This window comes from Oncorhynchus keta, chromosome 30 (genome assembly GCF_023373465.1).
Source record: "Oncorhynchus keta strain PuntledgeMale-10-30-2019 chromosome 30, Oket_V2, whole genome shotgun sequence".
Lineage (NCBI taxonomy): Eukaryota > Metazoa > Chordata > Actinopteri > Salmoniformes > Salmonidae > Oncorhynchus > Oncorhynchus keta.
Genome location: NC_068450.1, coordinates 29,370,100 through 29,442,188, shown reverse-complemented (window position 1 = coordinate 29,442,188; position 72,089 = coordinate 29,370,100). Strand labels below are relative to the sequence as shown.

The 72,089-nt window shown below is 42.7% G+C and overlaps 2 protein-coding genes across 3 annotated transcripts; both read left to right on the top strand.

Moving 5' to 3' along the window:
- The first annotated feature begins 24,603 nt into the window (after positions 1 to 24,603).
- On the top strand, positions 24,604 to 31,121 carry simc1 (SUMO interacting motifs containing 1). Its single transcript, XM_035763503.2, has 9 exons — positions 24,604 to 25,272; positions 25,969 to 27,495; positions 27,577 to 27,903; positions 28,082 to 28,242; positions 28,397 to 28,507; positions 28,665 to 28,796; positions 28,909 to 29,065; positions 29,916 to 30,000; positions 30,789 to 31,121. Exons 1-9 carry the CDS (start codon positions 25,129 to 25,131, stop codon positions 30,995 to 30,997), a joined length of 2,853 nt encoding a protein of 950 aa, XP_035619396.2. The 5' UTR covers positions 24,604 to 25,128; the 3' UTR covers positions 30,998 to 31,121.
- Positions 31,122 to 31,265: 144 nt separating this feature from the next.
- LOC118376746 (CCR4-NOT transcription complex subunit 6-like) lies at positions 31,266 to 50,616 on the top strand. Of its 2 annotated transcripts, none has more exons than XM_035763504.2 (12): positions 31,266 to 31,810; positions 32,549 to 32,673; positions 33,002 to 33,188; positions 33,432 to 33,517; positions 33,620 to 33,724; positions 33,805 to 33,873; positions 34,022 to 34,179; positions 34,346 to 34,500; positions 35,193 to 35,347; positions 43,983 to 44,216; positions 44,450 to 44,658; positions 45,933 to 50,616. In XM_035763504.2, the coding sequence occupies exons 1-12, from the start codon at positions 31,797 to 31,799 to the stop codon at positions 46,167 to 46,169; spliced, it is 1,734 nt and encodes a 577-aa protein (XP_035619397.1). In that variant the 5' UTR covers positions 31,266 to 31,796; the 3' UTR covers positions 46,170 to 50,616. The 2 variants fall into 2 exon arrangements, with proteins under 2 accessions (XP_035619397.1, XP_035619398.1); XM_035763505.2 differs by having other exon boundaries at positions 31,275 to 31,698.
- Positions 50,617 to 72,089: the final 21,473 nt, after the last annotated feature.

Below are 72,089 nucleotides of genomic sequence, written 5' to 3'. Positions count from 1 at the left end.
ATGGCTAGTTAACAAGCTAACTTTCAGGGGACAAACTAGTTGGCTATATACAAATATTGTTTGATTTGATTGCCATCTATAGTGGTGATGACAATAGTCTGACTGACAACGTTACCAGGACGATGTCAAGCTCTTTCTAAAAGCCTAATCTTTGATGAAGCAACTAAATTACACATTTTGCTTGCTACATACCGAACGTATCTGGCTACCTTCAAGTATCTGAAAATCCATGATTAATTGATATTGTTATCTAGCTATTTTAAGATGAATGCACTAACTGTAACAACACTATAGTGACGTTGAATTCCATGTTCAATCACATGTAAGCCTCAAGGCTTTGTAATGGGCAGCTCCCATGTCTGTCATGTCGAGTGGTTGTGAAGCCAATTCATTTACTTTTGACTTTGGTCATATTTGAGATTTGTCGCATTCCTGCCACAACCTGGTACAGTGTATTCAGAAAGTATTCACACCCCTTGACCCCCTCCCACCCCCACCACCCACCCCAAAACAAAATTGTGTTACAGCATAATTTAAAATTGACATTACTTGCCACTGGTCTGCAAACAATACCCCTTAATGTCAAAGTGGAATTATGTTTTTAGACATTTTTACAAATTAATTAAAAATTGAAAGTTTACTTGAGTCAATAAGTGTTCAACCCCTTTGATATGGCAAGCTTAAATAAGTTCAGGAGTAAAAATGTGCTTAACGAGTCACATAATAAGTTGCATGGACTAGTGTTCAACATGAGTTTTGAATGACTACCTCATCTCTGTACCCCACACATACAGGTAAGGTCCCTCAGTGGAGCAGTGAATTTCAAACCCAGATTCACCCACAAGGTTGAGGTTAACCAATGCCACGCAAAGAAGAGCACCTATTGGTAGATGGGTACAAAGAAAAAAGCAGACGATGAATATCCCTATGAGCATGGTGAAGTTATTACTTACACTTTGGATGGTGTATCAATACACCATGTCACTATAAATATAGAGGTGTCCTTCCTAACTCGGAGAGGAAGGAAACCGCTCTGGGATTTCGCCCTGAGGACAATGGACACTTTAAAACAGTTACAGAGTTGAATGGCTGTGATTGGAGAAAACTGAGGATGGATCAACTACACCGCAGTTACTCCGTAATACTAACCTTATTGACAGAGTGAAAATATCCAAACAATGCATCTTGTTTGCAACAAGGCGCTATAGTTGTAAGTCAAAAAATGTGGCAAAGCAATTTACTTTTTGTCCTAAATCCAAAGTGTTATGTTTGGGGCAAATCCAATACATTGCTGAGTACCACTCTCCATATTTTCAAGCATAGCGGTGGCTGCATCATGTTATGACTATGGTTATAATCGTTAAGAACCGGGGAGTTTTTCAGGATAACAAATAAACGGAATGGAGCTAAGCACAGGCAAAATCCTTCAGGAAAACCTGGTACAGTCTGCTTTCCATCAGACACTGGGAGATTAATTCACCTTTCAGCAGGACAATAACCTAAAACACAAGGCCAAATCTACACTAGTTTCTTACCAAGAAGACTGTGAATGTTCCTGAGTGGCGAAGTTACAGTTTTGACTTATATCTACTTGAAAATCTAAGGCAAATCTGAAAATACTCATAGCTGTAAACACTACCAAAGGTAATTTGATACATTTATTGACACAGGGGTATGAATACTTATGTAAATGAGATATTTCTGTATTTAATTTTCAATCAATTTGCTAATATTTCTAAAAACATGTTTTCACTTTGTCATTATGGGGTACTGTGTGTAGATGCATGAGAAAATACATCTCAATCAATCAAATGTATTCATAAAGCCCTTTTCACATCAGCCGATGTCGCAATGTGCTATACAGAAACCCAGCCTAAAATCCCAAACAGCAATTGAATCAATTTTGAATTCAGGCTGTAACACAACAAAATAAGGAATAAGTCAAGGGGTATGAATACTTTCTGAAGGCACTGCATTTGGCCCAGCCATTCCTGGATTTTACGGAGCAGACCTGCGAAATTCGAGGCATCCATCTGAATCTCTACCTGGTGCCAAGTGTTCATTAGCACATTCATCTCATTTGACGTTTGGCCTCTTTCCCTGTTATTTTTGTGTCAGGCGGCGGTGAGTTTGATTGTGGCTTCTATTATCACAGAAAACATCTCCTCTAAATATCCACGAACGCTTGTTTACCTTGGTGCGAACGCCGCTCTCCTTGATACTCCAGATCATTTAGCAAATAAAAAAATAGGAGAGATGGAGCAATCATTGTGTCATTTTTTTCAGCTTAATTTCACAGCATGATTCATTTATTCTTGTCCTTCCAATTAGTTGAACGTCAACTCTTTCTCTATCCACCCAACAGAGGCAACAGTTTTTCAAGTAAACATTTCTTCCCTAAAAAAGTAAAGTAAGATATGAAACCTCTTTATCACACTTACAATGGACATTATTCCATTACATAATTTAGTTTGGGAACTTAAATGGCTCCACTCTTCTAACAAAGTAACATAACATCCCACTCTCAATCTTTAAGTTAAAGTAGGGTTTCCAACAACACAGTTTGAGGCTTTATATCCCTTTAAATCTCCGTTTGCGTATCATGTCGTGTTATTTCCTCTCAGTCAGAAGTTGTCGCTCGTCAGACGCTTGTCATACACTGTGGACAGTGTCAGGTGGGTAGCGTGGGGCAGCCTAGTGTGTGACTCAATAGAGCCCTGGTCAGCCATCAACACTTCCTGCCTCTGGCATGCTATACCACTCAGATGGACCATGATTAGGGGATATTAAGCGCCAGAGAGTGGGGCCACTAGCAGAGCAGAGCCGGGGGTGTTCATGGCAGGATGCATGACATGTGTGTTGTGGTTCCAGGCTGCTGGCTCTTTTAGTCTGTACTGGATCGTATAGCTGGCGGATGGGGATCGGAGACAGGTTGGATTTTGTGGAGTTAGGTAAGTATAAGGGTTTGTACAATCTTTCTCTCTCCATCCATCCATCCAGGCCATCTGGCCCAGCTTGTCAAGCACTTAGCTCTTATCCCGGCCACAGAACTCACTGGTAATGACACAGGATCGCTCATTGTCAGCCTAACAGTCATCACTGTACCAATACCAGGGGTCACAGGTGCACCACTCCAAAATGCCACTCTGACCTTGGCCAGAACAGCAGTGACAGGCCAACAGCCACGTCTGAGGATCAGGCAGGCAGGCAAACCGATTTGTTCTCTTTTTGCACAAGGATGACCTTTGATTCATTTTAGAGTTATTTAGCTTTCATAATTCTGAGTTAGAGTTGTTAGAGTTAGAGTTGTTATTATTATATATATTATTATTATTATATATTATTATTATATTATTATTATTATATTATATTATATTTATTCTGTTGCATTCATTGTTTAATAATGCTGGAAGCACATTTTGTATTGTTTCTGTGAGCATCCAACAACAATATCTAAAACAGACACAAAAGGGAATATTGCCTTGTTGAATATTTAATAACACCCTTCATTTTTACAGCAATGTCAAAAACTCATAGAACCAATTCATCTGTGTTATGAGAATGTATGGCCAGAGACCAAACAGTAAGTCATCCATCATTGATAATAACAATGCACAGAGGATATGGCCTTATGGGTCAGCAGAGTTGGGAAGTGCTACAGTAAGCAAAGTCTCCTGTTTGTTCATCTTTATTTTTTCACCTACTGCTGTATTGATTAAAAACTGCCCAAAGGTATCTGTAAGGGCTTGGCACATTAATCCAGAGTTTAATTATCCCAGATGTAAGTTACAACTTAATCAATACACTCATATAGACTTCTACACCCACATAAAGAATATTACAGTTTACTACAGAATACTATAGTACTTTCTTATAGTACTTATAGTATTCTGTAGTAATCAATAGTACTGTATACTGTAGTATGCTATACTCCACTCTGATTGTACAAATCCCACGATCATGTGTAGTACTTACTATAGGATTGTATAGTGTGCTGTAGAATACTGAACACTAATTTTATAAAGATGATAAAACATAAACACTATAGTAAAAAGTACAGTAATGTCCCCAAAAACACTACAATAAACACTGCAGTATACTACGGTAATGTCCCCAAAAACACTACAGTAAATTCTACAGTATACTACAGTAAAGTCAGCAAAAACACTTCAATAAATACTACAATAAAGTCTGTAAAAACAGGTATTTTATAAAATAGTACGCTATAGTATTTTTTCAAGTAGGCACAAGTTAATTTAAAGAACAGATAGAGAGGGTTGGCTGAGAGTACAGTATGTACAGGGCCTTCGGAAAGTATTCAGACCCCTTGACTCTTTCCACATTTTGTTAGATGTCACATCTTCCCCCGAAGTGGGCTCCTCTCCTTGTTCGGGCGGCGTTCGGCGGTCGACGTCACTGGCTTTCTAGCCATCGCCGCTCCATTTTTCATTTATCCATTTGTTTTGTCTTGTTCCCTGCACACCTGGTTTTCATTCCACAATCACACTACATGTATTTACTCCTCTGTTCCCCCTAATCTCTTTGTGTGAAAATGTTTGTGTGTTACGTGTTTTTGTACGCACTAGGCTTGCGTGCGTTTTTTCCTGTGTTATTTCACGAAGCCTGTTTGTATTGTTATACATTTGATGTTTTGTGACTGTTTTTGCACGCTTTACCATTTGCCTTGTTGGCTGGCGTTTTTTTTGACGCGCTGCGTCCGTCTGTATGTCTCTCCTGCCAAAATAAAGTGTGCGCCTGTTCACAATTCTCTGCTCTCCTGCACCTGACTTCACCACAAGTACGCGCACGACTGACATTAGATTACGTCCTTTATTCTAAAATCGCTTAAATTGTTTTTTTCCCCCCTCATCAATCTACACAAAACAGCCCATAATGACAAAGCAAAAACAGTTTTTAGAAATGTTTGCTAATTTATAAAAAAAATAAAAATGAAATATAACATTTACATAAGTATTCAGACCCTTTATTCAGTACTTTGTTGAAGCACCTTTTGCAGCGATTACAGCCTTGAGTCTTCTTGGGTATGATGCTACAATATTGGCACACCTGTATTTGGAGAGTTTCTCCTATTCTTACATTTACATTTACATTTAAGTCATTTAGCAGACGCTCTTATCCAGAGCGACTTACAAATTGGTGCATTCACCTTATGACATCCAGTGGAACAGCCACTTTACAATAGTGCATCTAAATCTTTTAAGGGGGTGAGAAGGATTACTTTATCCTATCCTAGGTATTCCTTAAAGAGGTGGGGTTTCAGGTGTCTCCGGAAGGTGGTGATTGACTCCGCTGTCCTGGCGTCGTGAGGGAGTGTGTTCCACCATTGGGGAGCCAGAGCAGCGAACAGTTTTGACTGGGCTGAGCGGGAACTGTACTTCCTCAGTGGTAGGGAGGCGAGCAGGTCAGAGGTGGATGAACGCAGTGCCCTTGTTTGGGTGTAGGGCCTGATCAGAGCCTGGAGGTACTGAGGTGCCGTTCCCCTCACAGCTCCGTAGGCAAGCACCATGGTCTTGTAGCGGATGCGAGCTTCAACTGGAAGCCAGTGGAGAGAGCGGAGGAGCGGGGTGACGTGAGAGAACTTGGGAAGGTTGAACACCAGACGGGCTGCGGCGTTCTGGATGAGTTGTAGGGGTTTAATGGCACAGGCAGGGAGCCCAGCCAACAGCGAGTTGCAGTAATCCAGACGGGAGATGACAAGTGCCTGGATTAGGACCTGCGCCGCTTCCTGTGTGAGGCAGGGTCGTACTCTGCGGATGTTGTAGAGCATGAACCTACAGGAACGGGCCACCGCCTTGATGTTAGTTGAGAACGACGATCCTGTTGTCCAGGATCACGCCAAGGTTCTTAGCGCTCTGGGAGGAGGACACAATGGAGTTGTCAACCGTGATGGCGAGATCATGGAACGGGCAGTCCTTCCCCGGGAAGAAGAGCAGCTCTGTCTTGCCGAGATTCAGCTTGAGGTGGTGATCCGTCATCCACACTGATATGTCTGCCAGACATGCAGAGATGCGATTCGCCACCTGGTCATCAGAAGGGGAAAGGAGAAGATTAATTGTGTGTCGTCTGCATAGCAATGATAGGAGAGACCATGTGAGGTTATGACAGAGCCAAGTGACTTGGTGTATAGCGAGAATAGGAGAGGGCCTAGAACAGAGCCCTGGGGGACACCAGTGGTGAGAGCGCGTGGTGAGGAGACAGATTCTCGCCACGCCACCTGGTAGGAGCGACCTGTCAGGTAGGACGCAATCCAAGCGTGGGCCGCGCCGGAGATGCCCAACTCGGAGAGGGTGGAGAGGAGGATCTGATGGTTCACAGTATCGAAGGCAGCCGATAGGTCTAGAAGGATGAGAGCAGAGGAGAGAGAGTTAGCTTTAGCAGTGCGGAGCGCCTCCGTGATACAGAGAAGAGCAGTCTCAGTTGAATGACTAGTCTTGAAACCTGACTGATTTGGATCAAGAAGGTCATTCTGAGAGAGATAGCGGGAGAGCTGGCCAAGGACGGCACGTTCAAGAGTTTTGGAGAGAAAAGAAAGAAGGGATACTGGTCTGTAGTTGTTGACATCGGAGGGATCGAGTGTAGGTTTTTTCAGAAGGGGTGCAACTCTCGCTCTCTTGAAGACGGAAGGGACGTAGCCAGCGGTCAGGGATGAGTTGATGAGCGAGGTGAGGTAAGGGAGAAGGTCTCCGGAAATGGTCTGGAGAAGAGAGGAGGGGATAGGGTCGAGCGGGCAGGTTGTTGGGCGTCCGGCCGTCACAAGACGCGAGATTTCATCTGGAGAGAGAGGGAGAAAGAGGTCAGAGCACAGGGTAGGGCAGTGTGAGCAGAACCAGCGGTGTCGTTTGACTTAGCAAACGAGGATCGGATGTCGTCGACCTTCTTTTCAAAATGGTTGACGAAGTCATCTGCAGAGAGGGAGGGGGGGGGGGGGGAGGAGGATTCAGGAGGGAGGAGAAGGTGGCAAATAGCTTCCTAGGGTTAGAGGCAGATGCTTGGAATTTAGAGTGGTAGAAAGTGGCTTTAGCAGCAGAGACAGAGGAGGAAAATGTAGAGAGGAGGGAGTGAAAGGATGCCAAGTCCGCAGGGAGGCGAGTTTTCCTCCATTTCTGCTCGGCTGCCCGGAGCCCTGTTCTGTGAGCTCGCAATGAGTCGTCGAGCCACGGAGCGGGAGGGGAGGACCGAGCCGGCCTGGAGGATAGGGGACATAGAGAGTCAAAGGATGCAGAAAGGGAGGAGAGGAGGGTTGAGGAGGCAGAATCAGGAGATAGGTTGGAGAAGGTTTGAGCAGAGGGAAGAGATGATAGGATGGAAGAGGAGAGAGTAGCGGGGGGAGAGAGAGCGAAGGTTGTTCTCTGCAGACCCTCTCAAGTTCTGCCAGGTTGGATGGGGAGCGTTGCCACACACCTATTTTTAGGTGTCTCCAGAGTTGTTCGATCGGGTTCAAGTCCGGGCTCTGGCTGGGCCACTCAATGACATTCAGAGACTTGTTCCGAAACCACTCCTGCGTTGTCTTGGCTGTGTGCTTAGGGTCGTTCCTGTTGGAAGGTGAAACTTTGCCCCAGTCTTAGGTCCTAAGTGCTCTGGAGCAGGATTTCGTTAAGGATCTCTCTGTATTTTGCTCCGTTCATCTGTGCCTCGATCCTGACTAGTCTCCCAGTCCCTGCAGCTGAAAAACATCCTCACAGCATGATGCTGCCACCACCGTGCTTCACCTTAGGGATGGTGCAAGGTTTCCTCCAGCTTGGCATTCAGGCCAAAGAGTTCAATCTTGGTTTCATCAGACCAAAGAATCTTGTTTCTCATGTTCTGAGAGTCTTTAGAGTCTTTACTCCAAGCGAGCTGTCTTTTACTGAGGAATGGCTTCCGTCTGGCCACTCTAAAATAAAGGCCTGATTGGTGGAGTGCTGCAGAGATGGTTGTCCTTCTGGAAGGTTCTCCCATCTCCACAGAGGAACTCTAGAGCTCTGTCAGAGTGACCATTGGGTTCTTGGTCACCTGACCAAGGCACTTCTCCCCTGTTTGCTCAATTTGGCAAACTTCTACCATTTAAGAATGATGGAGGCCACTGTGCTCACGGGGACCTTCATTGCTGCAAAAATGTTTTGATGCTCTTCCCCAGAACTGTGCCTCAACACATCTGTCTCGAAGCTCTTTGGTAATTCCTTCAATGGCTGGGTTTTTGCTCTGACATGCACTGTCAACTGTGGGACCTTACATAGACAGGTGCGTGTGCCTTTCCAAATCATGTCCAATCAGTTCAATTTGCCATAGGTGGACTCCAATCCAGTTGTAGAATCATCTCAAGGATGTTCAATGGAAACAGGATGCACCTGAGCTCAATTTCGAGTCTCAAAGCAAAGTGTCTGAATACTTATGTAAATAAGGTTTATTTTTAGTACATTTGCAAAAATGTCTAAAACCCTTTTTTTACTTTGTCATTATTGGGTATTATGTGTAGATTGCTTATTTTTTAAATCCATTTTAGAATATGGCTGTAATGTAGCAACATTTGGAAAATGTCAAGGGGTCTGAAAACTTTTCAAATGCACTGTACTCTGTAATGTTCACTACACTGAGCAGAGCGTAAAACTAATACTATGTACTCTGTGCTGTTCACTACACTGAGAAGAGCGTAAAACTAATAGTATGTACTCTGTGATGTTGTTTACTACATTCCATCTATAAATTGATTCAAATTCATCCTATGAACTGGTTTGCCATTATTTATTAATTGAATTGAATACGGCCCGAGGTCAGCCACTGGCTGTGGAAACTAAACTCTGTGATGGTTTGATGAGAAAGTTGTGTGTGTGTGTCCACTGGGCAATCTCTGCTCTGAGGAGACAGACAAGGATGCTGAGGGGTAAATATAGTTATCTATCTCCTCTCTGCTTTGGCCCTCTGTTGTCTGGTGTCTCCCAGCAGATGTGTACAGTGACTCAGCCTCAGGGCTGCATCTCAATCCAAAAGAGCTGTCCTTTCTTCACTCCCGTTCATGGATCTGTAATGACTGGGCGAAACTGAGCAAATACTTCATCTAGTTTCTGAAATATACAGTATCGGTCAAAGGTTTGGACACACCTACTCATTCAAATATTTTTTTAAATTTGTACTTTTTTCCATATTGTAGAATAATAGCGAATACATGGAAACTATGAAATAACACATATGGAATCATGTAGTAACCAAAAAGGTGTTAAACAATTCAGAATATATTTTAGATTCTTCAAAGTAGCCACCCTTTGACTTGATGACAGCTTTGTACACTCTTGGCTTTCTCTCAACCAGCTTCATCTGGAGTGCTTTTCCAAAAGTGTTGAAGGAATTCCCCCATATGTTGAGCATTTGTTGGCTGCTTTTCCTTCACTCTGCAGTCCAACTCATCCCAAACCATCTAATTTGGGTTGAAGTCAGGTGACTGTGCAGGCCAGGTCATCTGATGCGGCACTCCATCACTCTCCTTCTTGGTCAAATAGCCCTTACCCAGCCTGGTGGTGTGTTGAGTCATTGTCCCAGATAGGGTGGCGTATTGCTGCAGAATGCTGTGGTAGCCATGCTGGTTAATTCTTAATAAATCACAATGTCACCAGCAAAGCACACCCACACCATCACACCTCTTCCTCCATGCTTCCTGGTGGGAATCACACATGCAGAGATCATCTGTTCACCTACTCTGCATCTCACAGATAAACGGCGGTTGGAATCAAAAATCTAAAATTTGGACTCATCAGACCAAAGGACACATTTCCACCAGTCTAATGTCCATTGCTCATGTTTCTTGGCCCAAGCAAGTCTCTTCTTATTATTGGTGTCCTTTAGTGGTGGTTTCTTTGCAGCAATTCTATAATGAACACCTGATTCACGCAGTCTCTTCTAAACAGTTGATGTTTTAATGTGTCTGATACTTGAACTCTGTGAAGCATTTATTTGGGCTGCAATTTATGAGGCTGGTAACTCTAATGAACTTGTCTTCTGCAGCAGAGGTAACTCTGGGTCTTTCCTTCATAGTGCTTGATGGTTTTTGCGACTGCACTTGAAGAAACTTAAAAAGTTATTGAAAGTTTCCGCATTGACTAACCTTCATGTCTTAAAGAAATGATGGACTGTCGTTTCTCTTTTCTTATTTTAGCTCTTCTTGGCATACTATGGACTTGGTATTTTACCAAATTGGGCTAACTTCTCTACGCCACCCCTACCATGTCACAACACAACTGATTGGCTCAAACGCATTAAGAAGGAAAGAAATTCCACAAATTAACTTTTAATTAACAAGGAACACGTGTTTATTGAAATGCATTCCAGTTGACTACCTCATGAAGCTGGTTCAGAGAATGCCAAGAGTGCGCAAAGCAATCATCAAGGCAAAGGGTGGCTACTTTGTAGAATCTCAAATATAAAATATATTTTGTTTTGTTTAACGCTTTTTTGGTTACTATATGATTCTGTATGTGTTATTTCATAGTTTTGAAGTCTTCACTATTATTTTACAATGTAGAAAATAGTACAAATAAATAAAAAGCCTGCAATGAGTAGGTGTGTCCAAACGTTTGACTGGTACTGGATCTTTAGCCTATCCAGTCCTATCAGATCTGTGATGGGGGTGTGGGCGACGGGAGAAGGAAGGAGAGTGAGTGAGGGAAGAAAGGAATGGAATATAATTTTGGGAATGAGACACAGCCCTAATTTTCTTCAATTTACCCCAGACCCCATCCTGTCTTGCTGTCCCTCCGTGTACCCAGCATCCTCTGGGCTTCTTATCTCCAACCTTAACCACCTCCCCTCCTGTCAACTGGACACTGCTGCTGTCTGAATAGGGAGGACAACACAGTGATACATTGTCTTTAGAACCACAGTCAAATGGAGGTTGACTATAAAGTGAACTACAAAAATAGGTTAGCATTCCAGGATGAAGATTAATAAAGTTGTGTTTCAATCAATTGTGAGTGTATATTTTGATTTCCTTTTTATGTTGTAACATTATTATTTATATTTTTACATTTCAAAAAAATACACATACAAACGACAACCTCACACAGACGTCAACTACATCACCCCTTCCCAGACCCACCTGCTCACACACCCATCTCCAGCGCCCGCATCACGATCCGCCACATGGCCTCAAACTGCACCATGTTGTTTCTCTCTGTCGCCCACGTACTTTCAACATTTAGATAATACAGCATTTGACCTTTCCATTGTGTTAACGACAGATTGGTTGATTTACAGTTTAAGTATATGTTTTTTCAAGATGATTGATGACAATAGTATCATCCAACCTATTGGGTATCTCACTACACCCCCATATGCCATGTCTTGAAATATGCAGACAGACAGATTAAAAGAAAGGTTATATTGTAATACTTCTGACAACACCATGACTTTTGGACTTCATAGCATTCTGTTATGAGAATTTCGTTATCAATGTTCATAAACTTCAATTAATCTACTCAGTCTGCAACCCAGAGTTTGTAAGATTCTGGTTGAATGAAACAGACGAGTCCCAGTTTACAATAGTCAAAATGTTTATTCACGGGAGCACTCTGAAGTCCATTATACAAAGACATCCATTTAATACCATGCTCCTTAATTACGCACATACTTTCACACAAACAGTAGATATCCTACGCACATTCATACACACGAACAGCAGGTGAGTTTTATCCTTCTCCAGAGTTCTCACCACTGTGTATCACTACCCAGCCGACAGTTCCATTCCCCCGAGATTAGGGAAACCTTGAGAAGTACTCCCTGTAATATCATACGTTTCTCAGAGTTCTAGCCAGGTAGGTTCAAACACAGTTTAATTGTTAGAAAGAGGAGGAAGGGAAGCGCTACTAAGGTACACAATAGTACATTTTGGTGGATAGAAGGTGCTCTTTGGAAAAAGGGGTAAATCGGTCACCAAAAAGAAAGGAGGACCAAAGCACTCTTCATATAATTAATTAAAATGTCTTTATTAGTATGGCATGTTCAATAGAAACAAAGTTTTTTTTAAACCGACACGTTTTGGCTGCATGTCCTCTCTGAACAGCTTTTCCATTAGCCCTAATTGGAAGAGGGAGTGGTTACAAAATTGATTAGACACACCTAGTAAGCAATACTATACACATTAAAATGTGAAATACTGTAGCTAGGTTATCATAAAAATACAACTCCAATCTAGAAGTATCAGAACACTAAAAGGTAGTTCTAACCTTAAATATGACTGGGAGAAGTGTCAAGAATAAGAAAGCAATATATTCCATAGTACACTAGAACACAGCAAAGCATGAACAGCAACAGTTGGCAGGGTAGGGTAGCCTAGTGGTTAGAGCATTGGACTAGTAACCAATAGGTTGTAAGTTCAAATCCCCAAACTGACATGGTACAAATCTGTCGTTCTGCCCCTGAATAGGCAGTTAACCCACTGTTCCAAGGCCGTCATTGAAAATAAGAATTTGTTCTTAACTGACTTGCCTAGTAAAATAAAGGTTAAATAAAAACCTTTTTTTTAAACCATAGCTGAGGGCAATTGAGCAAAATGTCCACTAGATGACAGCAAATGGACCCATCACGACCCTAAAGGAAGGGTGAGAAATCCATATCTTCATTTAAACCAGGGTATTTAGTGGCCTGTAGTTTGTAAATCCTTCCCTTTGGTTAAACTGTTTAAGACGGTCCCCTTTTCTAATAGAGGCCAGAATTTGATCAATACCCATAGCTTGTAGGGAGGCAGGGTTGCCATGCTGTAAGGACTTGTAGTCCTTACACCATGGTTTAATTGAATTGTTCTCAGTATTTTCTTAGGCACACATACACACACATTTCTCTCCCTCCCAGTCCAACCTAGTTGGACTTGTGTTTAATACTTTTATTATTCCTTATACATGCTACATAAACTATAATCCCTAATGGTTCAGTTTCAGGGTAGAATTATTTAATCATTATCTTTAAACATATCAATTATTTTATCACATTCCCAGAAGGCATAGATTATTGAGTCATTGTCAGATTTACACTTAAGGCATGACTGCCATTGTCCTGTAGAATTTGGGAATTTTGTCTCTTGTATAATAAATGCCAGAAATGTGTTTATACTGGATAAAGCATACATTTTTGTTAACTGTAATCTTGTTAGTTATGCTCCAACATTCCCTCCATCTTGTGACAACATCAGTTCTTTTTAAGTTTTGGTTCCAGTAGTTCATTTCTTTTTTTTCTAAGAGATTGTCAGTTGGACAGGCTCTCCGCAAGATTTTGTATATCTTACCTATCATATGAATATCCTTTGCTGAGTCAAATAGGTTTCCCTCAAGGTGGCTCTGATGTCTTAAAGATTTCAAATCCAAATTGTGTGATATAAAACTTTGATGTTGCATGTATTTGAGAATATCTACATTGATCCAAAATAGCTTTTGAACCAGTTGAGCTGAGAGCTGTTTTGCACTGTTTTGCTATAGTTGTATTCATCAGTCTAGCAATATATTTGATTAATGTAGCAGTGTTCTAGAAAGCTAGAAAGCTATGATTTTTTACTTTTATTTATGTCTGGGAAGAAAAGTATAATAAAACATATACAAACCTGATCTTTTTTTTTAAAGTTGAGTGAATGCATAAGCCTTTTCATTATCATCTGTTTTAGGAACATCTACCCTAAATATTTAACCTTCTTTAGTACTTTATCAAACACATCATGACATTGGAGATAGCAAACTTAACAGATTATGACTAACGTCTAAATCAACATTTTCGGCCATTTAAGCAGCATGCATCCTTCCTACAAGGTGAGAAGTTTCAATTTTGTCATTCTGCCTCCAACGTAAACAAATTCCACACAAAATTAGTTCTTTACTTATTTTAGGTTTAAGGAAGTGGTCGAATTCTTTATTGTACAGTGATTGTTTTGCCATGTCTGTGTTGTAAAGCAGTCGAACTGGATAAATGTTTTTCTAAGGACCGCCCCTTTGACGTGGCGTTGCAGTGAAGTGATATAAATTGATGTAATGACGCAGCAAACCACCGGTGGGTGGTAAATACACATTTCTTCGACAGATGAATACATTTAGAAAAATGTGTTTACATTACTTATATTATGGATTTCCCAAGTCAGAAGACCGCCATCCAGACCTTTCTAGGGTCATGTAAACGTCATCTTTTGAATATTTGACAGATGACTGTAAGCTATAATGCAGATTTGGAAATACATGTATTTCCTATTACCAAGCCATTTACAGTTTCTATGCCTTTTGTTTTCCATGAGGATAATTTTATCTGTGATCTCTGAAAAGCTGTCCAAGGATTGCTCCATAGGGTCGTGTTTTTAGGGAAAGATATTAGTTCTTGTAGAGTACGTAACATTTTCTTCCATGTTGTTGTAGTGTTCTTAACTCTGAAGTTGTTATTGTTCTTAGCTTTATCCTTAGAAAATAGACACATCAAAAGATTCTGGGGATGAACATGATCATCTTCAGTATGTATCCATCATTCCTCTTTAGTGCATTGAACTATATGTCGCAAGTAAAGGCCTTGGGTGGCGAGTTGATAGAATTCCAAGTCTGGAAAGTTAAAACCACCCTCAAACTTAGGATGATGTAAAACTTTCCTTTTAATTCTATGAGTTTTATTTGCCCATAGAAAGTCTGTTATGACCAAGTATATGTTTTTAAAGAATGTCTTCGATGGGGGAATTGGTATTACCAAGACTAAGTATAAAAACTTTGCGAGCCATGCCATTCTGAATAGGCTTATTCTACCTGTTAGATTCATGGGACGATAGTTTTTTTTCCGTCCAAGGGTTAATTACATCTTTAGTGTCAGTCGATCTGGAGTCGGCTTGCGTGGTATGACTACAGTCAACTCCTACATGAGTCTGAGGCACACAGGATTATCTGACAAACGGGCACAGGGAGATGTGTTTACAGGCTAAGAAAGAGAGAGGTGAAAATCAATACCAAGTGAAAAGATGTGTTGCTGAATATCAGAGAAACTCGAAGGGAACTAGTACTTCTGAAGTACCACTAACGCACTCCAATTCAGACTCAGCCATTAAGTAAAGCCAGACATTTAGTGTGCAGAATGTCCTCCCTCCCTACGCTAATTCCTGGTAATGCAAGATAATAGGGTTCGGATGAGGGGATCTTTCTGATGTTTTATTTCTTCCACAGACCTGCTGTGATTATAAGCTATCCAGAGAATGTTTTATGTTCAAGGTCTGTGAATTATTTATTTTTAAATTAAATATCTCTGTGGTTGTTCCACTTCAAAAGGTGGAAAAAGATAGAGGATTTTGACACCCACCATCTCAGACTGGTCTGAAATCATTTTTGTAGTTAAACTTCTTTCAAATAATTTTTGCATTTGTTCCACAAATCAAATCAATTTAATTAATTGATGGTACCTGCAGTTGAAGTCGGAAGTTTACATACAATTAGGTTGGAGTCATTAAAACTCGTTTTTCAACCACCACAAATTTCTTGTTAACAAACTATAGTTTTGGCAAGTCGGTTAGGACATCTACTTTGTGCATGACACAAGTAATTTTTCCAACAATTGTTTACAGACAGATTGTAGCACTTAAATTTCGCTGTGTCACAATTCCAGTGGCAGTGGGTCAGTGTCAATGGTGTGCACAACTGGTTAACTGAAGTCAGGTGCAGGAGAGCAGAGATGAGTGAACATGCACACCTTATTTGGTAGAACGAAAAACAGTTGGACGCAACTGTGTAACGACACTCCCGGCAAAAGCAAATAACGCACTAGTCACACAAATAATGTACAGCATTCAATACCATGGGTTCCAAACAAGACCTGGCGAAAAAACAGCATGAAGCATCACACATGAAAAGTAATAAACAATTACACACACAGACATGGGGGAACAGAGGATAATATACACCTAGAGCGATGAGGGGATGTAAAACAGGTGTGCGGAAAAACAAGACAAAACTGGAAAATGAAAGGTGGTGCGGCGATGGCTAAAAGCGATGGCTTTAGAAGCTTCTGATAGGCTAATTGACATCATTTGAGTCATTTGAGTCATTTTTTTTTGCCTCTTTGCTTGACATCATTGGATAATCAAAAGAAATCAGCCAAGACCTCAGAAAAAAATTGTAGAACTCCACAAGTCTGGCTCATCCTTGGGAGCAATTTCCAAACACCTGAAGGTACCACATTCATCTTTACAAACAATAGTACGCAAGTATAAACACCATGGGACCACACAGCCATCATACCACTCAGGAAGTAGACGCATTCTATCTCCTAGAGATGAACGTGCTTTGGTGAGAAAAGTACAAATCAATCCCAGAACAACAGCAAAGGACCTTGTGAAGATGCTGGAGGAAACAGGTAGAAAGTATCTATATCCACAGTAAAACGAGTCCTCTATCGACATAACCTGAAAGGCAAGGAAGAAGCCACTGCTTCAAATCCGCCATAATAAAGCCAGACTACGGTTTGCAACTGCACATGTGGACAAAGAAAGTACTTTTTGGAGAAATGTCCTCTGGTCTGATGAAACAAAAATAGAACTGTTTGGCCATAATGACCACCGTTATGTTTGGAGGAAAAAGGGGGAGGCTTGCAAGCCGAAGAACACCATCCCAACCGTGAAGCACGGGGGTGGCAGCATCATGTTGTGGGTGTCACGGGATTCTTCCGTCGAAGGAGAGGATGACCAAAATGCAGTGTGGTTGAAATTAGTGTTTGTTTTTAATAAGAAAACTACACAAGAATAAACTCCAAAAACAACAAACGTGTAAACCCGAAACAGTCCAGTGTGGAACAAACACTGACACAGGAGACAATCACCCACAAACCCCAACACCAAACAGGCTACCTGAATATGGTTCCCAATCAGAGACAATGACTAACACCTGCCTCTGATTGAGAACCATATCAGGCCAAACACAGAAACAGACTGTTAGGAAATTATGATTTAATATGACTGAACAAGCTGTTGTACCTTGTCCATAGAATGCTTACAGGCTAAGAAAACCAATATGTAATTTTGTAATTTGTTGAACTATTCCAATAAAATCAGGGAGGGATGGATTTTTAATCACCTAACACCAGGAACAGCACCATCTAGTGTTCAGAACATGGCAATATCAGGACGTAGGATGGGAAATAAACAAAATATTGCAAAGTTGCTTAGGACCTAGAAGCAGAGCTGCCATGTCTGTTGGAGAAATCGTTCTCTTGTGGGTTTTGAATACCAGTACTCATCAGGCTTAGAAGTTGGAGTTTTGTGGCGATTTCCAAAGCTAACAAATTAAACACAATTAAACACAATTCATTGAATATACAATGTTAATGAATTACATTGACAATATCCACTTTATGCAAGACAAAGTGCATTTATTACAGACTCCTACATCTTGGTGTAGCATCTGTCCATATCAGCTAGTAAGAATATCTACAATATTACATATAAAAGTGTATAAAAATGTATGAAAGTCAATTTTTGCCAATTACATTTCATTGTTTGTTTTTCTAAGCCATTTATGCAGCTGTCAGCAGCATTGATTTCCTGTATAAAGACATATCTATCAAGGTGACGATGCTTTACCAGGCAGTGGCTTTTGTGGTATTCAACTCAGTCTGTTTTCTCTCTGTGTAACAGCCTGATTCACTGCACCTCAGGCACACACAGACATGCACACGGATACACACACGCACACCCACAATATTATTATTCCTCGTATTCAGCTCTAAAAGTACAGGTAGTCTGTCAGTACCTTCACAACTATGTTATGTACAGAACACTGACTCAATAGATACAGTGCCTTGCGAAAGTATTCGGCCCCCTTGAACTTTGCGACCTTTTGCCACATTTCAGGCTTCAAACATAAAGCTATAAAACTGTATTTTTTGTGAAGAATCAACAACAAGTGGGACACAATCATGAAGTGGAACGATATTTATTGGAAATTTCAAACTTTTTTTAACAAATCAAAAACTGAAAAATTGGGCGTGCAAAATTATTCAGCCCATTTACTTTCAGTTCAGGAAACTCTCTCCAGCAGTTCAGTGAGGATCTCTGAATGATCCAATGTTGACCTAAATGACTAATGATGATAAATACAATCCACCTGTGTGTAATCAAGTCTCCGTATAAATGCACCTGCACTGTGATAGTCTCAGAGGTCCGTTAAAAGTGCAGAGAGCATCATGAAGAACATGGAACACACCAGGCAGGTCCGAGATACTGTTGTGAAGAAGTTTAAAGCCGGATTTGGATACAAAAAGATTTCCCAAGCTTTAAACATCCCAAGGAGCACTGTGCAAGCGATAATATTGAAATGGAAGGAGTATCAGACCACTGCAAATCTACCAAGAACTGGCCGTCCTTCTAAACTTTCAGCTCATACAAGGAGAAGACTGATCAGAGATGCAGCCAAGAGGCCCATGATCACTCTGGATGAACTGCAGAGATCTACAGCTGAGGTGGGAGACTCTGGCCATAGGACAACAATCAGTCGTATATTGCACAAATCTGGCCTTTATGGAAGAGTGGCAAGAAGAAAGCCATTTCTTAAAGATATCCATAAAAAGTGTTGTTTAAAGTTTGCCACAAGCCACCTGGGAGACACACCAAACATGTGGAAGAAGGTGCTCTGGTCAGATGAAAACAAAATTGAACTTTTTGGCAACAATGCAAAACGTTATGTTTGGCGTAAAAGCAACACCCTGAACACACATCCCCACTGTCAAACATGGTGGTGGCAGCATCATGGTTTGGGCCTGCTTTTCTTCAGCAGGGACAGGGAAGATGGTTAAAATTGATGGGAAGATGGATGGAGCCAAATACAGGACCATTCTGGAAGAAAACGTGGTCCTTCTGTAGCTCAGTTGGTAGAGCATGGCGCTTGTAACGCCAGGGTAGTGGGTTTGATTCCCGGGACCACCCATACGTAGAATGTATGCACACATGACTGTAAGTCGCTTTGGATAAAAGCGTCTGCTAAATGGCATAAAAAAAATATATATATATAAAAATTTTAAAAAACCTGATGGAGTCTGCAAAAGACCTGAGACTGGGACGGAGATTTGTCTTCCAACAAGACAATGATCCAAAACATAAAGCAAAATCTACAATGGAATGGTTCAAAAATAAACATATCCAGGTGTTAGAATGGGCAAGTCAAAGTCCAGACCTGAATCAAATCGAGAATCTGTGGAAAGAACTGAAAACTGCTGTTCACAAATGCTCTCCATCCAACCTCACTGAGCTCAAGCTGTTTTGCAAGGAGGAATGGGAAAAAATGTCAGTCTCTCGATGTGCAAAACTGATAGAGACATACCCCAAGCGACTTACAGCTGTAATCGCAGCAAAAGGTGGCGCTATAAAGTATTAACTTAAGGGGGCTGAATAATTTTGCAGTTTTTGATGTTAAAAAAGTTTGAAATATCCAATAAATGTCGTTCCACTTCATGATTGTGTCCCACTTTTTGTTGATTCTTCACAAAAAAATACAGTTTTATATCTTTATGTTTGAAGCCTGAAATGTGGCAAAAGGTCGCAAAGTTCAAGGGGGCCGAATACTTTCGCAAGGCACTGTAGATGTTGCTGTGTAGATTATCTGATATCTGATGATGATTCCTCTTTCAACAATATTTGGAAGTGTGTTCTGATGATTGATGTCAAGGTCATGCTGAAAGAAATATACGGAGTATTGATACAAAACAAATGTCTTTAGTTGCCTATAATCAAATCGCCTTACAATGGGTTAGGATTTTCTCCTTCTGGAGAAAACAGACTAAGGTTGTACCAGTGGTTGGAAGCTTAATTTCCAACACTACATAGGCTGTGTAGCCCCTGACGCAGGCAATATATACAGGACAGTTCCCCTGTTGTATATCACCTTGGAAACCTGGAAATGTGAATATTCTAATTTTATTTTTTATGCCATTTGTTATCACACTGAATCAATGGCTTAGTGCACACTCTACATCCTGTGATGTAACATCTCAGTATAATATTGTCATGTTAACACAGAAGCACTAGCACTGTTAACATTCTCAAATTGCATTTTTGTTCCCCTCCCTTAGTTTTATAATTTCACTGTGATACAAACAACTGCCCCAGTGTGCTTTTGGACCATGCAGACGCCTGGTAGGCTGTTTGGCAGTTTCAGACTGCTGGATTTGGACTGCACAGACAGCACTGTGCTTGCGGACAGGTTGTGTGAAGGCAAAGCTTTTGAAAGGCTGGCTTAGGATCAGCACTTGTCTAAACATCGGACTGTTACATGGTTACTTCATGGATATCAGTCTGAAAGAAGTTGCTGTAAAAAAGACACAATAGTCTCTACAAGCTATAATGTTGAATAAAATTATATTTAAACCTATTTTATTGGTTTTCTCTGCTGTTGGTCCTTTAGGCGGTAGAAGGTGGAGATAGGGTATCCACAGGAAAGTGTTGTTTCCCTGACTTTTTGCAGAGTCGGTAGGTTCGGTTGCTTGTATTTTCCATATCCTGAAGCATTTCCTGTGATGCACAATATGTAAACAATAGCCGAATGTTGTCGAATAAAGCCTGTTACCTTGCAATGACATTTTCCAGCTGATTGATTTGGACAATGTTTAGTTTGTGCTTCGGTTAAACTGGGCCAGTGTTGACATATTGTGCAAGTCGCATGTTAATTGCATCAGCATTGAAAATACAAACCAGAAATACAAACCGATATACAGACCAGTGTACTGAAAGTCGGGTTAATAAGATTACTCTGTGGATATTTTGTCTCAGATTACCTCATACCACAGGAGGCTGCTGAGGGGAGGACGGCTCATAGTAATGGCTGGAAAGGAGTAAATGGAATGATATCAAACACATGGAAATCTTGTGTTTGATGTGTTCAATACCATTCCATTTATTTATTTTCCAGACATTTTTATGAGCCCATCCACCCGAATTAAGGTGCCACCGGCCACAGGTGCCTCCCACATAAGGACAAAATCTGTAGTCTTTTTGTCCCATTTGAAAATACACTACCGTTCAAAAGTTTGGGGTCAATTAGAAATGTCCTTGTTTTTGAAAGAAGCATATTTTTTTGTCCATTAAAATAACATCTAATTGATCAGAAATACAGTGTAGACAATGTTAATGTTGTAAATGACTATTGTAGTTGGAAACGGCTGATTTTTAATGGAATATCTACATAGTCGTACAGAGGCCCGTTATCAGCAACCATCACTCCTGTGTTCCAATGGCACATTGTGTCAATTAATCCGAGTTTATTCTTTTAAAATGCTAATTGATCATTAGAAAACCATTTTGCAATTATGTTAACACAGCTGAAAACTGTTGTTCTGATTAAATAAGCAATAAAACTGGCCTTCTTGAGACAAGTTGAGGATCGAGAGCATCAGCATTTGTGGGTTCGATTTCAAACTCAAAATGGCTAGAAACAAAGAACTTTCTTCTGAAACTCGTCAGTCTTTTCTTGTTCTGAGAAATGAAGGCTATTCCACGCCAGAAATTCCCAAGAAACTGAAGATCTCGTACAGCGCTGTGTACTACTCCCTTCACAGAACACTGCAAACTGACTCTTACCAGAATAGAAAGAGTGGGAGGCCCCGGTGCACAACTGAGCAAGAAGATAAGTACATTAGAATGTCTAGTTTGAGAAACAGAAGCCCTCAACTGGCAGCTTCATTAAATAGTAACTGCAAAACACCAGTCTCAAAGTCAACAGTGAAGAGGCAACACTGGGATGCTGGCCTTCTAGGCAGAGTAGCAAAGAAAAAGCCATTAAAAATATATATATATATTAAGATGGGCAAAATAACAGACACTGGACAGAGGACACTGCCGTCCTGTGGGTTGTCACTGGCCTTGGCCTAACACATCTAAGGCTGAAACCAATAATGAATGTTTCACTAAGATCCTAAAGAGCTCTACAGTACTATTAGGCCTATGAGATTAATTATATGGCAGACGTGGTGTTTCTGTGTGTTAATGTATACTGAATGTGAACCCTTTGGAAATACCTGGATTTCTGCAAACATTGGTCATTAAAATTTGATCTTCATCTAGGTCACAACAATAGACAAACAGTCAGCTTAAACTAATAACAAACAATTATACATGTTCATGTCTTTATTGAACACACCGTGTAAACATTCACAGTGCAGGGTGGGAAAAGTATGTGAACCCTTGGATGTAATAACTGGTTGACCCTCTTTTGGCAGCAATAACCTCAACCAAACATTTTCTGTAGTTGCGGATCAGACCTGCACAACAGTCAGAAGGAATTTTGGACCAGTCCTCTTTCCAAAACTGTTTTAGTTTAAAAAAATGTTCTTTGGATGTCTGGTGTGAACTGCTCGAGGTCATGCCACAGCATCTCAAATCAGGTTGAGTTCAGGACTCTGACTGGGTCACTCCAGAAGGGATATTTTCTTTTATTGTTGATTTACTTCTGTGTTTTGGTTCGTTGTCCTGTTGCATCATTCAACTTCTGTTGAGCTTCAATTGGTGGACAGAGCCTTACATTCTCCTGCAAAATGTCTTGATAATTTTGGGAATTAATTTTCCCATCAGTGATAGCAAGCTGTCCAGGCCCTGAGTCAACAAATCAGCCCCAAACCATGATGCTCCCTCCACCATACTTTACAGTTGGGTTGAGATTTTGATGTTGGTGTGCTGTGCCTTTTTTTCCTCCACACAGTGTTGTGTGTTCCTTCCAAACAACTCAACTGTAGTTTCATCTGTCCACAGAATATTTTGCCAGTAGCGCTGTGGAACATCCAGGTGCACTTTTGCAAGTTTCAGACGTGCAGTAATGTTTTTTTTTTACCACAGTGGCTTCTTCCGTGGTGTCCTCCCATGAACACCATTCTTGTTTAGTGTTTCACGTATCGTAGACTCGTCAACATAGATATTAGCGTGTTCCAGAGATTTCTGTAAATCTTTAGCTGACACTCTAGGATTCTTCTTAACCTCATTGAGAATTCTGCACTCTTGCAGTCATCTTTGCAGGACGGCCACTCCTAGGCAGAGTAGCAACAGTGCTGAACTTTCTCCAATTATATACAATTTGTCTTACCATGGACTGATGAACATCAAGGCTTTTAGAGATACTTTTGTAAACCTTTCTAGCTTTATGCAAGTCAACAATTCTTAATCTTAGGTCTTCTGAGCTCTCTTTTGTTCAAGGCATGGTTCACATCAGGCAATGCTTCTTGTGAATAACAACCTCGCATTTTGTGAGTGTTTTTTATAGGGCAAGGCTGCTCTAACGACTGTCTCCAATCTCGTCTCATTGATTGGACTCAAGGTTAGCTGACTCCTGACTCCAATTAGCTTTTGGAGAAGTCATTAGCCTAGGGGTTAACATACTTTTTCCAAACTACATTGTGAATGTTTAAATTATGTATTCAATATAGACAAGAAAAACACAATAATTTGTGTGTTATTAGTTTAAGCACACTATGTTTGTCTATTGTTGTGACTTGGATGAAGATCAGATCAAATTTGATGACCAATTTATGCAGAAATCCAGGTATTTCCAAAGGGTTCACATACTTTTTCTTGCCACTGTATGTGTAGGTGGATGTGTTTTTTTGTGTTTTTTACTTTTGTCACCAAACCTTTCCCTTGTACTAGACTGGTGGGGGTCGGGAGAGAGTTGAGTTATTGACTAGACTGCTGGGGGTCGGGAGAGAGTTGACTAGACTGTTGGGGTTTGGGCGTGCAGGTGGCATCGGGCTGGCTGGGCGGTCTGGCTGAAATGTGATATAAAGGATGTCTTGATAAAGATGTTAAGTCTTTGTACTTTGTGTTTTAAAGAGTCGTTCATTTGTTAGGCTATTGGTTAAAGGTGCAACTCAATATTGATAAATGAATTATCTTTTATCTAGTTCAGTCTTATCAATCACTTAAACATATTTAATAATGATCTCTTACATAGCTTGATGACTGTGGGCATTTCTGCTTACTTTTTGTTATTCTAAATAGAGACGGCTAGAAGGGCCATGCGTCATATTATATAGATTGTGTAGAAATGCAGGAAATTAGTTTTGGATGCCAAAACAAATTCTGGAGGAAGAATCAAAGACCCCCGCACCAGGTTACCAGGTCACAGCTAATTACAGCTGTTTCCCCCCTCTGGCACAGTGTGGTTTGTGGCCCAAGGCATTGAAGGTCACTGATAATTGGGATCTTTTATAATGTTCGTCAGGGGCCGTCAAGTGTCAGAAGTAAATCCCAGGGACCAGGGAGGAGAGGGCAGTGCTTCACATGTCACAATGTTTTGTTTTCAGTGGAATACCTCTTATAGTTTCCATAACCCTGGAGTCACAGTAACTGCACAGCTGTCTCATACACACACGTCTCATACACACACACACATTTACATAACTGGCCTTTACATAACATAATTTGTGGTGCATTATATATATTTTTTAAACATAGTATTGCAGGGAATTTCCCCACACAAACATGCATTACAGAAAAATTCTGTCCTGTGGCCGGGCACAGAATATGTATGGTCTCCTCTTTGCGATCCTTCTACTTTACTAGTTCATGACCATCCCTCGTTAAATAAAAATACAATAAAATACAAATTCTTGACCTGCATCTCCCTCTACTGGTAGGTGTAGGGTCAGTTGAACTGCGGTAGATCTTCCTCCAGTATGACCCAGCTCAAAACAAGGAAATGGAAAATGTAGCTAGCTAGATGCGGTTTCAATCACTGTTACACTTTGTAATTAGAATTGTCTAGTTATGGTAAAGAAACTTGAGTAGGCGTGACATCTCTGTTATTTAGAAACTGATATGATCAAAATAATTTTAATAAGTAACGTACACAGCGCAGCGGCAGGTGTCACAAACGGAAGAAGTCCATGTAACGTTAGCTAAAGTATCGCGTGACCGCAAAAACGAAAAAGTTTGCTGATTTGCTTTGTTCTGTGGCTGCTTGATAAATGTTGTGAGTCATTTTGGATGATCTCTTTATTTACGGGATCGATTTCATGAAATGGATAGAATTTGCTCGCTGTATTTTAGTTACGTTAGATAGCTATCGTACCATCAGACTCATGAGTGCTTCCCGCTGGTTCGCTGGCTAACTAGCTAGCTAAGTGCTAGCTAAATGGCTAGCTAATTTGAGAAGTTCAAAGTTAGAGATGGATGATATAATTTCGCTCAGCTCCGGGAGCGGAGAGGACTCGGATGTTGAAGTTGTTGGTGTTTACAGTGATACCGAGAACAAGACCGAAGCAATACCATTTATCAGAGGAGGATGGGTCAATCTGGCTGCCTACACACCGGTAAGTGTTCCCCATGAAGTTGCAAGGGCTACCCGTACATCAACAGAAGAGGTATGTTTGGCATGTGTGAAAATACAAGAGTAGGTAACTTGCAGGCCCAAATGATGTAGTAGTTCAGAAAAAGTTGTTGGCATTGACAGCTAGCTAATTATCTGTAGGTTAATGTAACGCAAAACCAGCTGAGGGCGTGGCGCGTGCCGCAAACTGGCGATACTGTAGACTGACGGTCATTGGTTGGTCCACTTCACTCACCAACTCAGCGGCAGTTTGGCATTTTCTGAACTTGTTGACCCGACCTAACTTTTCTTATCAACATTTTTAAAACGATAGCTAACGTTAAATTGTTGTCGAAGATATTCAATGTGGTGTAGCCATTTAACCAAGTTTACCTGGTAATAGTTTGAGAGTAGACCAAATCGTGTTCCAGCCAGCTAGCTAGCTAACGTTAGATAGTTAGCCGTTATAACGTAACGACGTGACTGTCCAAAAACACACCTGGTCAGGCCAGGGTTAATGTTTTTTGTTGTTGATGATATTGAGAATATTAAATAATTGCGTCTGCAGTCGATGGCATATATATTCAGCAACCTGAGATCAGTCAATGCATACACTTAAAGTATATTTCATTTATGTTGATGTTTACCTCATAGAACTAGAATGAGATTCTATTTACTGTGGTTCACCTGTCTCTTTCAGTTTGTGATTGACATTACTGGTCGGAGGTGGGCACTACCACCACCAAGGAGGCGCAGGAGGAGGGACCCAGGTGGGCCTGTAGAAGTGGTGGACTTGATTGACAACAACCTCTCGGATCACTCAGATCCAGGGCCAGTGAGTCCACTACCTCAGGGAGAGAAAAAGACTGAGGGACTTTCAAAACACAAAGGACCACATACCAAAAGTCCAGATTCTCTGTCCTGCTCCCCAACTGAACAAGAGTTGGAGAACAAAGCTGTTTTAAAAGCAGAAGAAAGTGACATCCTTGAGTCCAATCAGAGTTCTCTCAGGGATTCATCTTCAACTCGAACACCAGATGTCAAGAACGCTGTGAAATGCTCAGATGTAGACATTCCAAAATGTCCTGTCAAATCACCAAGTGTGCCTAAATCTGAACCGCCAGCAGGGAAGGCAAAAGCCTCAGGGTCTTCCTCTTACCAGATAACTTGGGAGTCACAACAGTGCTTGGGTATAACTTCTCAACCACTGTGTGAAGGGAAAGAAGAGCCAGAATGCCTCAAGGCCAAGACCCAAACCTCAACCATTCCAAATGAAGCTCTGACTAGCTGCACTGGAAAAGTAGAAAAGCATGCATTGGAAGAGCAAGTGTCTATGTTTACAACGGACAAACCTCTTCTGACAGAGGAAAGGGAAGAACCAGGGTCTCCACAATCATTACTCTATGCTACTCTCTCCCTCTCCCCCCAAAGCCTAGACAGCCCCTATTACGTCCCTGATGATATAGACTCAGACCCTTTCAGGTTCTCAGAGGATTGGGGTGTACATGAAACTCAGCACAACGACACCTGTTATTCCCCTACACACATCCCCTTTGAAAGCTCTCTCTCTCCACCTCTACCTGATGATCAGACAGTGTGTCTCAACCAGAGTGACCCAGACAACTACCCCACCAGTACACACAGTCTTAAACAGGATCCAGTCTACCCCTATTGCTCTCCTACCAATGGCACAGGATCAGTGCTGTTGGAGGAAATAAATCAACTTCAGGCCTTAAACTGCACCATATTCAGTCCCTGCTCTCCTTCCATAGAACCAGACCAACAGGCTCCCCAGAATTCCCAGCTAACCACCGGCTCCAACTCTCCTGGCTCCTGCATGGGAGGAACTCATAGCAATAATGAGAGCCAGCCCAACCGGACCCCCAGCCCTACGTCCACAGTCATCCTAGCTGGGGAGTCCCCAGACTGGCCTGTGGATGAGACTGAGGCAGACCTGGTTATGGATAGCCCCCTGTACATGTGTAGTAGTATCCCTAGTGACCCTCCCATGTCGCTGCGGTCTGAGGACATGGATGTGGAGGCAGGGCCCAGATCTCCTGAGGCCAGCCAGCCTGGTTTCGGGGCTGAGGGCTTGATGACTACTGCATGGAGGGATGGCAATGGTGGAGAGAATGACATGGAGGTCAGCAGAGAGGACAGGCGCTATGTGTGTCCAATCCAGCTCAGGAAACTGAGGCAGCTGATGGCTGGACCAGTTCAGCACCTGGTAAGTAGGAGAGACATTTTCCCCACATTTTCCTGTGGTTTCTCTCACTCTTCTGTTGTTTCTCTCTCACTCCCTCTCCAGGAGGATGAGGAAGAGGAGGATGATGGTTTTGGTGACCCAGAGCCTCTGTGCAGACAGAGCTTGAGCCTGGTGTACAGCACCATGGAGGAGAACTACCCAGAGGGCACCCTGCAGCTGCTGTCTGACCTGCTGCAGCCCCGCTTCTTCCCCCCCATCGACATCACCACCCACCTCCTCAGAGGCATCCTGCTGGACCCCCAGTGTCCCGACTTTCTCTGTCTGGAGGCCTATACTCTCCTCATGAGGACCCAGAGGCACAATCACACTGATCAGACCACTATTCCATGGGACTGGGAGCTGTTGACGTCAGTCATGGCTGCTGAACAGGTAATGACAGTGACAGGCCTCTCTCAGCACCTTAACAATTGATTTTGATTATACACCCAGTTTTTATTAGAGCAGTGAGGGAAGCAATGTTTCCACAAGCATCAGGTTTACAGGGGTATTATGCTTTTACTAGGATAGTTGATCTGACCACCTTCCTGTCAATTCTCCTCTTCCTTAGAGCCGTGGCAGGAGGCTCTGCTGTGAGGTGGTGCGTATGCTGCTGCAGTACGTCGTCCAGACCATGGAGGATGACTTCCGGGTCAAACTTTCCTTCCGTGATCTCCACCATTCCATCGCCAAGGCAACCCTGTCATGTGATGTACGGTTCACCCAGGTCAGGTGAGCATTGTGTGTCCAGGAGAATAAAAAATATATATATATATATTTGTCTTGATCAGTTCCTGAGAAGAGAGACAGGTGTGCATTTTGTTGAGGTTTGTATGACAATTTTATTAGTGTTTAATTATTTTCTACATCTTCTCCCTCCCATCAGAGATGTTATCAATTGGCTCTTTGCTGCTATTGTGAAATCAACAGGGGACAAAGACAACATGTCTGCTGACATTGAGTTGAAAACACAGAAGGAAAAAGATGAACATCTAAAGTGAGTTAAAAATGACAACATTCCATACTACTTGATTGTTTTGAGATTGGACATATAGCACCCCACCTTTCATATCAGGTCAGTTTGAAGGATTCAGAATAGAAACAGATTACACACAGCCAATGCGTGTGTGTGACATGTGCCTTGTGTGTGTCAGAATGGTGTTCCTCCTCCAGAAGATGCTGTCCTTTGCCTTGGAGGTGGACCGCTCCCCGGCTCTCAACTCCAGCAAACTCTCTGGGGAACTCTTCCACACGCTCATCAGCACTGTCTGTCTGAGACAACACAGGTCAGGGTTTGAGGATGGAGGGGATGTTGAGATGAATCGACGCGTCAAGAGGACGATGCTTGCTGTGTAGTGACAGACAGCATCAACGCTTCACCTCTCCTTTCTTGCCTAGGATGCTGATGCTGGAGACCCTGGAGAGCAGACTACTGAGGTGTAAGCTGATAGAGCACCTGCTGCACCATGCAAGTCCACAGAAGACCCCTCTGCCCATGTCTCTGAGTCTGCTGCTACACTTCCTACACAACGCCACCCTCCCACCTGACCCTACGGTGAGTACTAGTACTGTACAACGCCACCCTCCCACCTGACCCTACGGTGAGTACTAGTACTGCACAACGCCACCCTCCCACCTGACCCTACGGTGAGTACTAGTACTGCACAACGCCACCCTCCCACCTGACCCTACGGTGAGGTACACAACGCCACCCTCCCACCTGTACGGTGAGTACTGTACTACACAACGCCACCCTCCCACCTGACCCTACACCACCCTCCCACCTGACCCTACGGTGAGTACTAGTACACAACGCCACCCTCCCACCTGACCCTACGGTGAGTCTGTACTACACAACGCCACCCTCCCACCTGACCCTACGGTGAGTACTAGTACTGCACAACGCCACCCTCCCACCTGACCCTACGGTGAGTACTAGTACTGCACAACGCCACCCTCCCACCTGACCCTACGGTGAGTACTAGTACTGCACAACGCCACCCTCCCACCTGACCCTACGGTGAGTACTAGTACTGCACAACGCCACCCTCCCACCTGACCCTACGGTGAGTACTAGTACTGCACAACGCCACCCTCCCACCTGACTCTAAGGTGAGTACTAGTACTGCACAACGCCACCCTCCCACCTGACCCTACGGTGAGTACTAGTACTACACAACGCCACCCTCCCACCTGACCCTACGGTGAGTACTAGTACTGCACAACGCCACCCTCCCACCTGACTCTAAGGTGAGTACAAGCACTAGATTTTGAATTGATGTAGGAAGTCACGTTCATTTCTATGGCATCTCAAGAAACAGTACACGGACCAATTTCTTTACTAAAATATTAAGAGAAGTCAAAGGTATGTAGCATAGGCTCAGTCCGTCTCTGTTGTTCTTCAGGATGGAGCTGAGAGCTGGAGGAAGTGGGAGGAGTTGGTCCAACTACTATGGATGTTGTTGCTGAGCTATGAGGAAGTGATGAAAGGTGGGTCAATGAACGATTCACCCATCAAAACGAGCATTCCTGAACCGTTTATTTAACTTTTAAGTTGGTCACAGCCTCTTTCGGCTTTCCCCTTAGTTTTGTCCTCCTAACCCAGGGGTTTCCAAACTTTTTTGACCCACAACCCCATTTTGATATTTCAAGAATGTGCAACCCCACCAAGCACTTTTTAAATTTTTTATTGGGTCTGACAGTCTTACAAAATCAGTCTGAAGTACTTTTGACAGTATTTCAGTGTAACGGAAGTATGGTTTGAAGTAAATGAAATGTATCTGAAAGGTTTTGGGAAGTTCAGAAGATCACCAGGCAATCATTGTATATGATCTTCTGTGTAGAAAATAACACTAATATATATATATATATATATATATATATATATATATATATATATATATATATATATATATTTATTTATTATTATTATTATTTTTTCCCCCAGTCTGATTTTGTGCTGAATCTTGTCCACTCTGTTCTAATAAGACTTGTGGGCATTGCAGAGGGAAATGGAAGACACGTTTTTCCTGAGAGTCTTATCTTTCAGTGATGGTCATAATATTTTGTTGCTTAAACCGTTAAAAGATAGAGCCACATTTTGTAGGAAGAAAACAGAAACCGCTCTGTTTATTACAACCACATCTAATGGCTAGTTAGACAACCTGATTCTATAAACCAAGCATGGTTTCTCTCGCAAACCTATTTTCAAATCAGACGACCCTTAGTTTGGGAAATCATGTCCTGACCCATTTGCACTTTGACCCCTTAACCTCCAGGTCACCTGCGCTCTGCGGTCACCGAGCGAGGGGGCTACGGTCGCGCTCCAATCCAGACAGTGAATGATTCTTTGTCACGGTTGGCAGTCCAGGAGGCTATAGAGGCCATCCTGTCCAGAGCCCAGGCTGACCTGGGCCAAGACCTGCCTCCACACGTCCACGAGTCCCTCACCTACCTGCAGGATCATCTGCTGGCCTCCTCTCATTGACGATAAGCTCAGCGCTTCGGTTCAAGCGGCTGTTGAATGATTTCTATTTATTTTTGTAATGATTCATTCAGTTTTCTAATCTTTCCCCCAATTAATTGTTTTAAATAAATATTTATTTTTTTAACTAATTGTCTTATCTGTTTGCTATTGATGTAATAGTGGTGGGACCTGTGTAGACAGTCTGACTGCATCCAATTCTCTTTTTCCCACATCAGAAGAAGTAAGCCAGTAATTCCAGACCCATATGCTGATAGTTTGCATGGTCTCCAGTCAAGTGAAGAAACAAGTGTATGAAGAACATAGTTTAGTGTATAGCTCAGCCTGCCCCTTCATTAGGAGTTGGATTACAGTGGCCATGATTTGCTCATTATAATGACCAATGAATGGTTCACCTCATTAAGTTCAGAGCCATGTGATATCATAGCAGTTTGATTAACAGCTGTTGATTCTTGAACACACCCCTGAAGTTGCGTTTGGTCCATACATTTTCACCCAAAGTCGTTAGTTCAACCACAGATGGTGCGGTCCGTCCAAAAGTCAGCCAATAGCATCAAGCGTTGTCATCGTAGAGAAGGAAAAAAAGAGTCCTGACAGTCGCCATGATGCTTGTTTTCTCCCTGTGATACAGCAGCGGAAACGAGTGAAGCAAGTAGAAACAAAAGAGCACGCACACGTCCTCGCGAGTTGGTATGCGTTTGCAGGTAAAACATCAACACAAGCGACGAGTTTATTTGGATGAGACAGATCCACAACTCATGTTTCAAATTACTACTGCGTGGATATTACCTTACCTGGCCATATGAAGTCGGACAGGTTAGAAAATTGTGGCTATCTGGCTTTCAGCGGGGGTTTGCTAGTTAGCCATAACATAAGTGAGTTAGCTAGTTAACGTTTGCTGTTGCTCAGCTAGCCTAGCTCATATGTTATGGTCTGTTATAAAATAATTACGCGAACCTTATCTTAATTAATTGGTTAGCTAACTATCATTCTCGCGAAGTTATTCGGTATTCATGACCGTTAGCTAACGTGCTACCTAGCCCCTAGCTAACATGTTAGGCCAGTTAGCAATTGTTTTCCTGACTTTATGGCTTCAACGCGCCACTCAATTAGCTGGAAAGCCACTTTGTTATAATTAGCTGGTGATTGTGGTTATTGCTTTGTGCGACCTGGTGTGTAGCTAGCTAATTGGCTAGTTATTTAACTTAAGTCATACCATGAATATTACATAAATGCAACTTTATTTAAATCACTGTGCGGTAATCTGTAAAACAATACATTCTCGTGACATTGTAACTGAGTTAATTATTTCTGAAGTTAGTATCTGCCACACCTTTCTTGAGCCTCATTTCCAGAAGTTGTCAAACTCAAATGACACCCTCTTGAAAAGTTACAAGGATGTGCTGAATGGCCGGCCTGTGCGTGTTTGCAAAGTAGAATTAGTGAAGTCATTCTTTAAAAAAATGTTAGATTTGCACAATGTATACCTCAAGGTGTTTGGAATGTATTTTATCAGTGAATAATGTTAATAGTTATTAAACCTTTTCTACACAGTGTTACAGCAGGAATGCCCAAAGAAAAATATGACCCGCCAGACCCCAGGCGGATGTACACCATCATGTCAACTGAGGAGGCAGCCAATGGAAAGAAGTCTTACTGGCCTGAGCTGGAAATCACTGGTGAGCACGGCAGGGGTTGGCCCGGAGGCTGTGGAGGGGTGCTGTTCTCATATTAGGACTCAGCATGTGGGGATAGTCTAGGCCAGTTTCTCTCAACCTTTTTTGTAACGTGACCAGCATTCTCGTCATCCTTTGAGTATAAGGGCCTCTATTATAGGCCTGTATTTTGTCTCGACCAGGAAGTCCAGCATGAGTGTTTACTTATGTCCATTCAAATTGGGTAGAAGTCAACCTGTATCTGCTTTGCATAGAAAGCCATCAAACAGAGACCTGACTCACCAGTGTATGTTTATCTACCGGTCTCCCCCCTCCACATTTCTGTCTCCAGGTAATGTCAGGAGCCTGAGCCCATCTCTGTGGACTCTGACCCACCTCACTGCCCTACACATCGCTGACAACTGTCTGTCGCGCATCCCACCCGACATTGCCAAACTACACAACCTGTTGTACCTGGATCTATCGTCCAATAAGATCAGGAGCCTGCCGGCAGAGCTCGGCAACATGGTGTCTCTCAGGTGATTCGCTGGGAACCATGATTCCCACGATTCACTTTGATCTAAACTGGGCTTGTAACTGGTTGGTGCTGAAAATAACCATTGTCCCATTTTAAAAAGCCTGTTTGGTTGACAGAAGATTTGCTTTTGCCTGTATTGATGACTGGTCAATGTGTTTATGGTTTATGGGAAGGTTGAGGAAGGGGCTGTATTCAGGGGGGCTAGTCTCTGACACTTGCGTTTCCATGTGTCCGCCCTCAACAGGGAACTGCTTTTAAATAACAACCAGTTGCGGGTTCTTCCATTTGAATTGGGGAAACTGTTTCAGTTACAAACACTGGGGTTGAAAGGTGAGTGTGGCTTATCGTCTTGGTAACAATTCTGAGACCCCATTGTTGATCCCGTAGCATTTATTTGATGTCATTCAACATTGTGTTCTTCACTCCTAACAGGAAACCCTCTTGCACAAGAAATCATGAGCCTGTACCAGGAGCATGATGGCACCAGGAAACTGCTCAACTACCTGCTGGACAATCTGGCAGGTTCAATCAAATGCAGTAAGTCTGCCTCTCTCACTGTTTTTGGTACTATTTTTAAAAATAATATCTATGGCTAAGGTGGACAACTGTCTTCCCAGCCCCCACAGAGCAGCCCCCGTCCCGGTCGTGGATCGCACTTCAGGAGCCTGACCAGACGAGGCCTTCTGGTGAGAATCCAGCAGACAGTCCCTGTACACACAGTACCCCAGCACATGACACAAAACCACAATTCAATATAAGTATAAATTACGAGGAAAAAGCATTAAGGTGAATAAGATGCTATTTCCTATTTTTCTCCCTGTTCCTCCCTCTCAGCATTGTTCTCTGTTATGTGCTACAACGTGCTGTGTGATAAGTACGCCACACGCCAGCTCTACGGCTACTGCCCCTCCTGGGCCCTCAACTGGGAGTACAGGAAGAAGTCCATCATGCAGGAGATCATGAACTGCAGCGCTGACATCATCAGCCTACAGGTACGTGTTTACTTCAACCAGGAATAAACGGCTTTTGTCCTTTTGGTTTCTCTGATCAATTAATGTAACTGATTGCCCAAATTGCGCACACTGGATTTGTCTGGTACATCTTATGGTTGCATTCAGTCATATCTGTCCACTCATGTTATTGCTTTGTTTTCAACAGGAAGTGGAGACGGAGCAGTACTACCAGTACTTCCTGCCAGAGCTGAAGGAGCAGGGCTATGAGGGCTTCTTCAGCCCCAAGTCTCGAGCCAGAACCATGCATGAGTCTGACCGCAAACATGTGGACGGGTGCGCAGTATTCTACAGGACAGAAAAGTGAGTGCAACTGAAGTTTCCCCCTGACCTCAACACTCAATTGCTAGGTATCCATACCATTGGCAACAGATTTTAATTTGAATATAAAAAAATTACTAGTTACATTGGTTTCCATTGTATTTTAATCTCCGCTGATGGCTATATAGCTAATGTGCCCACTCTGGTCTTGACACATGCTCTCTAGCCAACAGTTTGCAGATGGGATGGGTAGGCTACCTACATGATGAGATTATTATGCATAAGGGCAATTTATTTGTCAAACAGCAACCAAGTATCGATCATGTCACCAGAATAACACCCTTGATTGTTATTGGAGAGGAACAGAAAGCTCATCACCGTGCACTTTCACTACCCTGAAATTAATAGTTTATTTAATCTGTAGCCTAATAACCTGCATGCTTTTCCGAGTTGTAGTGGGAGGACAACACGTCATCGCCTGACTCAAGTTTATTTAATGTGATGGTTATCAATATTACATTTTTTAAACAAAGATCCCACCTTGTCTACATTTGGAAAGTTAATCTGACAAATGTGATGTTTCTGTCTGTTTCTATCTGACTTTAATTGCATAAAGGTTGGATGGAAACTTGGTTAGTGATAGACTTTTATAACACCTCTCCCTGCTTCTCTCCCTGTCCCTCTCCCTGTCCACCCTTGCTTCTCTCTTTCTTGCTCTGTCCTCCCTCTCTCAGGTTCAGCGTGGTGCAGAAGCACACGGTGGAGTTTAACCAGCTAGCCATGGCTAACTCTGAGGGCTCTGAGGCCATGCTCAACAGGGTCATGACCAAGGACAACATCGGAGTGGCCGTACTGCTGGAGGTCCGCAAGGAGATGATGGAGGAATCCTGTGAGTACTTATGGCCCTGTCCTATTTCTCACCCTAGACCCTGCCCGTGGCCCAGTCCTATTTCACACCCTAGACCCCACACCTAGCATCTGGTTCTTACTCCTTTGGAGTTCATAAGACTGAACAAGTGTAAGTAGGGTTGCAACGATATGACATTTTTGGCCGATTCCAATATCGCCCCCCCCCCAAAAAATAAAGATATTTAACATTTTAGCAACCTTGTAAGCGTTCTAGTTACAGTTAAATAGTTTAAATGGTGTCATATGTTAATTTGTTCAGTTAGGAACAAATTTAACTTAAATTAGAAAAATGACACATCCGTGATTGTATTCTATCGCACGACAGACACATATTTTAGCTGACCTGCGTTACAAAGATGGTGAAGTTGTTGGTTTCTCTTCCTACTATCCATTTTTGACCGTATGGAGAAACTTAAATGCTTTCAAATAAATATTGGTTTTAAACTAAAATGCAGTTAATCATTTTAGCTTTAAATGCTTGGCAAAATGACTCGACTGTCGTAAACTGCTATAAATGGCACAACTTAACCTTTTCAAATGTGCTCAACTGACTTGATTAGTAAAATGAGAGCAAATTTACAACTCATCTAATCTTTCATTTAAGAAATATATATATATATATTTTTTTTACACTTTATAATTAAATGGACCTATGCCAGCCATGAATGAACAACAGAAAATCCATTGGGCTTAGTAAACATTTTTCCAGTGACACTAGATGCTTGGGTTACAATATGACCAACCATTTACAATTTTAACATTTGGAGGTTTTTCTTCACAAAGAGGACCTGCTCGGCTTTGTCAAGAGAATCTTTTTTTCGTCTACAATGTATGAAGCAGCACTGAAAAGGTGCTCACTGGCCACACTAGTACAGGGAGAACCAAGGCTAGGATGGGGGCATGGGGGAAACGGTGCTTGTTCCTTCTCCAGTATCCAAGTGCATCTTTCCTGGGAATGGTAGGTTCTCAGGTATCCTAGTATCTGCAAATAATGGGGGGGTAGTAGTACATTTTAATACAACGTATTGCTTTATTCCTTCATTTCAAAGGATCATATAGTTGTAGGTTCAGTTCACAGCCAGTTGCACCGTGTGCCATGCATGGCAAACTGGCGACTCCGTATTCTTCCGAAGCCTTTGTCGTGTTACGTGCATTATCACGATTCACAGAGTGAACTTTTTGGGAGATTTTCCGAGTTTCAAACATTTTCTCAAATGCCATTGAAAAGGCAGCCGCTGTATGAGAACCAGCACATTCTTGAACATTCAATATGAACCTACCAGGTACCTCCCCAAAGCCTTAAACACAGGCACCCTCATAGATATCATCCTAACCAACTTGCCCTCCAAATACACCTCTGCTGTCTTCAACCAAGATCTCAGCGATCACTGCCTCATTGCCTGCATCCGTAATGGGTCAGCGGTCAAACGACCTCCACTCATCACTGTAAAATGCTCCCTGAAACACTTCAGCGAGCAGACCTTTCTAATCGACCTGGCCGGGGTATCCTGGAAGGATATTGATCTAATCCCGTCAGTAGTGGATGCCTGGATATTTTTTTTAAATGCCTTCCTAACCATCCTAAATAAACATGCCCCATTCAAGAAATTTAGAACCAGGAACAGATATAATATATAATATAATATATAACCAACACAAAAACATCCTATGGAGTTCTGCATTAGCATTAACAACCCTCCAGGCAAGCTTCAATGCCATTCAGCTCTCCTTCCATGGCCTCCAATTGCTCTTAAATACAAGTAAAACTAAATGCATGCTCTTCAACCGATCGCAACCTGCACCTACCCGCTTGTCCAACATCACTACTCTGGACGGCTCTGACTTAGAATACGTGGACAACTACAAATACTTAGGTGTCTGGTTAGACTGTAAACTCTCCTTCCAGACCCATATCAAACATCTCCAATCCAAAGTTAAATCTAGAATTGGCTTCCTATTTCGCAACAAAGCATGCTTCACTCATGCTGCCAAACATACCCTTGTAAAACTGACCATCATACCAATCCTCGACTTTGGCGATGTCATTTACAAAATAGCCTCCAATACCCTACTCAATAAATTGGATGCAGTCTATCACAGTGCAATCTGTTTTGTCACCAAAGCCCCATATACTACCCACCATTGCGACCTGTACGGTCTCGTTGGCTGGCCCTCGCTTCATACTCGTCGCCAAACCCACTGGCTCCATGTCATCTACAAGACCCTGCTAGGTAAAGTCCCCCCTTATCTCAGCTCGCTGGTCACCATAGCATCTCCCACCTGTAGCACACGCTCCAGCAGGTATGTCTCTAGTCACCCACAAAACCAATTCTTTCTTTGGCCGCCTCTCCTTCCAGTTCTCTGCTGCCAATGACTGGAAGGAACTACAAAAATCTCAAACTGGAAACACTTATCTCCCTCACTAGCTTTAAGCACCAACTGTCAGAGCAGCTCACAGATTACTGCACCTGTACATAGCCCACCTATAATTTAGCCCAAACAACTACCTCTTTCCCAACTGTATTTAATTTATTTATTTATTTTGCTCCTTTGCACCCCATTATTTTTATTTCTACTTTGCACATTCCTCTATTGCAAAACTACCATTCCAGTGTTTTACTTGCTATATTGTATTTACTTTGCCACCATGGCCTTTTTGCCTTTACCTCCCTTCTCACCTAATTTGCTCACATTGTATATAGACTTGTTTATACTGTATTATTGACTGTATGTTTGTTTTACTCCATGTATAACTCTGTCGTTGTATCTGTCGAACTGCTTTGCTTTATCTTGGCCAGGTCGCAATTGTAAATGAGAACTTGTTCTCAACTTGCCTACCTGGTTAAATAAAGGTAATAAAAATATATAAATATGGCTTTCCTCGGTACAAAATCCTCGTCAACCAACTGTGCTGTCAGACTCCGCTTGCTCATGGGGCTGATGTCGCTAGTCCAAATGTCAGTTGTGACTCTAATAGCTGCAACACCCATAGCAAGTAGCTCGTGGATGTGCGATTCAACAATACTCCCAACTCTGGTAGGGGAAAATAGTGCCTACTTGGTCGTGTGAACCAGGGCTCGATGTGCTCGACCAGTAGGCGAAAGGCAACATCCACAACAGAGCGGTTGATTGTCAAGGGCAATGAATTACATTATCTTGGCATTAATGGATTTCGCTTTCGAGTTGTCTCGCTGAAATTTTTGCACTGTTTAATCTTCAAAACATTTTCAAAGTAGCTCATCACTGTTTTTCAAAGAAGCTGCACTTCTCATCTTCAGATGAGAAGTGCATCAGCCTTCACTGTGAGTAGCCTATGGCTTCATCTTTATCATTAGATGAGTCAGTGTGCCACTGGACATTTTATTTAGTAGCCTACTGTATGTAGCCTCTCAAATGCAACATGCAAATTATTGGTTTCCCGAGCTGAAATAAAGATCCCAGAAATGTTAAATACACATACATTTGTCTGTAATAAAGCACTTTTTGTGGGGAAACATTTATTCTGGTTGTCTGGGTGGGCCTATGCCAACCCATGGCTGCACCCCTGCTCAGTCGTGAAATCCATATTAGGGCCTAATGAATTTTTCAATTTACAAATTTCCTTATGAACTGAAATGTCATTTATTTTCAGTGTTATATAAAAAATTATGCACGAGAAGGTGTGGTATAGCTAAGGGCTTGGCACAACACAAAGTGGAGTGCCTGTGTACAGCCCTTAGCCATGGTATATTGGCCGTATACCACCAAGCATTGAGATGCCTTATTGCTATTATAAACTGGCTCCAACCTAATTTAGAGCTGTAGAAAGATGCTTTGTCATACCCGTGGTATACGGTCTGATATACCACGTCTGTCAGCCAATCAGCATTCAGAGCTCGAACAACCCAGTTTCTAAATATATATCACACACTAAAAAGTATGTGGACACTCCTTGAAATGAGTGGATTTGTCTATTCCAGCTGTACCTGTTGCTGACAGGTGTATAAAATTGAACACACAGCCATGCAATTTCCATAGACAAACATTGGCAGTGTAATGGCCGTTCTGAAAAGCTCTGACTTTCAACATGGTACCGTCATAGGATGCCACCAAATTGCCCCTGGAAGCAATGTCAGCACAAGAACTGTTCGTCGGGAGCTTCATGAAATGTTTCCATGGCCAAGCAACTGCTCACAAGAACGATCACCATGTGCAATGCCACGCATTGGCTGGAGTGGTGTAAAGCTTGCAGGCATTGTACTCTGGCGCTTTGGAAACGCATTCTCTGAAGTAATGAATCACACTTCACCATCTGCTTGTCTGAGGTTCTGAGCACTCTGGAGCAGGTTTTCATCAAGGATCTCTCTGTACTTTGCTCCGTTCATCTTTCCCTCGATCTTGACTAGTCTCCCAGTCCATGAAAAATATCCCCACAGCATGATACCGCGACCTCCATGCTTCACTGTAGGGATAGTGCCTGGTTTCTCCCAGATGTGATGCTTGGCATTCAGGCCAAAGCGTTAAATCTTGGTTTCCTCTGACCAGAGGCATGCAGGTCCTTTAGGTTCCTTTTGGCAAACTCTTAGCCTCTCTAGGGTACGTGGGACAGTAGCGTCCCACCTGTCAACAGCCAGTGAAAACTGCAGGGCGCCAAATAAAATAAACACATCTCATTCAAATTCCTCAAGCATATTTTACACCATTTTAAAGATGGAATTCTCGTTAATCCAGCCAGTGTCTGATTTCAAAAATGCTTTACAGCAAAAGCACCGCAAACGTTTGTTAGGTCGTCACCAAGTGAGAAAAAAACACAGCCATTTTTCCAGCCAAAGAGGAGCCACAAAAAGCAGAAGTATAGATAGTATAGATACAATTAATCACTGACCTTTGATCTTCATCAGTTGACACTCATGACTTCATGTTACACAATACATGTATTGTAAAGTTTATATTTATATCCAAAAGTCTGAGTTTACATTGGTGCGTTATGTTCAGTAGTTCCTTAACATGCAGTTGATTTGCAGAGAGCCACCTCAGAAATACTCATAAACATTGATAAAAGATACAAGTGTTATTCACAGAATTAAAGATATACTTCTCCTTAATGCAACCGCTGTGTCAGATTTTAAACTTTACGGAAAAAGCAAACATGCAATAATCTGAGTACAGCGTTCAGACGACAAAATCAAGCCAAATTGATATCCGCCATGTTGGAGTCAACAGAATTCAGAAATAGCATTAGAAATATTCACTTACCTTTTGATCTTCAGAATGCACTCCCAGGAATCCCAGTTCCACATTAAATGTTTTGTTAGATAATGTCCATTTATTTCCAAATAGATCCTTTTTTTAGCGTGTTTGGTAAACAAATCCACACTCACGAAGCGGGTCCACCAGTTGCAAACTATGTCCAAAGGTTCCGTTACACTCCATAGAAACCTGTCAAACTAATTATAGAATCAATCTTTAGGATGTTTTTAACAAATCTTCAATAATATTCCAACTGAGAATTCTATTGTCTGTAGAGAAATAATGGAACAGAGCTCGTTCTCACGGGAGCGTGCGAAACCATACAAGGTTCTAAATACAGTTGACATCTAGTAGAAGCCTTAGGAATTGCAACATAACCAATATCCCACTGTAAATTCATTTGAGGCTGACTTAACTTCTTGACGCACCCATCCCATTTGTGGGATCATTTTCATCAACATCTGCTAAATTACACAGCGCCAATTAAATTACAAAAAATATTTCATTTTCATGAAATCACAAGTGCAATGTAGCAAAACACAGCTTTGCTTGTTAATCCACCTGGCGTGTTAGATTTCAATAAATCTTTTCGGCGAAAGCTATCCAAGTGTTTATGTAAGCACTTCTCTCTCAGTAGGCAAAATGTTACAAACGGCTAGCAGCCAAGTAGATTGGTCACGAAAGTAAAAGCAATAAATTAAATCGCTTTTCATCTTCGGATGTTTGCACTCACGAGACTCCCAGTAAACCAAATGTTCCTTTTGTTCCGTAAAGATGATTTTTATATCCAAAATACCTCCATTTGGTTGGCACGGGATCAAATCAACAGGCTCGAGCGGTCACGACATCGCAGACAAATTCCAAATAGTATCCGTAATGATCGAGGAAACATGTCAAATGTTTTTATAATCAAGCCTCAGGTTGTTTTTACAATATATAATCGATAATATATCAACTGGGAATGTAGCTTCAGAGAGAGAGAATGGATGCTCCATTCTGTTGCGCATACAAAACGCTACTGGCACCCAGCCATACAATGACACGATGTGACCTTCCTTGCTCATTTTTCAAAATAAAGGCATGAAACTGTCTGAAGACTTCACACCATAGGGAAGCTGTAGGAAAAGGAATCTGGCTGATATCCCTTTTAAATGGAGCGACGGCAGGTTATGGAACATGGCGTTTTCAAAATAGAAGCCACTTCCTGGTTGGATTTCCCCCAGGTTTTCGCCTGCAATATCAGTTCTGTTGTACTTTTTTTTTTATTTTTTTTTTTTATCTTAATCTGACAAATATGCATATTCTGGGCCTGAGAAATAGGCAGTTAAATTTGGGTAGGTTTTTAATCCAAAAATCTAAATACTGCCCCCTACACGAGGTTCACAAGGCCCATTTGCGAAAAAAGCAGAATCATTGCACGAATGTACCTAACCATACACCTCAATGCCTTTAAAATCAATACACAGAAGTATATTTTTTTAAAACCTCCATATATAGTTCAAAGAAATTCATGTTAGCAGGCAATATTAAACTAGGGAATTTGTCACCTCTCGTTCATTGCACGCAGAGTCAGGATATATGCAACCGCTTGGGCCGCCTGGCTCTTTGTGAACTAATTTGCCAGAATTTTACATGATTATGACATAACATTGAAGGTTGTGCAATGTAATGGCAATATTTTGACTTATGGATGCCACCCGTTAGATAAAATATGGAACTGTTCCGTATTTCATTGAAAGAATAAACGTTTTGTTTTCGACATGATATTTTCTGGATTTTACCCTATTAATGACCAAAGGCTCATATTTCTATGTTATAATTAAGTTTACGATTTGATAGAGCAGTCTGTCTGAGCGGTGGTAGGCAGCAGCAGGCTCGTAAGCATTCATTCTAACAGCACTTTCCTGCGTTGGCCAGCAGCTCTTAGCAATGCTTCAAGCATTGCGCTGTTTATGACTTCAAGCCTATCAACCCTCGAGATTAGGCTGGCAATACTAAAGTACCTATTAGAACATCCAATAGTCAAAGGTATATGAAATAGTCATACAATAACTACAACCCATTGACACTGACCCAACTCCAGCCATTTTAATAATGGGAATTGATGGGAATTATGTAAATATATCACTAGCCACTTTAAACAATGCTACCTTATATAATGTTACTTACCCTACATTATTCATCTCATATGCATATGTATATACTGACATCATCGACTGCATCCTTATGTAACACATGTATCACTAGCCACTTTAACTATGCCACTTTGTTTACTTTGTCTACAACTCATCTCATATGTATATACTGTACTCGATACCATCTACTGTATGCTGCTCTGTACCATCACTCATTCATATATCCTTATGTACATATTCCTTAGGACACTGTGTATAAGACAGTAGTTTTGGAATTGTTAGTTAGATTACTTGTTGGTTATCACTGCATTGTCGGAACTAGAAGCACAAGCATTTCGCTACACTCGCATTTAACATCTGCTAACCATGTGTATGTGACAAATAAAATTTGATTTGATTTGACCTAAAACTTCTTACCTGGGAATATTGAAGACTCATAATAAAAGGAACCACCAGCTTTCATATGTTCTGAGCAAGGAACTGAAACGTTAGCTTTTTTACATGGCGCATATTGCACTTTTACATTCTTCAACACTTTGTTTTTGCATTATTTAAACCAAATTGAACATGTTTCATTATTTGAGACTAGATTGATTTTATTGATGTATTATATCAAGTTAAAATAAGTGTTCATTCAGTATTGTTATTGTCATTATTTTTTATATAAATCGTCCGATTAATCAGTAGCTGCCTTTTTTGGTCCTCCAATAATCGGTATCGGCGTTGAAAAATCCTAATCGGTCAACCTCTAAGGTCTACATCTGTTTTATTCGATCCATGTGAGAAATATTTGATTTTAGTATCATAGCAAAGGGTCTGAATACTTAAGTAAAGGTATTTCTGCTTTTTTATTTTTAATACATTTACAAACATTTCCAATCTGGTTTTAGCTTTATCATTATGGGATATTGTGTGTAGATTCATGCTTTAGAAAACTAACTTTAACAATGTGGTAGAAAGTCAAGGGGGTGTGACTTCAATCCGAATGCACTGTATGTGTAATCGATTAAACTAAAATATTTTATTGTCGCTTCATTGACCTGGGCTATTGTTTGAATTCAAGACCAGATTGATCTGTTTGTCAGTGTCTGAGTAGTCAATGCCCGGGGCCTGTGATTTTCTTAATCTGGCCCAGTGTGTACAACTCTTTTTACTTCAAAAGGGGAGTGACTGCTGCGCTTCCCTGTCTTGAGTTTTCCTTGGCTGTGCTCTGCCTTTAAAGTAAACCCCAAACTTCTCTCTCCTCTCTAGCGGGGAAGTCTCTGCACGGCATGGAGAAACAGCTCCTACTGGTGGCCAATGCCCACATGCACTGGGACCCGGAGTACTCTGACGTCAAGCTGGTCCAGACCATGATGTTCCTGTCTGAGGTGAAGAACATCGTGGATAAGGCCACGCGCAGCCTCAAACTCTCCTCTGTCTCTGGGGAGACCAACAGCATCCCTCTAGTGCTTTGTGCTGACCTCAACTCTCTGCCAGACTCTGGTGAGTGACTGAGTTAGAAAGGAAGGTAAAGGTACAAGCAAGCAGTGTAGTGATGGGCACACTAGCTGCCTGTTAGGTGATGGTTACTGTGAAGGAAGTATGCGAGGTGGACAAGTGTCTTCATTGTGTTCAGTAGGGCAATGGAAAATGAACATATGTCTTATTGAATGTTTAGTTGGCTCATTCCCCCATATTGAACCGGACCAATGTAAATCCCTACCGTCTCTCCCCAGGCGTGGTGGAGTACCTGAGTCAAGGTGGAGTGGACTGCACCCACAAGGACTTCAAGGAGCTGCGCTACCTCGACAGCCTCACCAACTTTAACTGCAACGGCAAGAACGGGAACTCCACGTCCAACTCCAGGATCACCCACGGCTTCAAGCTGAAGAGCGCCTACGAGGACAGCCTGATGCCTTACACCAACTACACCTTCGACTTCAAGGTGAGGGAGGCGCTCAATCACAAGCACATCAGAAGCACTGTCTCAGGCCTTCTCTTGACATATTACAGATTGCCTTTTGATCTGGTCCTGATTAGTCAGGAAATCCTGTTTTTCTGACATTACAATTGACCTAATCCCCCCACTGTTGTCAGTCTTTACTGGAACGTACACCTGCTTTGTAAAGGTTTCATCTAATCTGACGTGTGCAGAAAAATAATTGCCTGCTTTTGACCCAAAAATACACAAGCTGACATTGCTGGACAATGTCTGGCAGAATACATCCTGATTTATTTTAAAGAAATAAAAAGTATAATAAATCACATTTTATGGAGGTTGGTGCAGGTCTTTCCAATTGCATTATCTCTGTAGCTTACTCAGTCTACCTGCCTGTTTTGAAGTCAGACTTGCAACGTTGAATCAACTGGTACTAGCCCGCACCAAAGAGGTTGACATACATGGCTGTATGCCTGCAGGGAGAAGTGTTTGTACAGAAATGTCATATCATTCCATTTTAAGGAAGAGTATAATTTACTTCTCTTTTCCTGTACATCAATAAATATTTAGTTATGAAGATGTGTAAAAAATGCTGCTCAATAAAAATCCCTGTTCACATGTGTAGGCAATGTCATGGCGGCATTGGCAAGCTAAGCTCATGCACATTAACATTTCATCGTGTCTAATGGTCATCTTGTGCCGATCTGCACATGGACAGGCCTTCAAATCAAAGGCATGTCAGTTTGTCACTTTCACAACGTTGGAGAAATAACATGTTCAACTTAAGACATTGGCTCCAATTTAGGCTGTGCCTTTAGAGATCGAGCAAATTGACAACCCAAGAAGGAATTTTTCACCTTTATTGACTTCTCAAACCCAAGACCCTGGCAGTCTGCTTCGCTAGCGTTCCCTGAAGTATTGCGCGGTGGCCCTCTGGGTTTAGAAACTCTGCTGACATTTTTTTTCTGTTAGGCCTAAGGTTAGCCAACAGTCTAAGGTAGTGTGCGGTGAACTTGAGTCTGTCTAAACTGCTAGTACAAATCACATTGGACATGTAGGCTTTCTGTTACGTGTAGCAGTTTGTCCTTTGGATTGTTTATTATTTTTGCTTGTGTAGATCAATATTCATTGCAGTCACTTGCATGTGGTCTGTGCACTCCTAAAACGGCATTAGCCACATGACGATCTATTTGGGGTCTGCCAATTGCCCGGCACACATTTTCCCTAACAGAGGCTGCTCCTCACTCATCCCCCTCTGTTTTTTTTTTCTCTCTCCTCAGGGTGTGATTGACTACATCTTCTACTCCAAGCCTCAGCTCAATGTGTTGGGCATCCTGGGTCCCCTGGACTCCAACTGGCTCCATGAGAACAGTATCAGCGGCTGTCCGCACCCCCACATCCCTTCTGACCACTTCTCCCTGTTCACCCAGCTGGAGCTGCTGCTGCCCAGCACCCTGCCCCAGGGCCAGGTCAACAACCAGGTCAACGGCATCCACCTGCCTGGAGGCCGCAGGTAGTCGTGAGACATCACCGAGGGGAGGGGGGCGCTGTAATTTGGTTTTCAGCCTCTCCCTCATTGCCTCTCTTCTTCAAACTGAAGGAGCAAGACAAGACAGGCAACCATCCTGTTAAAAAAGAATCAGCCGTACAGTGAGGTCTGGCTGACAGGGATTTCTGTTATTATAGATATATATTTTTTATTTTCCTTGTTTTCATTTTGATAATGCTAAAGTAAATCCTGTCTGTCCATTATATTATCTTGTGTTTTAGATCCCCCTGTCATTCTTACCCATAATGCTTTTGTAACTCCTTAACAGATAAAGGATGGTAGCATCCAATCTCACAATATCCCCTTGGACCATTATAAGTATTGAGATAAATTTTTAGCAGTACCAGCAGACTTGTTGACTTTGACATGACCTGTGCAGTCTTGAACAATGGCACAAGAAAATCTGTCACTTGAGAGCTGTGGACACCCTTCACGAGGCAAGGAGAGAAAGGACACCACTTCTCAATTTGAGCTGATGGTCTGCTGATGGTCTGTCCTATACCAATCTCAAACCAGCAAAAACAGTGTTAGACTTGTCAGTCTCACTCTCCCTACCAGCCAAGGCTCGGTGGGCCTTCGCTTCTCTCTCACCTGGGCTCAATGTGATGGTACTTAGATATCTACCATATATCTGGAGCATCCCATAGGAGAGAGTAGCGCTCCTCCCCTCTGCTACAGGGCCCATCTCTGTGGGTCCACTAGTGTGGTGCTCACCTGGTGCTACCAGTCCTCTGCATTGACTAATATAACTCAGTCCATTGTCTCCCTATCCAAGTGGTGCAATAGAAACTAACCCCACTGGTGCATTAAGATTCACTGTTGAGATTTTTAGATGTGTTATCCTTCAGGCCACCAAATACACTTGTCTGGACCCACGTGTGGCAAGCTTAGCTCTAGTTGGCGCAGGTTTGTCGGCTTGCCGGTCAGGTATAGTGCTAGAAACGCATCTGGATTCTCTGGACTGAAACCAAATTTTGTGATTTTAGTTGCATAACATGTGGCAATCCCCTTTTGCACACTACCTCCTGTTTGCGTACACATCCATTTTCTTGTTCATGACTTCATTTGGACCAGTTACCACCTTTCGTAATAGGGAATGGGGTTTTGGCTGAGGGGCAATGGGATGGGGAATTGTTAACAAATTTCACTTTAGTTTGTTACTTTTTAAGCAGAGGGAGGTCACTAGCTGATTTGCAGGAGTTTAAACCAGCAATCCTCTCACGGTCACACACAGATCTTGTAGCGCTGTCTCTTGAGGCCAGTAGTGACTTTCCCCCAGCCATAAATTCCGTACTCTACAGCAGTGGGGTTTTTCCACCAGTGTTTGTACAGAATATAAATGTAGATTCAGTCTTTACATGATTGTATATGAGCCACTAAAGACCTGTTTTCTGGCGGTTTTTGTACTGATCTTGTTTGAGGAAAATACAGGATTGTATTGTAAACTATGACTACATTTTTATCCATGAAATGTTAAGAAATTCAAATTACCAGCTTGTACAAAAGACGTAAGGGGTTGTTCTGGGCGTTCACTCCCCCCCCTGTTAACTGTTTTTATGTATAAGTATTGATTGGTTTCCTGCTGTCGTTTTGATTTGAGGGCATGTTGCTCAGGTTGTAAATAGATCTACTGACGAAACCTCCTGATGCTTCTCACCCATTCTATTAATAAGCCTTCCTGCCACCAACCTAACCTACCATTCATCCATTCACAGTTCAGGCCATAGTAACACCAAGGCCCGTATTCACAAAAGCCTACGAGTGGGACTGCTGATCTAGGATCTGTCCATATTATTCATTATGATCTAAAAGACACAACTGATCCTTACTCTGAGACACTTTGTGGATACCATTAACACCCTATTCCCTTTAGTGTACTACTGTTGACCAGTCCTGTGTGGCTCTGGTCTCGAGTGTACTACATGGGGAAATAGGGTGTCATTTCAGATTTGTCCTAAGAGGGATTTCACATCACACCTCCACTCTCCCATAATTCCAGTGTTGTACAACCGGAACATTGTGCCTCACCGTCGCAGTTTGTAGTCTTGCACTATTTACAATTGGCAAACGCCGGAACAACCTCTTCGGTTTATTTTTAAATACTGTGGAGACATTTGTGAAGATTTGATGTGCTTTTGGCTTATGTTAGGGATATTCTTTTTTGTATGAGCTGTGAGCATGTTATGGGGTGTGTGTGTATCTCTCCTCCTGGGTGAGCCATCTAGTAATCAGGTATGGAATATTTTTCTTGTTTTTTTCTGGGGCAAAGCAAAGACCTCTTGTAAAGCCCCCTCGGTTCCATAATGTTTTGCACCCTCCTAGAACCCCTTTATTGTTCCCTTTCCCCATAGCCACTTAGCCTCTCTTGACCCTGCCCCAGCCTCCACCACGGATCTGAATTCTGAATCTACAAAAGCATGTTCCCCTATAACCTCCAACCCCCAGTCCCATGTCATACCCCCTTAACAGTCAAGTGTATTCCTTTAGTCGTGTCTTTTTAACCCCTCTACTGAAGCCCCTGTATGGTTCCAGCCACTCTGGTACCATCTGTAGGGCAAGCTGTCAGGTGGCCCACACAGACATGTTGCTGTTATCTATCTGTTTTATCACCGGGACCAAAACATGAAATATGTCAATAGTGACTGACACTTGCAACTGTCACATTTTTAACAGGAAATGTAATGATGCACACTTATGATAGTTGCCCAGTCTAGCACACAATTTGTCAATTAAATAAAATATGATCACCTTTTAAAGTAAATATGATACTGAAGCCACTGTGCTAAAGTTAGCATTTTTATGAATTTTTACAGAGGAAAAAGATTGAAATATTAATGTCCTTGTTTGAAAGCTGTTTTCGGTCCCTACTTTCCCCATTTGTTTTGAACAGAAACCAATGTCTGGTTTGATAACCCTGAATTGCTGATACTGTTGTAGTAGCTTTTTTGTAAAGTGTGAATAAAATATGTATCATGTTTCCTTTCTAAAATGTTGAATTGTTTTTTTAATATGTATTCTGATTGCTACATTGTTTTCACTTTTACTCATTGCTTTTCCATACCTCTCCAACAACAATGGTTCTCTTTGGTAGTTAATTTGCTTTTCTTTTTTGACTAACTGTGGACTTGGCTGACTTAGGGTTGCTCAAGAAGTGGGCGCAGAATGCTTATTGAAGGATTAATTCCTAATAGTAATTTGCCTTTCCAAACGTGGATATTGAACTTTATTTTTCTCAACTTATTTTGGGGGGTGGGGTTGTCGCTTAGGCTTAAGATGTATGTTGTCTTAGAACCGGGGGAGCGTCTTACTGGTTGATTCAGTTGTAGACCGCACTATTGTTGACTATAGTGTGAAACAAACTCCAGTGTAAAACTAAGCTGAAGGTGTTTTGCTGGTAGATGGACTGGTCCTGTGAGAGCACTATTTGTTCCATCTCACTGTTCTTGGTTCAGTGGCTAAACAGTAGGTCGCCAAGCCTACTAACCCTCACGTTTTGAACCCCCAAAATAGTTTTTGATTGGGGGAATAACACGGCTTGATGTCACCATGAGTTAGTTAGTGACCATTGGTTAGTTAGTGATCACTAATTGTTTACTGTTAACTTCTAGGGTATTTATAGGACTGACTGGCTCCCTGTCAAGTTGTTTTTACTGTTGACTTCTAGATGTTTTGTACGACTCCGACTGCGCTCCCTGTCAGTTGCTTTCTGTCCAAATGTGAAGCACCCTCTTTAACCTTCTATACAGTACATCCAAATACCACTGTAATGACTTGTAGGGCTGTAAGGGAAAGAAAGTATTTTCCTTAACCTGAGTGTTGCATTTATCCATGTCAAAATTATTTTGGCTTGCAATAGTCCTAATTTCAGATGGGTAATTTCCATTCCCCAGAAAGTTGGCAATACCCAGACAGTCAATAAGAAAATGTTTTTGAAAGTTTCAAAATAAAATAATTTATCTAATACATTTTCAGTTATTTTCCCCTATCAAACCGAGGGCAATATCTGCTGATTCCAATCACCCCATTCCAGCATTTTCTTTCCTCCAGCTTGTATATTTAGGCTTCACACTCGCCCCTGCTGATAGTGGTGGTAGGTTGGTCAGGATTGTCAATTTGTAGCTAGCTGAGTACTCTCACTGTGTACATACACTGGACCAACTACTTGTTTACCATTCATGGAATACCAGCAAAAAACACTGGCACAACATTCAAAGAATCAAGTCAGCTGTTTTTAAACTCAATAATACAAAATTAAGGGACAATGGTAAAGTTTATTTAATTATTTTTTGAAATTTTGCCACCTTGGTTCACCTCTGGATGAGTTTTCTGTTGAACACATTTTCTTTACTCCTACCTAGCTATGTATTTTCCTACTTATGGTTGTTATAAATAAATAAATGCAAGTACTGTTTCAATCTGTCTCCCTCTGATTCTTTGCAGTGGATGATATTTTTCTCCCTGTATTATAATATGGGTAGAATATGGATTCCAGTGGCAGATTGTTGCAGCCTGATGTCCCTACTGGATTGAGGACCACGAAGTAGGTAAGGATTTTTATGACCACAAGATGGGGCTTTAAGATCACGAACACCGTTGTGCTGAGTTGTATAAGGATGATGTGGTTTGAACAGATCTGTTGTACATTTCCATGCTGTCAGGGTATTCAGTGAACATTATGACATGTACTGCAGTATAATCCAATATTCTGAGTCACAGGGTGGCTGCTGGGATGAAAAGGGACATTTATGGCTGAGGTAGGGCAGGTGTTTACCCTTAAAATGAGTCGTTTAGGGTTGAACGACCATAGGCACCTTAGAATCGGAAACAGATGGTGGGGTGAACTCGCCTTCCATCCAGAACTAACCCTGATGATGTGCTTATTGCGTAGAGGCATATAGAGCCACACACACTGAGCCTCAGGATCTGTGAAACACACAGCTCTTGAGCCAAAGAGCCAGAATGGTTAGCCTACCTACCTGGCACTATAGGAGGTGTTAAGACAGGACATTAGGAGGGAAGTGCTTTCCCCAACATCATAGGTACAGTAGGTACTGTACAGGTTCTCACTAAATGCTGTTAATCTGGTGGAAAGTGCAATACTGACTGTTTACTGTTCTGTTTACTTTATTTGTCTAGTTTATTGAGCTCCGGTGTATTCTTTATAAAGGCCCAATGCAGCTGCTTTTATCTCTATCAAATCATTTCTGGGTAACAATTAGGCACCTTACTGTGATTGCTTTAACTTAACATTCTCTAAAATAAATTAAAATAGCTTCTTAGCAATGGGAGTGGTCTGATTTTGGAGGGGGAAATGATCTGTTTTTGGCAGATGGGTATGGAACTCTTTCTCACTGGTCTATTAACTCATTTACTGCATGATGTCACCATGAAAGGACAAAACTCCATCCCACCAAAATAGGCTGAACTATCAGGCAGTCTTTTCAAACCGTTCATACAATAAAAGGGAATTCTAATTTTCACAATTTCATTATTCCAACCTCTGAGTGTGGAAATGTATATAAAACACAAATCATGTTTTTGACTGCACTGGGCCTTTAAGTTCTAACAGAAATTGCTGTGAAGTTATTCTCACTGAAATTACCTGTGAAAAAAACACCCATTTCATTTATTTAAGGCTGCTATCGTAGGCCATTCAGCCGGAGCTTTTAAAACATGTTTTTTTGAATTCAATGGCGTTACATTTTTGAAAGATTCGGCTTTTGAGAGACTGAGGTCATGAACCTTTTTCTCGTAAATGTGGAATTTTATGTTGAAGCGGATGTCTGCATGCATGTGTGTGATCCTGCCTGGTTGTCTCCAGTGCTGGCACATCAGTGTTGTGCTAACGTGGCAGCCTGAGTCCAGAAGCCTGCAAAGTGCTTGCAGATGTAGCTTCTATCCTCCTCCTTTTCCCCCTCTTTACAAAAGAAACTCTGCATGACCAAGCGTGAACATGAGGATCAGTAAACATGCCTGCCTTGTGCTCTCTGTCATTGGCACATCACTTGGTGTGTTTGCGTGTGAGTGCATACTTGTCCTTATTTGCTTGTGTATGTATTTGGGTGCTGATGTAGTGTCTCTCCATGGAGGGGGGAGGAGAACGAAGTAGGAGAGAACGGAGCAGGAGGGGAGAACAGAGTCTCTTGTGTGTGAAGCGCTGTTCTACTGTTCTGGGTTCTACTGTTGTTGGTTCCATTAATAAAGCTCCAGAATGGAACACTGAGCCAGATGAGAAATGTAAACACTTATGATGGACAGCAGGGTTCATAAAGCCATCTAGTGATGTGGAGAAATAGGACTGGATTTGAGCCGATGGTTGACATCATCAATGGTAGATTACTTGGCGTGTATTGTTACAACAAAAGTCCTATTTGTAATGTTCTGACTCGCTGTCGCTAAATTCTAACTTTACAAAGATTTTTTTACACACGTGTTCAAAGAGACACCTGAGCTGCAGGCCTGTAAACTTTCACAGTCCTGTTAAAGCTGGGGTGTGTGCTGTATACCGTTTATTAACGAGAAAGGTGAGATGCGTGAGTTATGACAGGCGGCCAACTCACATGGCTGAAACACTCAACCTACTGTGTGTGTGTGTGTGAGTGCCGTGCACATTCCGTGTGTGTGAGCGTGTGTGTTTGGAAGGGATGCAGGTGGTCTTTAACAGAGCAGAAGGGTTTTCTCTGAGAGGAGAGCTGTGTGGTCAGGTGGTAGGCCACATGTGGGTTTCGGTGAAGGGGAGAGGACTAGACTAAGGCGTTATTTCCTATTGCTCTTAAATGTCTAAATTGACCTGTCTAAAGGATCTGTTTGAGTTTGACCTTGTGGAAGTGGGTTTTAGCCTTCTGGTGTGTTTGGTGGTCTACTCTTCATATTTCCACATTAAACATATAAAATGATGTAGAGCTTTGATAAAATCAGATGTGCACGCACCAGTGGAGGCTCCTCAGAGGTGGAAGGGACATTCTCCTCAGGGAAATTTCCTAAAAATACAAACAGGGAAACATTAAAAAAGTTATAATTTTTAGATGAAACTATAATAAATATATTCATGTCACCAAATAATTGATTAAATACATTTTTTTTGCCAAGAAGATAAAGTTCAACAGCACTGTCTGGGGTAGCGCCATGTTTCATCCAGAGGACAGCTAGCTACCGTCCTCCTCTGCCTACATTGACTTCAATACAAAACCTAGGAGGCTCGTAGGCCTCACCCCTTCTATAGACATATATGGTAATTATGACCACTTCAGGAGGACGTCCTCCAATCAATCAAAGCTTTTGCAGTATGAACTGGCATATTGTCCATCCAATCATATAATTAGGATCAGAGAATGAACCTATTGAGTTGTATTGGGATTGTGCTACAGAGCATTATGGGGGTTATATTGAGAAGCTTGGTGACATTGTTGGATAGAGATTGATAGTTGAGCATTTTTGGGATATTATTAAACTCAAATTATTTTTTTCAAATTACAGGACACAGAGGTATATTATCAATTGTTTTCTTGGTTTTGTAACTTTATTTTTGTGTCCAGTTAGTGCAATTGATTTAAAATGACCTTGCTAACCACAGTAGCTAGCTAACTAACGTTACCAGAGCGAGTGTGCAGTTTTCTGCGCCAGAATGGTAGAATGGCCAACGTTGCCGAAAATGTTGTGGACTTTTCGTTGAAGAACCCCTTTCATTATATGGGGTGCACGGAAAAGGTGCAAATTAAAAGCGAGGGTCGATCTCTCCCTGAGATCAGTTTTATGAAGGATGAAAAGGTGAGATCGTTCAATACCAACTGGTATCAAAAGTATAGCTGGTTAACCAGGGAGCCTTTCATTAATACGGCTGGCCTTGCCTGCGTTTCTGGGCATGCGGTAATTTACTTTTAGAGGATACGACGAGATTACGACGAGATGGAGAGGTCCGACGATAAGGGCAACTTCAAGGAGCTTGCAGGGATAATTGCGATGCTTTACTTGCTGAACGTATCGAACTTTGGACTGTCTTTTATGGGATGTTGAAAACAACTCCGAATGGTTTGATAGCTTCTATCGCATCATCCATTAAATAGAGTTTAACGCAGCGCATTGTTTCGCTTGCGCTCGAGTAGGCCTTCCACTTTCCTCCAGTATTTATTTAGCAAAGATGATAACACAATCACTCCGGACAGACACAAGCGAAAACTCGTTACATAAATGTTGCAGCAGCCTAGGCTACACCTAAACATTAGAGATCTGACATGCTGTATTCTAAACATTAGAGATCTGACATGCTGTATTCTAAACATTAGAGATCTGACATGCTGTATTCTAAACAGTAGAGATCTGACATGCTGTATTCTAAACATTAGAAATCTGACATGCTGTATCCTAAACAGTAGAGATCTGACATGCTGTATCCTGAACATTAGAAATCTGACATGCTGTATCCTAAACAGTAGAGATCTGACATGCTGTATCCTAAACAGTAGAGATCTGACATGCTGTATCCTAAACAGTAGAGATCTGACATGCTGTATCCTAAACAGTAGAGATCTGACATGCTGTATCCTAAACAGTAGAGATCTGACATGCTGTATCCTAAACAGTAGAGATCTGACATGCTGTATTCTAAACATTAGAGATCTGACATGCTGTATTCTAAACATTAGAAATCTGACATGCTGTATTCTAAACATTAGAGATCTGACATGCTGTATTCTAAACATTAGAGATCTGACATGCTGTATTCTAAACATTAGAGATCTGACATGCTGTATTCTAAACATTAGAGATCTGACATGCTGTATTCTAAACATTAGAAATCTGACATGCTGTATCCTAAACAGTAGAGATCTGACATGCTGTATTCTAAACAGTAGAGATCTGACATGCTGTATCCTGAACATTAGAAATCTGACATGCTGTATCCTAAACAGTAGAGATCTGACATGCTGTATTCTAAACATTAGAAATCTGACATGCTGTATCCTAAACAGTCGAGATCTGACATGCTGTATTCTAAATATTAGAAATCTGACATGCTGTATCCTAAACAGTAGAGATCTGACATGCTGTATTCTAAACATTAGAGATCTGACATGCTGTATCCTAAACAGTAGAGATCTGACATGCTGTATTCTAAACATTAGAGATCTGACATGCTGTATCCTAAACATTAGAGATCTGACATGCTGTATTCTAAACATTAGAGATCTGACATGCTGTATTCTAAACATTAGAAATCTGACATGCTGTATCCTAAACAGTAGAGATCTGACATGCTGTATTCTAAACATTAGAGAGCTGACATGCTGTATTCTAAACATTAGAGATCTGACATGCTGTATTCTAAACAGCCCGTCTGTGTCTCTCTGTGTCTCTCTCTCTCTCTCTGTGTCTCTCTCTGTCTGTCTGTCTCTCTCTATCCCCCTCTCTCCCACACACACAATCTCAGTATTGCCATCATGTCGTCCCGCTCCCCGTGTTGGCTATATTCATGGCCATCTACCTTCACACTCATTAGTCTGTATGGAGCGTAGGACCTGTCATCCTCTTTCCTGCTCTCCTTCACACACACACAGTGAGGAATGTAGGACCTGTCATCCACCCACCCAGGCGTCTCTGGAGCCTGTGACCCGCGGACACACAGTCTAGCCAGCCGCTTCCAGCCCCAATGACAATTAGCACGGCCAGCGCCTAGACGGGAGAGAGATAGAGGGAGAGAGGGTTTCTACCTGACTGTCATTGTGAGGCGACAGCTCCCTGAGGAGAGATGAGAGCATCGACCCCGGTGGCTCCCTGAGGAGAGACGAGAGCTGCGACCCCAGAGGCTCCCTGGCGAGAGACGAGAGCATCAACCCTGGTGGCTCCCTGAGGAGAGATGAGAGCATCGACCCCGGTGGCTCCCTGAGGAGAGATGAGAGCATCGACCCCGGTGGCTCCCTGAGGAGAGATGAGAGCATCGACACCGGTGGCTCCCTGGCGAGAGATGAGAGCATCGACCCCGGTGGCTCCCTGAGGAGAGATGAGAGCATCGACCCCGGTGGCTCCCTGAGGAGAGATGAGAGCATCGACCCCGGTGGCTCCCTGAGGAGAGATGAGAGCATCGACCCCGGTGGCTCCCTGAGGAGAGATGAGAGCATCGACCCCGGTGGCTCCCTGAGGAGAGATGAGAGCATCGACCCCGGTGGCTCCCTGAGGAGAGATGAGAGCATCGACCCCGGTGGCTCCCTGAGGAGAGATGAGAGCATCGACCCCGGTGGCTCCCTGAGGGAGGGAGAGACCGACGGACGGACGGAGGGAGGGAGAGACCGACCGACGGACGGAGGGAGGGAGAGACCGACCGACGGACGGAGGGAGGGAGAGACCGACCGACGGACGGAGGGAGGGAGAGACCGACGGACGGAGGGAGGGAGAGACCGACGGACGGAGGGAGGGAGAGACCGACGGACGGAGGGAGGGAGAGACCGACAGACGGAGGGAGGGAGAGACCGACAGACGGAGGGAGGGAGAGACCGACAGACGGAGGGAGGGAGAGACCGACAGACGGAGGGAGGGAGAGACCGACAGACGGAGGGAGGGAGGGAGAGACCGACAGACGGAGGGAGGGAGAGGCCGACAGACGGAGGGAGGGAGGGAGAGACCGACAGACGGAGGGAGGGAGAGGCCGACAGACGGAGGGGGAGGGAGAGGCCGACAGACGGAGGGAGGGAGAGGCCGACAGACGGAGGGAGGGAGAGGCCGACAGACGGAGGGAGGGAGAGGCCGACAGACGGAGGGAGGGAGAGGCCGACAGACGGAGGGAGGGAGAGGCCGACAGACGGAGGGAGGGAGAGGCCGACAGACGGAGGGGAGGGAGAGGCCGACAGACGGAGGGAGGGAGAGGCCGACAGACGGAGGGAGGGAGAGACCGACAGACGGAGGGAGGGAGAGACCGACAGACGGAGGGAGGGAGAGACCGACAGACGGAGGGAGGGAGAGGCCGACAGACGGAGGGAGGGAGAGGCCGACAGACGGAGGGAGGGAGAGGCCGACAGACGGAGGGAGGGAGAGGCCGACAGACGGAGGGAGGGAGAGGCCGACAGACGGAGGGAGGGAGAGGCCGACAGACGGAGGGAGGGAGAGGCCGACAGACGGAGGGAGGGAGAGGCCGACAGACGGAGGGAGGGAGAGGCCGACAGACGGAGGGAGGGAGAGGCCGACAGACGGAGGGAGGGAGAGGCCGACAGACGGAGGGAGGGAGAGGCCGACAGACCGACGGAGGGAGGGAGGGAGTGAGAGACCGACGGAGGGAGGGAGGGAGAGACGGACGGAGGGAGGGCGAGACGGACGGAGGGAGGGAGAGATGGAGAGACGGAGGGAGGCAGGGAGGGAGGGAGGGAGGGAGAGACGGACAGACAGACAGACAGAGGGAGGGAGGGAGAGACAGGCGGGTGGAGGGAGGAAGAGACGAACATACGGACAAACGGAGGGAGAGACGGACATATGGACAGACAGAGGGAGGGAGAGACAGACAGAGAGCGGGACAGACAGACAGACATACAGACAAAGAGCAGGAGAAAGAGAGACACACACACACAGAGGGAGACGGAGACACACACAGAGAGGGAGACGGAGACACACACAGAGGGAGACACACAGTTGGTTTCTTTCCCCCTCTTTCTCTCTCTTTGACCTGGTTAACCTCCTGTGTCCTGCTCCCAGTCTTCATACCAGAGGCCCCATAGCCTCCACCATGCAGCCATATGATTTGTAGGACTGACAGGGAGAGAGAGGTTCAGCTGGTGCCACTCTCTGATCTCGGCTGTCGTTGTTCTGGGACCTAGCTGTGTGGCACAGTAACCATTGGAGTGGGTTACAGATCTCTGAGAGACTGTTGTTGGCTGGGGTGAGCCTTTGTTTATGCCTGTGTAGTCTAGTATTTGTGTGTATGTAGCAGTCTAAGGCTACAGAGTAATTATACTGCAGCTGTAGAATGATTGCTGTAATAGCTGGTTGGGATTTTAAAGCATTCAGAGATGTTTTTCCCTCTTCACTCTGCTGGGATACACCACAGAGTGCGGAGGGGATTTCTGCTGCCGTGTGCGTGTGTGTGTGTGTGTGAGTGTGCGCACTACCGGTTTTTCTTTATTTTTTACTATTTTATACATTGTAGAATAATCGTGAAGACATCAAAACTATGAATTGACACATGGAATCAAGTATTAACCAAAAACGTGTTAATCAAAGTAGCCACCCTTTGCCTTGATGACAGATTTGCACAGTCTTGGCTTTCTCTCAACCAGCTTCACCTGGGATGCTTTTCCAACGGTCTTGAAGGATATGCTGAGCACTTGTTGGCTGCTTTTCCTTCAGTCTGTGGTCCAACTCATCCCAAACCATCTCAATTGGGTTGAGGTCGGGTAATTGTGGTGGCCATGTCATCTAATGCAGCACTCCATCACTCTCCTTCTCGGTCAAATAGCCCTTACACAGCCTGGAGGTGTGTTGGGTCATTGTCCTGTTGAAAAATAAGCCCAAACCAGGTGGGATGGCGTATCGCTGCAGAATGCTGTGGTAGCCACGCTGGTTAAGCGTGCCTTTAATTCAAAATAAAGACAGTGTCCCAGACAGTGTCACCAGCAAAGCACCATCACACCTCCTCCTCCATGCTTCACAGTGGGAACCACGCATGCAGAGATCATCCATTCACCTACTCTGCGTCTCACAGCGGTTGGAACCAAAAAGCTCATTGCGCTCGATGGGTTTTGCGATTGCACCTGAAGAAACTTTCAAACTTCTTGAAATGTTCTGTATTGACTGACATTCATGTCTTAAAGTAATGATGGACTGAAATTTCTCTTTGCTTATTTGAGCTGTTCTTGCCATAATATTGACTTGGTATTTTATTAAATTGGGCTATTTAATGTATACCACCCCTACCTTGTCACAACACATCTGATTGGCTCAAACGCATTAAGAAGGAAAGAAATTCCACAAATGAACTTTTAAGAAGGAAACCTGTTAATTGAAATGCATTCTGGGTGACTACCTCATGAAGCTGGTTGAGAGAATGCCAAGTGTGTGCAAAGCTTTCATCAAGGCAAATGGTGGCTACTTAACACTTTTTTGGTTACTACATGAATCCATATGGGTTATTTCATAGTTTTGATGTCTTCACTATTATTCTACAATGTAGAAAATAGTAAAAATAAAGAAAACCCCTTATATGAGTAGGTGCTTTAAAACGTTTGACCGGTAGTGTATACACTGTGTGCGTGTGCTTATATGTCTATTTAGAGTGAAAGCAGCTTATACCTTGCATTGAAATGTAAAAGTACATGTCTGCCAAGCCTCCGGGACTCCACACACACTGCTTCGTGCAGTGACACAACCCAAGAATGTCTTACTACAATCAGTCTTAAAGGAGAACTGCACTTTGTGATTTAGCCTTGTTTTTCAACAATGCGCATTAAGAAATGGCAAATGAGAGTTGTCTTCAGGATGTGGTTTCATGTGGGTGTTTTTTTGTGTGTTTTTGCCATTCAATCACAACAAACAAGGGCTAATTCAGTTATTTTTTTGAGTTAAAGTAGAGCGCAAGAGGAGAACAGAAAGTAAAGCCGGCCCTGACCACCGGGCTATACACAGCATACTCGCCCAGTCAACACAGTACCACCACGTGTTATTCAGCGGAAGAGGTATGAATTGTTGAAATAATTGTAATCCAAACCCTGAAGTACGTCATGACGCAGTCACTTACCAAACTCAGTTTTGGGTGAGACTGACTTCATGACCAAAATTATCCTATTTACACTTTGTAATACATTTTGACAGTGGTATGAATATGACCCATATCGATGCCACATTGGCCGTTTAAAACCAGATAAGTTGGTTCTAAGTGGCAGTTGACCTTTAAATTCAGCTCCAGCAGAGCTGCTCCTAGGTCAGTTATAATAATAATCCTTCTTAGGTTTGGACAGTGGCAGGGTCAAAAGTTGTGCACTATATATATATATCAATAATATATATATTTTTTTATTTATTTCGCCTTTATCTAACCAGGTAGGCCAGTTGAGAACAAGTTCTCATTTACAACTGCGACCTGGCCAAGATAAAGCAAAACAGTGTGACAAAAACAACAACACAGAGTTACACATCAACAAACATACAGTCAATAACATAATAGAAAAATCTATGGACAAATGTAAAAGAGTCGGGAGGCAAGGCAATGAATAGGCCATGGAGGCGAAAACATTTCAATTTAGTATTAATACTGGAGTGATAGATGTGCAGATGATGATGTGCAAGTAGAGATACTGGGGCGCAAAAGAGCAAGAGGATAAGTAACAATATGGGGGATGAGGTAGTTGGGTGTGTTATTTACAGATTGGCTATGATCGGTAAGCTGCTCTGACAGCTGATGCTTAAAGTTAGAGGGAGATATAAGACTCCAGCTTCAATAGGGAATAGGGTACCATTTGGGACTTAGCTTAAGTATTAAGGCCTGTCCTGAACTTATTACATTGTCTTCTTCCTCCTAAGTGTCTAATGCTCCACTGTAAATTAGATTCACAGATGCTCTTCTGACTGTCTGTCTGCCTACACATCAATGTGTCACTGAAACTAGTACGGTCATGATGGGGTTAACCCCATTGACGTGTGGTAATTGGCCTATATGGAGCGGGATAAATTGAAATGTTTCTTACAGAAGAATTAAGATAAGCATATGCATAACCTTGGTAGCGATTGAAAGGGAACCGTTTGGGGGTTATGGGGAAATTATTCAGCCAAAGGTGAGGACACAACTGAATCCAAACATTACACTGTTTATTTTATGTGCATTTTACATTTACTGTACTTTTTGCTATTCTTGCATAATCAATGCTTGGAGTTTGTCAGAATTTGTGGGTTTTTGTTTGTCCACCTGCCTCTTGAGGATTGACCACAAGTTCTCAATGGGATTAAGGTCTGTGGACTTTCCTGGCCATGGTCCCAAAATATTGATCTTTTGTTCCTCGAGCCACTTGGTTAACACTTTTGCCTTTGGCAAGGTGCTCCATCATGCTGGAAAAGGCATTGTTCGTCACCAAACTGTTCCTGGATGGTTGGGAGAAGTTGCTCTTGGAGGATGTGTTGGCACCATTCTTTATTCATGGCTGTGTTCTTAGGCAAAATTGTGACTGAGCCCACTCCCTTGGCTGAGAAGCAACCCCACACATGAATGGTCTCAGGATGCTTTACTGTTGGCATGACTCAGGACTGATGGTAGCGCTCACATTGTCTTCTCCGGACAAGCTTTATTCCGGATGCCCCAAACAATCAGAAAGGGGATTCATCAGAGAAAATGACTTTACCCCAGTCCTCAGCAGTCCAATCCCTGTACCTTTTGCAGAATTTCAGTCTGTCCCTGATGTTTTTCCTGGAGAGAAGTGGCTTCTTTGCTACCCTTCTTGACACCAGGCCATCCTCCAAAAGTCTTCTCCTCACTGTGCTTGCAGATGCACTCACACCTGCCTGCTGCCATTCCTGAGCAAGCTCTGTACTGGTGGTGCCCCGATCCCGCAGCTGAATCAACTTTAGGAGACGGTCCTGGCGCTTGCTGGACTTTCTTGGGCGCCCTGAAGCCTTCTTCACAACAATTGAACCGCTCTCCTTGAAGTTCTTGATGATCCGTTAAATGGTTCATTTCGGTGCAATCTTACTGGCAGCAATATCCTTGCTTGTGAAGCCCTTTTTGTGCAAATATTTTTTTAAATATATTTTTTAAAATTTCACCTTTTATTTAACCAGGTAGGCTAGTTGAGAACAAGTTCTCATTTGCAACTGCGACCTGGCCAAGATAAAGCATAGCAGTGTGAACAGACAACACAGAGTTACACATGGAGTAAACAATTAACAAGTCAATAACACAGTAGGAAAAAAAAGGGCGAGTCTATATACATTGTGTGCAAAAGGCATGAGGAGGTAGGCGAATAATTACAATTTTGCAGATTAACACTGGAGTGATAAATGATCAGATGGTCATGTACAGGTAGAGATATTGGTGTGCAAAAGAGCAGAAAAGTAAATAAATAAAAACAGTATGGAAATGAGGTAGGTAAAAATGGGTGGGCACGTGTTTCCTTGCAGGTAAGCATGATTGACAGAGGAAGAACAATGATTCCAAGCACCACCCTCCTTTTGAAGCTTCCAGTCTGTTATTCGAACTCAATCAGAATGACAGAGTGATCTCCAGCCTTGTCCTCGTCAACAGTCACACCGGTGTTAACGAGAGAATCACTGACATGATGTCAGCTGGGCTGAAATGCAGTGGAAATGTTTTTTTGTAATTCACTTAATTTGCATGGGAAAGAGGGACCTTGCAATTAATTACAATTTATCTGATCATTCTGGAGTATATGAAAATTGCCATCATACAAACTGAGGCAGCAGCCTTGGTGAAAATGTATATTTGTGTCATTCTCAAAACTTTTGGCCACGACTGTAGTTGTGTGTGTATATAAAGATCTGTGTGTTCCAAATCTGCCCCCGAGCTGGAACATGGAGGGCTTCAGTCAGCTGCAGCACTAACTCACCACAGATCCTCAGACAGGGCTGAAGGAGGGGTGGAGTGACGCCACGTGCATGGCAGATGTTATCAGCATACTTTCATAGTAACGCATGAAGACGCGTTATCAAAGCACGATGCCCTCCTGACTCCATAGTGGGGCTCTGACAGGAGAATAACAAGTCTAGATGTGAACTGAGGATACAGGACCGTTCCTGAGCTGTTCCTCTGTGTTAGTCTGCAGTAAACGGATATGTTGTTTTTCAATTTGATTAAACCAGTTGAAAACAGTAGAAGGCAAAATGTTCTCTTCATATGTAAGAGTTGTCGGTGTTGAGTTTTCTTAGTTTGAGGGTCTGTGTTGGATAGTGTTTGTGTGTGTGTTTGAGTGTGAGGGGGTTGTCTGTGTCTGTCAGCTATTGACCAGTATTTAATTATTTTGTCTTCACGTCACTTCTCATTACAGGCACTCCATTATACCAAGCCAATTTCACTGATTCTCCCCACATAGAGTTGTGTGTGTGCATAAGGGGAGACTGGTGTGTAGGTGTACAGTACCAGTCAAAAGTTGACACACTTACTCATTCAAGGGTTTTTATTTTTTACAATGTTGTACATTGTGAAATAATAGTGAAGACATCAAAACTATGAAATAATACATATGGAATCATGTAGTAACCAAAAAAGTGTTAAACACATCAAAATATATTTGAGATTTGTCAAAGTAGCCACCCTTTCCCATGCTTTCAGCATTGCACACTCTTGGCATTCACTCAACCAGCTTCATAAGGTAGTCACCTTCAACCACATGGTTCAATTCTCGGACCGACTCTTTTCTCTGTATATATCAACGATGTCGCTCTTGCAGCGGGTGAATCCCTGATCCATCTCTACACAGATGACACCATTCTGTATACATCTGGCCCTTCTTTGGACACTGTTAACTAACCTCCAAATGAGCGTCAATGCCATACAACACTCCTTCCTTGGCCTCCAACTGCTCTTAAACGCTAGTAAAACCAAATACATGCTTTTCAACCATTCACTGCCCGCACTCGCCCACCCGACTAGCATCACTACTCTGGACGGTTCTGACCTAGAGTATGTGGACAACTACAAATACCTAGGTGTCTGGCTAGACTGTAAACTCTCCTTCCAGTCCCATATCAAACATCTCAATCCAAAATCAAATCTAGAATCTGCTTTCTATTTCACTTCAAAGCCTCCACTCACGCCGCAAAAACTTACCCTAGTAAAACCAACTATCCTACCGATCCTCGACTTTGGCGATGTCATCTACGAAATAGCTTCCAACACTCTACTCAACAAACTGGATGCAGTCTATTTTATACAAATAAAAAAAATGTACCTCTATTTTACTAGGCAAGTTAAGAACAAATTGTTATTTTCAATGACGGCCTAGGAACAGTGGGTTAACTGCCTGTTCAGGGGCAGAACGACAGATTTTGTACCTTGTCAGCTCGGGGATTTGAACTTGCAACCTTTCGGTTTACTAGTCCAATGCTCTAACCACTAGGCCACCCTAGTGCCGTCAGTTTTGTTACCAAAGCCCCTTATACCACCCACCACTGCGGCCTGTATGCTCGCCAGACCCACTGGCTCCAGGTCATCTATAAGTCAATTCTAGGTAAATCTTCGCCTTATCTCAGCTCACTGGTCACGATAACACCCATCCGTAGCACGTGCTCCAGCAGATATATCTCACAGGTCATCCCCAAAGCCAACACCTCTTTTGGCCGCCTTTCCTTCCAGTTCTCTGCTGCCAGTGACTGGAACGAATTGCAAAAATCTGAAGCTGGAGACTCAAATTTCCCTCACTAACTTTAAATATCAGCTATCTGAGCAGCTAACCGATCGCTGCAGCTGTACGTAGTCCAACTGTAAATAGCCCACCCAATCTATCTACCTCATCCCCATATTGTTTTTATTTACTTTTCTGCTCTTTTGCACACCAGTATCACTACTTACACACCATCATCTGATCATCATCATCTGCTGATTTTTCACTCCAGTGTTAATCTGCTAAATTGTAATTACTTCGCTACTATGGCCTATTTATTGCCTTACCTCCTCACACCATTTGCACACACTGTATATAGACTTTTTTTTTCAACTGGGTTATTGACTACTCTTGTTAATTCCATGTGTAACTCTGTGTTGTTGTTTTTGTTACATCTGCTATTTGAGCAGCTAACCGATCGCTGCAGCTGTACATAGTCTATCGGTAAATAGCCCACCCATTTTTACCTACCTCATCCCATACTGTTTTTATTTATTTACTTTTCTGCTCTTTTGCACACCAATATCTCTAACTGTACATGACCATCTGATCATTTATTACTCCAGTGTTAATCTGCAAAATTGTAATTATTCGCCTACCTCCTCATGCCTTTTGCACACAATGTATATAGACTCCCCTTTTTTTCTACTGTGTTATTGACTTGTTAATTGTTTACTCCATGTGTAACTCTGTGTTGTCTGTTCACACTGCTATGCTTTATCTTGGCCAGGTCGCAGTTGCAAATGAGAACTTGTTCTCAACTAACCTACCTGGTTAAATAAAGGTGAAATAAAATAAATAAATGTTTCAATTAACAGGTGTGCCTTGTTAAAAGTCAATGTGTAGAATTTCTTTCCTTAATGTGTTTGAATCAATCTGTTGTGTTGTGACAAGGTAGGGGTGGGATACAATAGATATTTGGTATTTGGTAAAAGACCAAGACCATATAATGGCAAGGACAGCTCAAACAGCAAAGAGAAATGAGTCTTTCATTACATTAAGACATGAAGGTCAGTCAATACAGATCATTTCAAAAACTTTTAAACTTCAAGTTCAGTCGCAAAAACCATCAAGCTGGCACAGGAAAGGAAGACCCAGAGTTACCTCTGTTGCAGAGGATAATTTCATTCGAGGTACCTGCACCTCAGATTGCAGCCCAAATAAATGCTTCAAAGAGTTAATGTAACAGACACATCTCAACGTCAACTGTTCAGAGGAGACTGTGTGAATTTCTGCAATGAAACCACTACTAAAGGACACCAATAAGAAGAGACTTGGAAACATGAGCAATGGACATTAGACCTGTGGATATCTGTCCTTTGGTCTGAGGACTCAAAATGTGAGATTTTTGGTTCCAACCGCTATTTGACCAAGAAGGAGAGTGATGGAGTTCAGATGACCTGGCCACAATTACCTGACCTCAAGCAATTTGAGATGGTTTGGGATGTGTTGGGCTGCAGAGTGAAGGAAAAGCTGCTAACAAATACTCAGCATATGTGGCAACTCCTTTAAGAATGTTGAAAATGCATTCCTTATGAAGCTGGTTGAGAAAATGCCAAGTGTGCAAAGCTGTCATCAAGGCAAAGGGTTGGTAAAATATATTTAGATTTTTTTAAAAACTATTTTGGGGGTTATTACATGATTCAATGTGTTATTTCATAGTTGTGATGTCTTCATTATTATTCTACAATGTAGAAAATAGTACAAATAAAAATAAACCCTTGAATGAGTAGGTGTGTCCAAAATGTTCACTGGTACTGTATGTGTAGAGGTGTACATTACCGTTTGAAAGTTTGTGTTCACTTAGAAATGTCCTTGTTTTTGAAAAAGCAATTTTTTGTCCATTAAAATAACATCAAATTGATCGGAAATGCAGTGTTGACATTGTTAATGGTGTAAATGACTATTGTAGCTATTGTATTGTGGTCCTTCTGTGGCTCAGTTGGTAGAGCATGGCGCTTGTAACGCCAGGGTAGTGGGTTCGATTCCCGGGACCACCCATACGTAGAATGTATGCACACAGGACTGACTGTAAGTCGCTTTGGATAAAAGCGTCAGCTAAATGGCATATATTTATTATTTATTATATTAGCTAGAAATGGCAGATTTTTTTATGGAATATCTACATAGTCGTACAGAGGCCCATCACTCCTGTGATCCAATGGCTCGTCGTGTTAGGTTAATCCAAGTTTATAATTTTAATAGGCTAATTGATCAATAGAAAACCCTTTTGCATTCATGTTAGCACAGCTGAAAACTGTTCTGACTAAAGAAGCAATAAAACTGGCCTTTTTTTGACTAGTTGAGTATCTGGAGTATCAGCATTTGTGGGTTCGATTACAGGCTCAAAATGGCCAGAAACAAATAACTTTCTTCTGAAACTCGTCAGTCTATTCTTCTTCTGAGGAATTCCATTCCTTCTTCCATTCTATTCCATGTGAGAAATTGCCAAGAAACTGAAGATCTCGTACAATGCTGTGTACTTCTCCCTTCACAGAACTTCGCAAACTGGCTCTAACCAGAATAGAAAGAGTGGGAGGCCCCGGCGCACAACTGAGCAAGAGGACAAGTACATTAGAATGTCTAGTTTGAGAAACAGACACCTCCCAAGTCCTCAACTGGCAGCTTCATTAAATAGTAGCCATAAAACACCCGTCTCAACGTCAACAATGAAGAGGCAACTCCGGGATGCTGGCATTCTAGGCAGAGTTGCAAAGAAAAAGCCATATCTCAGACTGGCCAACAAAAATAAAATATTAAGATGGGCAAAAGAACAGACACTGGACAGAGGAACTTTTGAATGGTAGTGTATGTGTATATGTGTGGAGGTGTGTGTAGTTGTATGTGTAGAGGTGTGTGTGTGTTTTTGTGTGTAGAGGTGTATGTATGTACTTGTGTGGTTTGTATACGCCACAGACACTGAGCCCTGGCTGAGGTCAACTGAAACACACAACCCATCACATCCCTCTGTTGTTTCCCCCCAGTCTCTTCACAACGAGCTGAAAGCAAAGAGCTTCCATTCCATAATATATCATAGATTGACAGAATCCTAACAATCACACCCTTCATACAGGTCCAAAAGACACAATCACCCATTTACCTGGAATCAGCAGAAGGTTATTTAATGCCAATCCTGGGCTTAATCCTGGGCTTCACTGCCAGGGTTGTGACTGACGAGGCATGTGTGGTATGCTGGCAGGGAATGCTGCCAGGTAGGGCCATATAGAGAGAGGTGGAGAGAAAAATAGAGGAAGCGAGAGAGAAGGAATAAGAGAGTGGATGGTGGGTGCATGTGTGTGTCTGTGGGCCCTACACCCTAAGTGGGCATTGCCAGTCTGCACTGATGCATCTACTCTCTCACCATGGCCTACTTCTCTTTCCCAGTACGTGGTACGGAGAAACACACAGGAGATTTACTGTATATATGAATATGGCCCAATTCCTTTAATGGGACATTTCTAAAAATGTTTACTTTAATTCATCATCTCCAGCACCACCCCAACATCAAGATATGTAAAAATTGCGACTTTTCTATGTTTTGTAGTAAAACATTTAGAGGGAGATTCACTTTGAGACAAGCAACACTGAAGCATGCATGAGAGCACCAGCTGTGATGGACGACTGTGTGATAACTCTCTTGGTAGACGATATGAGCAAGACCTTTAAACAGGTCAACATTCAAAAAGCTGCAGGGCCAGCTGGATTACCACGACGTGTACTCAGCATGCACTGACCAACTGGCAATTGTTTTCACTGACATTTTCAACCTGTCCCTGACCGAGTCTGTACTGTCTACATATTTCAAGCAGACCACCTTAGTTCCTGTGCTCAAGGAAGTGAAGGTAACCTGTCTAAATGATTACCGCCCGTAGCCATGAAATGCTTTAAAAGGCTGGTCATGGCTCACATCAACAGCATCATCCCGGATACCCAAGACCCACTCCAATTCGCATACCGCCCCAACAGATTCACAGATGATACAATCTCAATCGCACTCCACAATGCCCCTTCCCACCTGGACAAAAGGAACAACTATGTGAGAATGTTGTTCATTGACTACAGGTCAGTGTTCAACATCATAGTGCCCACAAAGCTCATCACTAAGATAAGGACTAAACACCTCCCTCTGCAACTGGATCCTGGACTTCCTGACGGGCCACCCCCAGGTGATAAGGGTAGGCAACAACACATCTGCCACACTGATCCTCAAACACTGGGGCCCCTCAGGGGTGCATGCTTACTCCCCTCCTGTACTCCCTGTTCACCCACTAATGCGTGGTGGCCAAACGGGGCTCCATCACCATCATTAAGTTTGCTGACGAGGCAACAGTGCTAGGCTTGATTATCGACAACGATGAGACACCTATAAGCAGGACGTCAGAGACCTGGTAGTGTGGTGCCAGGACAACAACATATACTTTAATGTGATCAAGACAAAGGAGCTGATTGTGGACTACAGGAAAAGGCGGGCCGAACAGGCCCCCATTAACATCGATGGGGCTGTAGTGGAGCGGGTTGAGAGTTTCAATTTCCTGTCCACATCACCAATGAACTATCATGGTCCAAACAAACCAAGACAGTCGTGAAGAGGGCACAACAAAACCTTTTCCCCCTCAGGAGACCCAAGATTTGTGGGTCCCCAGATCCTCAAAACATTTTACAGCTGCACCATCGAAAGCATCCTGACCGCCTGGTATGGCAACTGCTCGGTTTCTGACCGCAAGACGTTTCATAGGGTAGTGCCAATGGCCCAGTACATCACTGTGGCCAAGCTTCCAGGACCTACCTGTATATACCAGGTGATGTCAGAGGAAAGCCCCAAAAATGGTCTAAGACTCCAGTCACCAAAGTCATAGACTGTTTTCTCTGCTACCACACGGCAAGCGGTGCCGGAGCACCAAGTCGAGGACCAAAAGGCTCCTTAACAGCTTCTACACACAAGCCATAAGACTGCTGAACAATTAATCAAATAGCCACCCGGACTATTTACAATGACATACCCCCATTTGTTTTTACACTGCTGCTACTCACTGTTTATTATCTATACATCACTACTTTATCCCTACCTACATAAACAAATGACCTCGACTAACCTGTACCACCGCACATTGACTCGGTACCTCCTCGGTACCCACTGTGTATAGAGCCTACTTTTTTTTTGTACTTGAGTTTATTTGGAGAATAATTTATTAAGCAACAATACAGTTCAAGAACAAGTTAAGGGCTCATAAGTCAGCATTTCGTGGCAAGGTCTACACCTGTTGTATTCGGCGCATGTGACAAGTAAAGTTTGATTTGAGTTTCCTTTACGTGTCTGTTGTTTACTGAGGACCTTTTTTCTTTCCTAGTCACTGATCTGAAGGATAAGAGGTGATGATAGTATCATGATCTGTTCCAGCCAAATGGATTCCAATATAACTATTCCTGTTGCTCGTGCACAAGACCTCGTCCAAATTCTTATGAGCAGCTTATTTCGCTTGCCTTGTTTCTTTGACTAGCTATTGATCTAAAAGGAAGATAAGATTATAATAACATGGCAATCTTTAGAACTCAAGATAATGCGACAGTGCGAATGTCTTGCACAACAAAATAGCCTCACCAATCAGTCCCAAGAAGAAAACGAAAGACAAACCCCGAAAGACAATGACAGTTATTATAGACAGCCATGCAGACTCCATCATCTTATTCACATTGTTTCATCCACTCTTGGTTCAAGGGCTCAGCCTTTTGTTTAGCATCCCCTGACAAAACAGTTGGTTAAAGAATGCATCACCAAAAGACTGTTGTTGTGGAACGAGAGAGCGAAGAGAGCTGAGGAAGAAAAATAATGACGCAGCTGGCATGAGAGCTCCCTAGGATGCTGGTAAAGTGTTCTTGTGTCCCGAGGTGGAGATCACATGACGATATTCTATTGTCATGGCGACCAAGGTCAAGTGTTCTGGTAACAGAAGCTCACAGTGTTTTGATTAGTGTAATACTGTTTTCTTCACTCACATCTGCCTTAGATAGTTGCCAGACAACATTGTTGTTCTGCCTGTCTATATGCCTATGTGCGTGTGCCTATGTTTGTCCGTCTGTCTGTATCCATCTGTCTGCTGTCTGATCAAGTCTTTGTAGTGTGGTAGTTGTGGCCCTCTGACTGAGCACAGAGACATACAGAGAATCAGTGGGCCTACACTTTTGATGTGATGAAACAGGGAAAACATATGGGGAAAAACCGTTTTGCAACATTCTTACTTCCTAATGCATGTTCTTATGTACAGTGAACTGCATTACGACTGAGGGTAGCGGACAGTAATCTGAGTTGCGTAACCACCCAGGCTCTTTGAACTGCCTCCTACTGTTAGACAACTGAGAGAGGGTTACACCTGTGTAGCTCCCGCCCCCTGCTAACCAGGCCGGATGACACCTGAGCAGCAGTGGTTGTCAGAACCCCTTCTATTGGTTTGACCCGAGTGTGTGTCCCCTGTCCCGACCCATCCCCCCAGTCAGAAATGTCAAGTTTCCCTGCCGACTGCCAGTCTAAGTCTGGCTGGTGGACCCAGTAGAAATGTCAGTGAACATCGCAATCACTCACCCATTGTCTGTTATTATGACCTCCACATAGTTGAAAGGAGACGTAGAGCTACCGCCCGGGGCGGAGAGGTGATGGATGGCTTAAAGCAGCCTAATAGTGTTCCTGCCCTGCTCAGAATGAAGCAGAACAAATATCTGCCTGCTCTCTGACAGATGTTTGTGGCCTTTGTGTCCATCATACCACTGGTGTACCGTTCTGTTGTTGGTTTCCCTGAGAGGGAGAGTTAGAGTCAAAGGGGAAGTGGAGAGGGAGAAAGAGAAAGAAAGAAAGAGAAGGAGAGAGAGATGTGAGTTCCTGTGTCATTTCCCCTGGTCTGATGAGGATCATTCTAAACGTGACATACAGTATCTCCTTAATGCTACAGAATGACTTAACTACTCTCCTCCTTTCCCATAACACCACCTCCACACCTGTTCCATCTGCTCTTTGGAGTCACAGGGACTGTATTCTGTCTTTATGTGCAACGTGACCATCTACAATATAGTATTGATTTAAAACACCAATACAAAACCATACTCTCCTAAAGACCTCCATTTACGTGGCTCCATCCCCACCCACTCTTGATTTATACCCTGGCCAAGATCTTTGATCTATATAATATCTATATATCTGTAGGATATCTATAGGTAGCCTAGTGGTTAGAGCTGACAAGGTGAAAATCTGTCTTTCTGCCCCTGAACAAAGCGGTTAACCCACTGTTTCCCGGTAGGCCGTCATTGTAAATAAGAATTTGTTCTAAACCAACTTGCCCAGTTAAGTTATAAATGTTAAATAAACAAAATGATATCTATATGATATCTACACTACCGTTCAAAAGTTTGGGATCACTTGTAAAATATCCTTGTTTTTGAAAGAAAAGCACATTTTTTGTCCCATTTAAAATAACATATTGATCAGAAAGATAGTGTAGACAATGTTAATGTCACCGGGAAAAACCTAATGCTAACTTGTATGGACAGATCCTAGATCAGCACTCCTACGCTTTGTGGTTACGGGCCCAGATCTGGAT

Coding starts and splice junctions, on each gene's coding strand:
- simc1 (XM_035763503.2), top strand. CDS start 25,129: ATGGATGATATAATTTCGCTCAGCTCCGGGAGCGGAGAGGACTCGGAT. Junction 28,243..28,396: donor GTACGGTTCACCCAGGTCAG/GTGAGCATTGTG, acceptor CCCTCCCATCAG/AGATGTTATCAATTGGCTCT. Junction 29,066..29,915: donor CCCTCCCACCTGACCCTACG/GTGAGTACTAGT, acceptor GTTGTTCTTCAG/GATGGAGCTGAGAGCTGGAG.
- LOC118376746 (XM_035763504.2), top strand. Junction 33,725..33,804: donor GGCAGGTTCAATCAAATGCA/GTAAGTCTGCCT, acceptor CTGTCTTCCCAG/CCCCCACAGAGCAGCCCCCG. Junction 33,874..34,021: donor TGACCAGACGAGGCCTTCTG/GTGAGAATCCAG, acceptor CCTCCCTCTCAG/CATTGTTCTCTGTTATGTGC.